Source organism: Panicum virgatum, chromosome 7N, assembly GCF_016808335.1.
Source record: "Panicum virgatum strain AP13 chromosome 7N, P.virgatum_v5, whole genome shotgun sequence".
NCBI lineage: Eukaryota > Viridiplantae > Streptophyta > Magnoliopsida > Poales > Poaceae > Panicum > Panicum virgatum.
In genome coordinates this window covers 44,633,755-44,703,915 of record NC_053151.1, presented here as the reverse complement: position 1 = coordinate 44,703,915, position 70,161 = coordinate 44,633,755, and the positions used below count along the sequence as shown (strand labels likewise).

General features: G+C 45.0%; 4 protein-coding genes, 1 long non-coding RNA gene and 1 pseudogene across 7 annotated transcripts; 4 read left to right on the top strand and 2 right to left on the bottom strand.

Annotated features, from left to right (window-relative positions):
* Positions 1-5,120: 5,120 nt before the first annotated feature.
* On the top strand, positions 5,121-9,923 carry LOC120681541 (uncharacterized membrane protein At1g16860-like). Its single transcript, XM_039963060.1, has 5 exons — positions 5,121-5,355; positions 7,265-8,285; positions 8,821-8,976; positions 9,104-9,315; positions 9,439-9,923. The coding sequence occupies exons 2-5, from the start codon at positions 7,398-7,400 to the stop codon at positions 9,629-9,631; spliced, it is 1,449 nt and encodes a 482-aa protein (XP_039818994.1). The 5' UTR covers positions 5,121-5,355; positions 7,265-7,397; the 3' UTR covers positions 9,632-9,923.
* Positions 9,924-10,823: 900 nt separating this feature from the next.
* LOC120681542 lies at positions 10,824-15,117 on the bottom strand. Its single transcript, XR_005677909.1, has 3 exons — positions 14,830-15,117; positions 13,463-13,808; positions 10,824-13,338 (listed from the first exon to the last, which is right to left on the bottom strand). It is a non-coding gene; the product is annotated as an uncharacterized LOC120681542 (long non-coding RNA).
* Positions 15,118-37,956: 22,839 nt separating this feature from the next.
* On the bottom strand, positions 37,957-40,523 carry LOC120683856. Its single transcript, XM_039965956.1, has 8 exons — positions 40,067-40,523; positions 39,589-39,903; positions 39,344-39,493; positions 39,141-39,217; positions 39,012-39,052; positions 38,804-38,893; positions 38,532-38,626; positions 37,957-38,265 (listed from the first exon to the last, which is right to left on the bottom strand). Exons 1-4 carry the CDS (start codon positions 40,180-40,182, stop codon positions 39,202-39,204), a joined length of 597 nt encoding a protein of 198 aa, XP_039821890.1. The 5' UTR covers positions 40,183-40,523; the 3' UTR covers positions 37,957-38,265; positions 38,532-38,626; positions 38,804-38,893; positions 39,012-39,052; positions 39,141-39,201.
* A 3,549-nt stretch (positions 40,524-44,072) lies between these two features.
* LOC120681310 lies at positions 44,073-44,725 on the top strand. The gene is made up of 2 exons (XM_039962817.1): positions 44,073-44,322; positions 44,417-44,725. The coding sequence occupies exons 1-2, from the start codon at positions 44,073-44,075 to the stop codon at positions 44,512-44,514; spliced, it is 348 nt and encodes a 115-aa protein (XP_039818751.1). The 3' UTR covers positions 44,515-44,725.
* A 230-nt stretch (positions 44,726-44,955) lies between these two features.
* LOC120681504 lies at positions 44,956-55,540 on the top strand (annotated as a pseudogene). The gene is made up of 28 exons (XR_005677897.1): positions 44,956-45,126; positions 45,284-45,679; positions 46,175-46,266; positions 46,392-46,477; positions 46,578-46,714; positions 47,037-47,111; positions 47,260-47,351; positions 47,486-47,557; positions 47,944-48,023; positions 48,478-48,515; positions 48,622-48,628; positions 48,894-49,049; positions 49,442-49,517; positions 49,628-49,752; positions 49,858-49,892; positions 50,128-50,186; positions 50,547-50,630; positions 50,769-50,861; positions 50,954-51,002; positions 51,133-51,220; positions 51,346-51,552; positions 51,660-51,785; positions 51,877-51,976; positions 52,056-52,161; positions 52,769-52,899; positions 53,874-54,032; positions 54,130-54,285; positions 54,395-55,540. The product of XR_005677897.1 is annotated as a putative DNA ligase 4 (transcript).
* A 1,418-nt stretch (positions 55,541-56,958) lies between these two features.
* Positions 56,959-62,669, top strand: LOC120681981 (mannosyl-oligosaccharide 1,2-alpha-mannosidase MNS1-like). Of its 2 annotated transcripts, none has more exons than XR_005678156.1 (14): positions 56,959-57,261; positions 58,236-58,283; positions 58,402-58,569; positions 58,683-58,795; positions 59,270-59,348; positions 59,513-59,684; positions 60,007-60,096; positions 60,675-60,799; positions 61,019-61,084; positions 61,187-61,295; positions 61,395-61,493; positions 61,623-61,703; positions 61,789-61,959; positions 62,038-62,663. XR_005678156.1 is itself a non-coding variant. In XM_039963683.1 (14 exons), the coding sequence occupies exons 1-14, from the start codon at positions 57,103-57,105 to the stop codon at positions 62,263-62,265; spliced, it is 1,695 nt and encodes a 564-aa protein (XP_039819617.1). In that variant the 5' UTR covers positions 56,959-57,102; the 3' UTR covers positions 62,266-62,669. The 2 variants fall into 2 exon arrangements, 1 of the variants encoding a protein (XP_039819617.1); XM_039963683.1 differs by having other exon boundaries at positions 59,270-59,335; positions 62,038-62,669.
* The last annotated feature ends 7,492 nt before the right edge of the window (positions 62,670-70,161 follow it).

The window sequence follows — 70,161 nt, the reverse complement described above, 5'->3', positions numbered from 1 at the left end:
GCCATCCTATAAATAAAATTAAAATCACTCTTTTTATTATCTATATTGACTTTGTTTAGTTTATATCCTGCAAACAAGTCCAAATTTTGAGAAAAAAAGAATGCGATCGCCAATTATATTCTGAATCCGAATAATATGTTTATGTTGTGGAGAAGGTAGTACACGCGCCGGGCCTAATCATCCAGTGGTCAAAAGCGAGTAGGAGTAATGCCGTGGAGTTCAATCATATATATTAGCCGGCCTACTACCAGTTCCACTTCAGCAAAGCCAATAATACTAGTTTATTTTTTTGCATTTCCTTTTCTTTTCGAAAATTAAAAAGGAAGAGAAAGCAAGCAACTCATCAACTCTCGACAAAAAGCTCAAAGCCACATTCCTATATCATACCACATATGCTTAGTTATATTTTACCACATAGACGTACGCTTTTGTACTATGCATGATCAATGCAACATGAAGCCATCAGGCCTTGATCTCACCCTCACCTGTCGATTGTACAAATTAAACGCCCTTCTTTAATTAGTTTCTCTTTCAGGACAGAGTTAGTGACCTAACCCTCTTTCCTAGTTTGATATCTAATAGTATTAACAAAAGGAACCCAACCGGCCCAAAACTCGACAACATCAGCATCATACCAAACCATCATGCATATGTTTAGCTCAAACAAACAGCCCAGAAATTAAAAAACGACCTCAGATCGATCGACCTTGCACGGACTACTGGACTAGCTGACACTGTCACACGCCAAGATCGGATTCAGGCATTCAGCCTATAGCTAGCTAGCTAACCGGCCGTTGCGCGCGTGTACGTACGTGTGTAGTGCGTGGTCGATCAGTACAAGGAGGATGTCGTCGTCGTACGTGTGCGTGTATAGTCGTGGCAGCAAGCGTGCGTGCGTGCATGTGCACTCGGGCAGGCAGGCAGGCGTGCGTGCGAGAGCTACAGGACACGTACGCCAAGGACGGAGTACCCGTGTCCACAGTGCAACGGCCCATGCATGCGCGCCCCATGCATGGTGCGGCGCGCCACAGTGCGCGCGGTACCGACGCGCATGTGCTGTGTCGTCGAGCAGCTGCCGCGACCGGCCTACGTGCGTATACTGTACACGAGGTGGCCTGGCCTTGCCTGCTGCTGCGCTCTGTCCGTTACTTTCTTCCTCTTTGGGCGTGCGCCGGCACGTTCGTTCACGTGCATGTGACGACGATCGAGCTTAATTTCAGCGGCAGAAGCTACAAGTTATTTTATTTTATTTTAGAAAAAACAGAAGCTAGCTACAAATTGTCTACCCCGGATTCATGTGAAATTGATAAAAAAAAAATTGCGTCGAGTTTGATTGTGTTTGTTTGCATGAACAGCGGTTAGATAGATTAAATGGAGCACGTTTTAGCAGGGGTATGTAACCACAGACAGGAACCGAGCAATGCGTGCAGGTACATCCCGTACGTGCCCGCATCTCTTCTCCTGTGTGTCGTCAATGACTGGACGATCGACCTGTCTCACTGTCTGCTGTCACCTGTGCTCGCTCGATCGCTGTGGGTGTCAGGGTGTCTGCCATGACGTATATTCCGTTAGCATATTCCGAGGTTCCAACTGGAGCGAGCGAGCGAGATCGTATCGGCCGGCGTGCAGTGTTCATCCTCATCCAGATGTGTTGTCAGGCAGTGGTAAAGGTTGGCTAGCTTAGCTACACAAGATCAGATCCGGGGAGCTTCTGGTCGAAGAGAAAAGAGATGAATTGAAAGCACGTACGTACGGCTAGGACTTTACATACATATAAGTTATCAGGAGGTTTCCCGTTTATCGTGGCTGGAATCATTATTAGCAGTATGCTCTACGTGTACGACGTGCAGTGCCTGCTGCACGCTGATAATCAGTACTAGCTAGTACTGGCTACTGCATGCTGAGTCGTCGTGCCAATATACTAGTACTAGTATAACGGTGCGTTTTTCTACGCCACATGTTTTCCTTCTCAAGAAGCAAAAGCAAAGGAAAAGAGGCAGGGAGGAGATTATATATTGAAGGACGACGAACTTACGCTGCTAATAGTTATGAGACCGATCTTGATTTCCTCTTTTGGTTTTCTATACAGTAGCATTGTACATCATTTCATTATTTTTTTAAAAAAAAGTGGCACTATAGCTTGCTCTTTATTTGGTTGTAAAATTCCAAACTATGTATAACTTGGAGTTCCTTTTATGCACGGTTCATTTGGGGGCACAAGATCACAAAGCAAAGGAGCTAGCTAGAACAAGGACGCCGGCTATCATGAGACCGAGCTCCAAACAAGGACGCCGGCCAAATCCTTTCATGATTCGACCCACCATATGGTGTGGCGTTGTGTACTTGGGCGTATGTGACGCCTTCGAGTCCGGCCTTGAAACAACAACAAACACAAGTCACCTGTCTTGATCATTCAAGAAGCCAGGAGCTAGCCGAAGCTGCTAATCGATCTGCATGTAATTCCTCCTTCAAATAGGTACTATATCCACATGTTCTTTTTGCAGGCATCCACTGTGTGTATGCGTGTGTGTGGGCTGGACCGGCTGAAGGGAGATGCATGATGCCAAATTAGGTGGCACCAACCAGGGCCAGGCCATGCTCAAGGTCATGCATGAGGGTTGGAGAGGGAGGAGGAGGAGGAGGTTGCTGCTGGGTCCCCCACACATGCATGCATGCATCCCCTACCATGTGGGCTTCATTCAACCTCCAACAGTCTGATGGCAGCTCGGAGCTCCGATGGGCTTACCTCCATTGCAATGCTCTTCGTTCAGTCTTCTTCACATTCGATCTCTTGGTGAACTGATGAAGTGAGGTGAAGCGCACCGGTTTCGCTCTGAGTGTCGTTCTTGTGCTGGTAAGTAAAAGAAAGCGAATTCATTCCGGCTTGCAGAGTTTTCGGTTGGTTCAGTTTTTGTCTGCTGTTCGACCGGCCACCATATGGAAGCAAGAACTAACCAACGTCAGTGCAGTGTAGAGAACTAGAGATAAGAGAAACAGACGGAACACACTCGCACACACGAGAACAGAGGGGAGACAAGTCAGGCTCGGTCAGAGCAGAGGACGAACATGATTGGCCATGTCAGCTGTCAAGGTCATCCTCGACGGGGGGATCGGAGCTGGCTACATTTGAGGAGGAGTTGGATGGGGATCGATCACGTTCGTCCGATGAGCTGAGCTGCATGGATGGATGGCCTCCCCCTCCCTGCCGCGGCAACCAACCACCCAGCAGGCCCGATCAAACCCTGGCTGCGTCGGCGGGGAGCCGAGGCCGTGCCGACCGTTGGTTACCAGCCGCGCACGCACGCTCGCATAATTCCCTCGCTAATCATGCACGCGGCCGTTGGGGTCTGCGGCTGCGGCAAGCTCCGATCCGACGATGGAGGCCCTCCGCGTGGATCGATCGATGGATCCCCCGCGGGTCGTGCGCGAAAGAGACGGCGCCCGCGACCGCGAGACCGGGGCGGCTAATGATTAACGGCTCTCATAATCCGGACGCTTACCACCAGCGATGCGACGTCCTTCTTCCCATGCTTCGATTGCAACCTACTCAAAAGACTGGCCGAGTGTAACCCGGCAGGTTCGCAGCGCCCCAGACGGTTCCTTGCAAGCGATTACCGATTGATCACGCGGGCAGTACCATCGTCTCGTTGCGGCAGTTGCTGTCAACGCATAGTATGTATGTAGTATATGGCACCTACTTCAGCTATATATCTCTGTCTCGGAATAGCCAAGATCGAATAAGTTATATAAGTACATGGCGCAAAATATTAATCTCTCATTTCTTCTTTTTTTTTTTGAAAAAAAGAGAAAACATGGCTGGAATGAATGGAGGGCAGCGAATGTATGCACACTTTTCTTTGCGGTTGCCTAGGGAGCAATGTACTCCATTCTCCAGAGAAGGTGAAAACGATGCTACAGACAAGAGAGGGCGGGAGGTGAAATTGCGAAAACTGTGAAAATGATGGCAGCCACTCCACTGGATGGAAAACGGCAGCATATGCACCGTCACAATCATCTCGTTAATGGCCCCGTGCCACCCACTGGAATGACGCCGCCGCAATTACATGCCGCACAGAGAGCGATCCGGATCTCCGATCCAGACCTAACCACGGTTTTGCTTTTGAGTTGAGAGGAATCAACGCTATATTATGTAGTTTAAGGGGCGGGTTCAGGATTTGGGGTCTGGGTGTTCAAAAATTTTCAAGGGGTGATATTTTTTTAACATCATAGAGTATAGATTTATAGCACATAATTAAATACCAAAATGAGATTGAGAAGTGAGCTATTTAAACCCAAGAGAAAATATGAGATTGGCAAGTCTGTTTTGCAATGTTATTTTCTATTTTTGATATATATATATATATATATTTGTTAGCTATTATGTATATATTTGAGAAAAATATATACTATCAAAATTTTGGGTATCCAGCTGAATACCCACGCATCAATATAATACTGGACCTGCCCCTGTGTAATTTCATGCCCCGATTAGGGTAAACTTGTAGCAATAATTTTTGTCAATTTCATATGGCAGCTTATTGAACTTCTTGCTGCAGAATTCCCGTGTAAATTTATGGGAATTTTTTGTATTCAAACCGAACATTCATAACATTTTCTGATTTTTTTGTTTTGCCTTTTCATGTTTTCTTTTCTAATATATACGACCATGTCCCTTGTGCAGGTGCAGGAAGATTTATTTTGGTAAACCACAGCCCTAAGGGCATTACGGTCATTTCTAGCCCGTCATTAGCGGGTACTACTGGTAAACAGAGGGTTAGAGACCGACTTGGTTCGCGCTACATTTTTTACCACTAATTACGATGTCAAACAAAATCAGTTTACAAAATCAATTTCAGAACCCCGTGCTAGTGATTCTGAAGAATCTAATGAGACATTTGACTGCGTGATTAGAGAATGGTTACTGTAGCATCGTTGTAGCTAATCACCGATTAATTATCGTCATTAGATTCGTCGCGAAAAATTACACCTAATTCTAAATTTTTTTTTACAAATAGACTTCATTTAGTACGTGATGCATGTGAAATTCTCTTTTCCGAAAACTTACCCACTAGTTTTGTTGCAAAACCAAACAAGCTTCTCTCTCCTCCTTCCTCTCCATTATTTTCTCTCTCCTCCGTCTCCACCTCCCCCTTTATTCTCTCTCCCCTCCCAACTTCTCCCCCCTGTCTGCTTCCCTTCCCTGCTGCGCGCTTGCTCTCACCTCGCCCCCCACCTTCTCCACCTCCCCCATTCCGCCACCGCACGAGCAGGATCTGCGCACCGAGGAGGGAAAAAAAAGGCGAAGGACGCGGACCAGGCGGGACAGCTGCGCGACGTGCTTGCCATTCACTCGAGGTACTCGGAGATGTTTCTCCCCCCAACTCGCTCTCGCTCTTGTTTTAGTCTCGGGGATTTCCTGCTCACTCGGGAAGAGCTCTTGCATCGGGAGGTGGTTGCTTTGGCGGCTGTTGGGGTCCAGGCGGGCGGTGGAGACCAATCTGCGGGTGCGGCAATGCGGTGCTTGGGTTACCGCTGTGTCGGTGGAGCTAGAACGCGGTGAGATTTCGGGAGGTTCGTCGATGTCTGGGCTCGGATCTGCGCTCGGCCCACCTCGAGGCTTCGGTTTGCCGCTCACCAACCGAGCCTAAGAGGCCGCCATTTGCTCCAGCCGCCCTCGGCGGCGGCCGCGCGTCGGTCCAGATCCAGGCGTGCTTTCGTAGCAGCTGCGCCTCCCTTGCTTCTTCTGTAGTCTTGCTTGTTGTTCTTGCCCCTCCCAGCTCTCGGGTGTACTGGAAATCCATGTGTGTGTGTTTTAATATCTATTTTGTTGGTAAGGACTCCATAGCTTTTGAAACTCAAAACTAAATATCTGTTTTGTGAGTAGAATGTGGTTTCTCGCGGATTTGTTCTGCTTGGCAGACTGCTAAGATCGGCTTAATCCACCCCCCCCACCCCTCTGGGTTTCAGCTGAACCTCCTGCTGACATATCCTTTTTAGTCTGCTTGCCAAGCTGACTATGTGCCTGGTTCATATTTGGAGCGGATGCTAATCGATAGCCGGGACAGTAAATTATTATGTCGGCAAGTATGAGTGCTGAGTTCTTTACTGAAACTTCAAGCTTCATCTGAGATCTGACAGGGTCAGTACAAAATTTCTGTACATTTGAGGGTACGCGCTTGGGTAAATCATTGAACATATTTCACTTTGCGTGAGACACGCACTTCTTTCTAATGATGCCTTCACCTGTCTCAAAACTTTGTGTTTTTTTAATATATATTTGATTGGGTGTGGTCAGTGACCAGTATTTCAGGGGAGACGTCTCCATAAATTCTGCATGTTTCGGGGTTTGTCTTTAGCTAGATTTAGGGGGGGATGAGGACTTCATTCTGGTGAAGCATTCATCAGTGTAATCTATAATATTTTAACTGTCTAAACTTTTACCAAGGCTAAGACCGTCCACAGCGGAGGGAGAAAAATGAGCAAATACACTGTTCGACACTGTAGATACACTGTTTGGCACTGTAGACAGAGAGGGAGGAGGGAGCAAATTTGCTCTGGCTCCCTCCGCTGTGGTCAGCCTAATAACGCAAAATGTTTCCCTCTGTGCATGTTTTGTTTAGTTACTACTGACCTTTAGTCAAACATGGCTTTTCCCTGATTAAGTTTTGATTCCATAAATTATGTTCATTTCCTTTTCTATTATCACATATAATTACCCTTAACTGCAACATAATTTGTTTCCTGCAATGTGGTGCCATAGTTTAAGGAAAAGATAGGACTGTATGAACTAGCTATCAGGGGACAAGTTTTTCTTCTGGAAGTCTATGTTGCCACAAATAGATCTGTTAAAGTCATTGAGTTCCTGCAGCAATAGAAGTGTGAATGCATGCGTCAGTTCTGTGAATTTGTTTTGCTGAACCATATTTTATTTGAAGAATTGATAGAGGTTCCAATTTTTTTTCTCTTTCTCGGAATTATTATATCAAACTGTGAATTTTAATTAGGTGATGCTTTTGATATGCAAGAAAATTGTTAATTTATAATAAAGATCAACCATATGCTAGGTGACTAGTTATGAGTAGTTAAGTACCTTTCATCTAAAATCTTCTTGCCAATTTCATAATCTGTCTTCATTTTTTGTGGGATTCATACCATCATTGATTTTCTCTTGTCTAGATGCTATTTTTCCAAGATTATTTTTTTATATGGGTGATCACGTAGTGTCAAGAGTTTATCCATTGATTTATTCAATGTATTATTTCAGGAGCTCATGCAAGGTGTAGGTTTTACAGCGCAAAGGGCAGCTGTGCATGTCAAGACCCAGATATAGCCTCATTTGATTACACTCTGCTGGTGGGTTGAACATTTGAGATACAGTTGATCTTCTGCTTCAGACTATGGGTTCAAGGTTTCCATCACATCAGCTGAGCAATGGCCTGTATGTTTCTGGTCGACCTGAGCAACCTAAGGAGAAGGCCCCAACCATTTGTTCTAATGTGATGCCATATACTGGTGGTGACATCAAGAAATCTGGAGAGCTAGGGAAGATGTTTGATCTCCATGTTGAAAAGTCAAGAAAATCTGGCCCTCTAGGTAATGCTCCTTCCAGGAATACTTCATTTGGAGGTGCTGCTTCCAACTCTGGACCTGTATCCAATTCTGGTGGTCGATCCAACTACTCCGGTTCACTTTCATCTTCAGTTCCTGGTGCTGGCGGTTCAGCCAGAGCAAAATCAAACTCTGGACCTCTTAATAAGCATGGAGAACCAACAAAGAGGTCATCTGGTCCCCAGTCTGGGGGAGTGACACCAATGGCTCGCCAGAATTCGGGGCCTCTCCCTCCCGTGCTTCCCACAACTGGGCTCATCACATCTGGGCCTATATCTTCAGGACCATTGAATTCGTCTGGTGCTCCAAGAAAAGTATCTGGGCCACTTGATTCTGCTGCATCCATGAAAATACGGGCGACTTCCTTTGCTCACAATCAAGCTGTTACTAATCTCAACACTGAAGATGGTTACTCTATTCAGGGAAGCTTTCCGAAGCCAATACTTTGGGCTGTGATTCTGCTCTTCGTGATGGGTTTCATAGCAGGTGGCTTCATTCTGGGTGCTGTTCACAATGCAATTTTGCTGATAGTTGTTGTGGTAATATTTGGTTTTGTTGCTGCGCTGTTAATCTGGAATGCTTGCTGGGGAAGGAGAGGCGCTATTGGGTTTATTAACTGCTATCCTGATGCTGATCTCAGAACTGCCAAAGATGGACAGTATGTTAAGGTGACAGGGGTAAGTAAAATGCTGACGATATATTTTTTTCTCATCTGCTTTTGCTTCCTTCAATTGATCTACTTTGATGTCTTTATTCATCATATATGTTAGTTTTGTTGCATGACTGGGAATAAATTTATCCTATGTTTGCATTATTGCACTGTTGGAATAACACTATCCTGAAACATGACAGTTGAAGTGTGCATGTTTGCCTTGGCACATCTAACACATCCTGCATTAATTCTATTACATATTCATGCATATTTTCTGTCACACCAGTACTTGTCAATTGTCATCTGCACTAGCACATAATGACTGGCATTTTGATTTAGTATTCCCAGTCAAATGAGCCTGGTGAATGGAAATCTTCTAATGACTTCAATTGCATAGACCATATAGTTCTTTCAAATTTAGGATAAGATATTTTCACCTGTATGTTGGATCTTTGATTCTTATTCTTTTCTCAAGGTATCCTGAAAGCATGCTTCATTCCAAACAATAATATTTGTTTTATCATTTAGCACATTAATAATGACTATGTTAAAATTTACAGGTTGTTACTTGTGGAAATTTCCCCCTTGAGTCCTCGTTCCAAAGGGTCCCAAGATGTGTGTACACTTCTACTACCTTGTTCGAATACAGGGGTTGGGATTCCAAAGCTGCTAACACTGAGCATCGCCGTTTTACCTGGGGTTTACGCGCAATGGAGGTGAGTATTTTTCATTTAAGGGAAATAGTATGACATAGTTTAAAATCATAATTGGGAAACACAAATCTGCAGTTATTTTGAACTTTAACCTACCTTGTTCTCTGATATTTGCCTGCAACTTTGGCAGCGACATGCGGTCGATTTCTACATTTCAGATTTTCAATCTGGGCTTCGAGCATTGGTGAAAACAGGATATGGTGCACGTGTGACCCCTTATGTTGATGAATCTGTTATTATTGACATCAATCCTGATAACAAGGATATGTCCCCAGAATTTTTGAGATGGCTGAGGGAAAGGAACCTTTCAAGTGACGATCGGATAATGCGCCTTAAAGAAGGGTACTCAATTTCCTTGTCTATTTGCATATTAAACGTGCTAGAAAAAAAAACTATTCCTTCTCCTTAACCATAGACCTAATGATATTTGCAAATGATTACATGTGCTTCATCCTTTGCCTATAGGTACATTAAGGAAGGCAGTACTGTGAGTGTGATGGGGGTTGTACAAAGAAATGACAATGTATTGATGATAGTTCCTCCATCGGAGCCCATCTCGACTGGTTGCCAGTGGGCCAAGTGCGTCCTCCCAACGAACATTGACGGGCTAGTTTTAAGATGCGAAGATACGTCAAATATTGATGTCATACCAGTTTAGCAAGATGGAAGCTGGAAGAATCATCATCGCCAAAGAAAAAAAATGCTTGTGAAATATTTGGACTTTGGATTAATCTTGTCGAATGCTAGAATTGAGATAAATGTGCAAATGTGGGTGTGATTATGGCAGGTTGAGGGTGGTTGATTAAGCCGAGATTTGGTTGTATAGTTTTCTTAATGTGTTTTATGTTTTTTTTGGTTGTGCGCTTTAAGGTACTTATGTAACATGATATGATGGTTTGACTACAGCCATGGAGATGCAGCTGCTTATAAAGTCTAGAATTCGGTTTGTACGATCTTCGAGCATGATTTCTTTTCATCTGAGGAGTACGGCTAAGGTTTTAAGGAAACGAGAAAGCTGGGGAAAAAACCAACTAATCACTCTGCTAATCTGAGCAGATAGCGCTACAATGCAGAGGATTTATGCTGAGAAGAACAAACCATATGCTATCTGCAAAAGGAGTACGGCTAAGAATTGAAGGGAAGCGAGAAAGGTGGGAGCAAACAACATGCTACCAACATGTCTAATCTTAACAGGTAGCAGTACTACAATTCAAAGGATTTATGCCGGGAAGAATAAACCGGTGCTTAGTTTAATCAGGACAGTGCAATGATTAATGGTTCTAGTGAACAGAACAATAAAGATTAGACTAATGTATATACCTCAACTAGCGTATAGCCCGCGTATTTGCGCGGCTAGTATTGAAAATTCAAAAATTTGTATGTCGTTGTATCCTTATTTAAAGATTATACTATTTTTGCCATACATCACTCTGTTCATTATTGTCAATTATGTCTTATTATTGGTTAAAATAATTCAAATATGATCTACCTATAATAATAATTTGATTTGTTGAGCTGTAATAATATTATGCATATAATTATTCTTATTTTTGTTTTATTTTGATTGATTGTTGTTAGTTTTAGTTTTTATTAATAATATATGTTTGTAACTGATATATAACTAAATAGTATTTTATATTTAATTTTCATAATGGCATTGGTGGGTGATTTTTAATTAGACACATGAGTATTTTAGCCTAGTTTTATGTTTTTATCATAATAGCAGTGGTGGATAATTTTTATTTTTCTCTAATTAATGTGGGAATTTCTAATCTTTGAGAGCGAATGTGGAAGCTCTCATTTGTTGGTCAAATAATAAGATAATAGATAGATTTAGCCTACGGCTTCTAACAGGGCACACAAACTGCTCTGGAGCTGGACACCAACTGAACGAAGCAAAAAGGAGGATCTTGCTCTGGTGTTGGACACCAACTGAACGAAGCAAAAAGGAGAATGTTGCTCGTACTCCTGACTGAAACTATGGGGATGGTGCTGTCATAACTTCTTGAACAGGAGCTGGCGAGACTTGACAGAAGCTTGCGCGCCTTGAGGCGGAGGAGCGATTGCCTGAAAACACTGCTGCTACAGGGCATCACTCTTCTTATGCACTCTGTTCGTTTGGCTTACCAGCCAGCCAGCAGTATTTTTCTCGCATACCAAATCAGCATCAACCACTAGTCACCAGCCACTAATCAGTTAGCAGTACTTTTCTTTCATAACAAATCAGCAACAGCCACCAGCTACAACCAAGCATGGAGATGAACAGATTCAGGGCTTCTTTATCCGCAAATAGGTTGTCCACAGCTAAACAAAACAAGAAAGTCAATTCCCTCGCACCTCACTACCCAATTCAACGAATGCCTAAAAAAGAAGATCCGTACCACCTGCAGAATGGATGGCGCGTCTGTTGAAATATGCAATGCATACTTGAAACATTGTAGAAGATTGTGGGAATCACAAGAAACTAACTTTGTAATGCATGAGGATAAGATCATACCAAGGTAAGAAGGTTCTAGAAGAGTGGAGAGCAAGTATAAGTAATTGCTATCATATTTTATGGTGAAGTGTAAAATTATCTAAAGAAAAGATATTTGTATGATAGGATAAAGATAGCGAAAGCTCTAGAAATGTAGAAAAGTGTAGAAGATGGACACATAGCAACATCATATGAACCATGGAGTCCTATAAATAGGGGTGTCCCGCTCCCCCTTGCTATATCATGTCATAAGAGGTCTCAAGTAGGAGATGGTAAGATTGCCATGTAGTGTAGTGATGTTATGATATGATATCCACATAAAGAGTGTAAGTATCATCTCATATTGTATCAAGTTGAGTTGTGAATAAAGATTTGAATTTCCTTGTATCCAATTTCTAATTAATCTATTATCTTATTATTTGGTCAACAAACAGAGTCTCCATATCCGCTCTCAAGGTCTAGCCCACGTTAATCGGAGAAAATAAGAGAAATTTAAATTACCCACCACTACATTATAATATAATTTAATATAATTAGTCAAAAATACTCCCTAGCTTAATAGCCAGATAAATTACCCACCACCATCATTATAATATAATTAGTCAAAAATACCCCTTAACTTATTAGCCAGGTAAATTACTCATCACTACCGTTATAATAAAATTAGTCAAAAATACCCCTTAACCAACAATACGATGACACCGCGAGCTCGTGTCCTCTCGACGCCCGGCCGCGGCCTCCGTATTATATTGCTGGATATATATCCTGCATGCAAACGAACTCAAACTGTTTTCGTGAAGCACATACGAACTGTTCCTCATCTGGCTGGGTGCCAATCACGGCTGCAATATGTAGCGGTGTCGCCACGGCCTAATATAGCTAAAGTCGGACCCACCAGGGCAAACAGTAATAAACTCAACGTGTCTCGCCGTAACACGTTTCTAATATGTTTACATAAATGAGATATATGAGATATGACGTTTAAATATTTAAAAATTACATATAAAAAATATAGTTTCTACTCATAGCTTTAAAAGCACAAAATTACAATAGAAAATAAAGGATGTAACCTTATAACATATCTAGCACGCAAATACGCAGGTGGCCCACCTAGTTAGTGTATAAGATGTGATCTATTGTAGGCTGTCTCTGCCACCCGAGATCACAAATGGTCTGAGCTTCATCGTAGGAAGGCTCTGCCTTCCGGAAGCCAGCTTCATCTTTTGGTAGGCTCTGCTACCCGGAAGCGAAAAAGCGCCATCGAAATGATCCTATACACTAAGTAGCTAGAAATTGAAAAGTCTAACTGACTCTAAAGTGAATTGGTGTGTCTTAGGTGTAGATGCTCAGCATAGTGAGTATTAGGGTCATCTCGGTTCCCAACACCACTCTTGAGAGGAATACCCTTGAGAGGAATCTAAGGATCATGAAGTTATTGTAGCACTCAAGTATTGCTAGCAGAGACTTTCTCGCTGGTATTATAAACTGCGGCATTGGTAGTGATAGGAAGCGATTCGATATGTCCAACATAACGCTCATTCTCTTCTTTATGTTGAGGATGATCAGCATATATTTATGTAGCCCGACTGCTGCTGAGTATCGCTGCTGGTTAGGAATTGATCCAATTCCAGACCTTTTCATCTCTCAGTATGAGAGTGAAGTTCCAGAGAAATTGTTTTTTTACTATCGTTGAGCTGATTTAAGCTAAACGAAGGATAACATTTAAGCTAATAATGCATGTTACAGTGACCCTAAGCTAATGAATAGAGGATCGGATGAGGACTAGATAGATAGTTCATTACCCAACACTTTCCGAGATGTAGATCCGGATTAATCCAAGATATCTTCCATGTTCTATCATGCTCTCCTGATTGCCCGGCCGATCAGTGCTGTAAAATAAAATCAAGTAAAATGATGAGAGCCTTGTAATAGCAAACATTTTGCCTGGTTGTTCAAAGAAAAAAGAAGAAGAAAGATGAGAGCTCTGCACCCAAAGGAAAAGAGATTAACTACCTCCCATCTCCCTCCTTCAGTTTCTCCGGATCGCTTCCACCTCCCTCCTCACAAATCCAGAGAACGGAATGAATTGGCCAGCATCATGCCACAGTGGTCTGATCAATGAGTTGTACAATCCTATTGCCAACTCTAAGCTGACGTTCCGCAGCATGCTCAAGGCAATCTCCCGGCATGCCGAAAGCAGCAAAACTGGATGCACCTCGGGAGATTCTCCAGCGGCCTTCAGAAACTTTCCCAAATACAAGTCAACTTGAGTCCATCTGCCTTGTTGAAAAAAGCGCTAGCACATCTGTTCATTGAACACCGGAGGTGGTTTATCTTGGTCTTGGCCACAACAAAGAACCTACAAAATCAATCAGCAACTCACACAGAGAGAGGTAAGCGAAACTGACCTTTCCCCGAAAAGAAAGAATCTAGTAGCTCAACACACATGGCCTAACCATTGAGGCCATTCCTAGGCCAGCTGGCAGAAACTGGCCCGCGCTAAAAGATCGAGATATCGTCGAAAGACCATTACTACCCTCAAACTCAAAACACACACGCACACACTACTACTAGTACTACTTCGAGAAAAGGAAAATAATGAATGAAACCGGTGCAACAATTTGCTTGCATCTTCTGACTTCGATTAGCGAGCGGCTACCAAAAACGTGAATCGGGCTCAACAAGTCGCCATCCCTAACTATTGGCTTCCTTTTAACGAGACTATACATCAATCTGGCGCCTGAAACTCCATACCGACAAATCTCAGCATCTTCGATCGAGTGGTGGTCGACTCATCTTCTACCTCCCGTCCGTCAGCTCGGCTCCGCTAAGCAGCTTGCACAGCACGGCTCCATCCCAGGAAGCATTGCTGGCGCAGGTTCCGTCACCACCATCCCTCCCACGCGAACCAGCAGGTGTCGTCGTCGCCTCGCGCCCCAACATCCTCCAGCGGGGCCCGCTTCACTGTCACCGCCATACCTTCGATCACTGCACGCCTCCTCCACCTCGCTTGCCTCCCTCCCCTAGTCCTTGTATGCGATGAACCTCCCTAAAGACCTAAACCCCTAAGTCCTAAAACCCCACGCCATCAGCCTCATCGCCCCCTGGTTCAATTGTTGTGTCACCTGAAACCACCTCGATTTTCAGGCATCTGAAATGTAGTAGGAGTTGTGCCCAAACCCCCACCCCAACCCCAAATTTCAGCAGGAGCAGATCTAGAATTCTACGTGCACGCCAAGACAAGGACACAGAACACTCCAAAGTCCAAACACCCTAGTCCAATCAGTAAGCTGATCCAAGTCCCTTTCACCCGAAAAATGCACCCCCCCCCCCCCCCCCCCCCCGAAACGAGAAAATCCATCGCCCGATCGAAGCCATACCCGTCTTCAGCATCCGCTCCTCCAGCAGCAGCAGGAGCACCACCACCACCTCCTTCGCCTTGGCCATGGCGCCATCAACGCCTCCAGCAGCATCACTTAATCGCTGCTGATCACCACCAGCAGCAGCAGCCGCCGCAGGCCTTCCTCCATTCCCCACCTCCGCCACCACCACCAGCACCTCCTCCCACCACGATCTCCTCCTCCTCGGCCACCACCACCGCCTCCTCCTCCTCTGGTGTTTGGTGTGGGGATCGGAGAGAGAGGAGGTTGGAATGGAGAGGCCGAGGCCCGAGGAAGGGGGGTAAAAGGAGGAGGAAAGCAGGCGCTGCAAGGAAGGACGAGACCATATATGCTGTCGAGAACGAGGGTGCCCTGTGCCAGGGTCCAGCAATCAGTGGCACGCGGCGTGGCAGCCGAAGCCACAACGCAGCATGTAAACTACTGCAAGAGACCTATCAAGTGTGACAAAAGTTTAGCGCAGGTCGTCTATTTTACTTTACACTGGTTTTGCATGAAATCCACGGGCATGTTGTATGTAATTGCAGGACTGTAAAAACATCAACTAGTAGTAGTATATATGAAGAACACGGTTACAATTATATAGTGTTGTTCCCAAGCATTTCGATGACCATACATAATATTCTTCAGCGATCGATATAATTGTAGCTAGTGTTGTGTTGTTATGCCATTACCGCGCATGCCATCGATCTGTGCAAACTCAGCTAGCACATGCAGTAGTATGTACTAGTAAAATTTGTCGTTGGGCTATACGTATTGGCACGTTGAAGTGACAGAAATGAGGATGGAAGAGGAATTATAAGATCCAACGTGCTCACACACATGCATGCATGACCTAGCAAGAGCGATTTGATTGAGATGGACTCGCTCGATTTGAATGGCGCACGCAAGTGATCGAGCATGTCTTGTGAAATACTAGCTATAGATCGATCAAACTGACCGAACCCGGTACGTAGCCAAGGCAAAAGAGATAGATTGATGGAGTATAATAAATACGGTGTAGCACATGGGCTGCTGGGCCGCGAACGTGCAGAGATGGGCCGGCGCGTGGTCGCGTGCTAGGGCTGAAGCGTGGCCCGTCGTAGGTTAGTTTTTTCTCCATAATTTAACCTTGGCATATGTTACTTGATCTCCCCTGTGAAATTAAAGCCAGGTAGAGGAGGGAAACTGGAAAGGGGCCTACCCCGCCCTTTGCACAAAGCCCAGATGAACCAAAGCCCAGTACCAAGCGTGTGAAGCATTTCGACATACATGAGTTCAAAGCCCATATAAACCAACCCCAAACTATCAAGAAATTAATTAATTATTGAGTACACGTTCTAAATTCAGGCCGGTTGCACCCTCGAGATATATACTACGATCAATTACCTTCGTTGCAAGTTGGTACGTTCTGTCACAGCCCAAAGAAAAAAAGGGAAAAGAAAAAAAAATCGCGCCCAGGCCCACCTGTCAGCCCCTTCCCTCGCTCCTCTCTGTTTTCCGCTCGGCGCGCCGCGGCACGCGTCGCCCGTCGCCGGCGTCGATCCTCGTTCCACGTGCTGGCAATCCTCGCGTGCCGTGCCGCCTCTTCACTCTTCTCCTCGCCTCTCCTTATCCGCGTCCGACCGGCCCTCGCTCCCCTTCAAACCCTAGCCCCCTTCCTCCATTGTTGCCGCTGCCCCGAGCTCCGTCGCCACCGCGGTCCCTCGCCTCCGGTGAGCCGTGGCTCGATTCCTCGCGGGGAAAGCTTCTCCTCCCCCTCCTCCTCCGATTCCGGCGCTAACCCGGCCCCTTCCCCTCCCGTGCAGGGCCGCCGCCGCTCGCCTTCGCCCATCGCCGCCCCTGTCCGCCGCGTCGCTAGCCCGCTGCCGCTCTCCGCCCGTGCTCTTGCCGGTGAGGTTTGCCGCCGCCTTCTCCTCGCCGTGCGCACCTTCCCTGGCCCGCGCCAGCCCTCCTCCCGCTCGCCCCCTCGACCACCGCCGCCGGCGTCGCGCCGTGGCGCGCGCGCCGCGCGCGTGGGCGCGCCCAAGCGCCGGGTCAAAGCGGGTCCTGGCCTTGACCGGCCTGGGTGGGGCGCCTGCCCGTGGGACCCACCTGTCGGCCTCTGGCCTGGCGGGTGTGGCTGCCCCGGGTGGACCTAGCAATTGTTGTTAGGGTTTCTTTAGGTTTATTTGTGCTGCAATCTTGCAAAATCCCTAGAAATTCATGTATAGCTCCAAAAATTGTGAAACTTGTTTTGTTAGATTCCTCTAGCTGAGATCTACCCAAGAAAAATATTGTTTTGCATGTTAATTTTCTGTAGATTTATCTATAGTTTTATCTTGCAAAAATGAGTTTAATGCTTATTTATTTGTGCACTGCTCGAAAAATGCCAAACCAAATTTTGTTAGACTACTTGTGAGGAGTAGCTTTCAGTGGTGCAACTTGTTCACTTGGTTCCTTGCTGTTTATTAAAGTTTTAGCTTGTTTTCTTATGCTTTAGCTGAAAATGGTTTAATATAGAACTTTTTGCTGGAAAGTGAGAAAATAGTAAAACCAGTTTTGTTAGCCTTGTGTTCCTGCCTAGTTTCTAGGATAATTTTTCTTGGATTTGTTTAGTTGAGTTTGCATGCCTTTCCTGATTTATCTCGTTTAGAGTAGCTGAATAGTGATCTATTTTTGTTTACTTATAGGATAATGCTTTTGCTGCAAAACCAATTTTCTTGAGTTCCTTGTAATGTTCTCTGCATGCTCAAATTAATTCATGATTTATGCTTGTTATTTAGTTCATTTCTTAACTCTTGCATCGCATTCATGCATTTTAGTGACCGAACTGTCGGAGAACGAACCCGTGGAGCCCGCCGAGCCCGTCGAGCCTGAACCTGGAGTTCCGTACGCGGTCGAGTTCGAAGCTATCCCAGGCAAGCAGCTAAGCATGAATCCTTGCTCCTATTTAATCTGACTTAACTAGTTATCTTACCGGGTAATGTTGGGTTATATATAGTATGTATGTATTGCATTCTTAAACCTAATTTCGTGCACTATCCTTCCTTGAATTGTTTAACCAGGTCCTTGCCACATGTTAGATAGTTAATTACTTAACTTGACTAGATGCTTAGCCCTGCTTAGATTACTTACATTGCTCGCTAGACAAGAATGGTTAGGATGATCACACTTACCGATAATCCTTGATCGCACTGGTTTGGTTTGGTGGCTAGTATAGTAATAGTACCGAGATTCGAGCGGAATGTTAGGGCCTAGAGAATGAAGTCACATGGGCATAGTCCGCTTGGATCGATTAAGGACCGAGTTGATGCCATCGGCCTTGAGCACCTTTCCGTGCTACCACATATCCAATATAATGGAACGGATGAGCCAAATACCTTCTTTGACTTGATCATTGGGGCCCGGTCCCAGATGCGTGGCCAACGGGCTATGCAGGGAGGCTTAGCAGGTCCCCGAGTGGAACTATGTGTAGGAAAATTTAGAGATGTCCTCGGTGGAACTAAGTCTCCACGCGCAAGCTGGGCGTACCCTCAACGGTTGAGCCTTGTTGGGAACGGTTGACGTGAGTACCCCCTTGCCCGGCGTGATCGGTTGGGTGAGTCGCATGGTCCTCGCGTCGTGTGGGTAAAGTAGTACACCCTTGCAAGGTTATAATCAATTCGAATTGCCGCGCTCTCGGATATGAGCAAGCTCTTGGTTCGTCGAATTCTTCATAGAGAGTTTCGGTATTGTTGGCTTTGGTTTCATGTCATGTTGAGGATCTGTTATATATATTGTGTTACTCTCTTAATCAACTAAAATTCTGGGGGTTGGGCAAGATTAATTAAGTTTGCTAGGTGATAGTCTAGGCAGCTTATGCTTATGCAATAAGTACTTAAACTTAAAGCTTTTCCTTGAGCCTTTGCATGATCCTTGTTTATGTAATCGCGTAAGCCTTGCGAGTACCTTTGTACTCAGGTTGCTTCTAAACCTAGTTGCAGGTGAGCCAGAAGTGGTGTTCGGCCACTTCTACCCCGCTGATCCAAACGCGGGGGAGGAGTAGGTCGTGGTGGCTGTAGTGATGTCCTTGAGAAAGGCATCATTACTTTAGTAAGTGCTTATCGTATCTGAGCTTTGTGAGAGTATGTAAATGCAATAAACTTTATGTTTATGTTTAATATGACTTTTGTGGGCCCAAGGCTTGTAATGGAGCTTATTTGAACCCTCTTATATTGAATTTGTAATGTTAAGCTATGAACTCTGATTGTATAAAACTGCTCTTTGTGGATTTTTGGCGATGTATTCGATTGTAAACGGTATGTGCATATGCTGATTCTGGGCGTATGTTGGAGCACATACTGGGACTACCGGATTTGATATTATTTTGGATGAATGACGTGTCGGTTATTCGTGTCTCTAGATGTGGGATAATACGTGGCACGCTCTCCGGCAAGCACGTGTTAACTCTCATCTGGATGATAATGACCGGCGGTTCGTTTAAAATAGTATCAAATTGGGCGGTTCTCACACGTTCCTTTAAGTTGCTCGGGCTTTAGAGTCAGATCGGAGGAGAATTAAGTACGTCAGAGATCGATCACGGCAACATCGTATGATCATGATCAGTTCTACTGCTGAAGGAAGCTGTTTGTGTTTGATCGTTCCATCTCCGCAGGGCAGGCATCTCACCGACATCGCAGTGTCCTCCCTGCCATTCTGCCAATGCATGTATGCATGCTGGGCCCTTCTCCCACCCATGCCAACCACTGATCAGTTGTTGTCGCGCGTGGTTAATTAGCTTAGTTTTAATCCAAGAGTACATTTTGTTATTACAAAGCAATAGGGAAAGATTTATATGGATTTGGTGCGATAATAATACAATAATGATCGATTTAGTAGTAATTATTAACATGTACGTATCAAAATTGAATTTCCATGACCACCACCTCACTTGCGGTCAGGAAGGACCTCGAGGTCGAGGGAGCATGCAACGCATTGGGATCCCATCGCATCGTATCATACTAAGCAGGCTGCTGCGGCGGCAGCAGGCCGGGGTAAAGCAACGTACAGTACAAGAGCGCGGAGCAGCTGTTTTTGTCTTGTCCCAAGGCCTGGCTGGGCCTGGGCTGACTGCCTGCCTGTTCAGATGGCTTGTGATCCCTCTCCACTCTGGAGAGGGCCAGGCCCGCAACAAGCTTTTGCCAAAAGCAACCTTTTCTAAAAATAGCAATCTCATTGTCATGCACTGAGCATATGTTGGGCCGATGGCCGTGTAAGGGTGTGTGGGTCGAGCCTGTTCAGAAGCTCAAGTGGCCAACTATGTATTGTGGAACTCGTGAGAGGAGGGCATCGAACAAGAGAAGCCTGAACTATCTCCTCCTTCTCCTTCCTACCTTCCTGCTCGGAGGCGGCGCCACTGCATTCCCTACTGCAAACCTCTAGCTTGTTACATTTGGTATCAGAGTTGTTACTGCGAAAGTGGCGACTCGAGTCTCACCAGAGTGATAGCGATTCGGAGGTGAATTGGAGAGAATTTTCTTTCTAATTCTCCATCGGATCTCGTAATTCCAAGATGTGGCAACCTTGTTCCTCTGATGTTGTGACCCTGGCGACCCTACCTACCACCACCACTCAGCCCCCATCACCAACCAACGCTAGCCCATCACCAGCCAACCCTAGCCTATCACCACCACCATCGCCGCCACCACCACCATTACCCAAACACCGTCAGCGAGGAAGGAAGCCTCCGACCCCAACCCTCACCACACGGATGCCGACCGCCGAAAAAAAGCTCGACCTATTGGTCGTGGAAGTGTAGGCTATTCAGTTAGTCCAACTCAAGCTCCTGACCATCGTAACCGGCCTCAACACGTGGTGCATCGCCACTGGCCAAGTCTCCACCGAGATCAGCACATTGATCAAGGATCTCACGTCGCTCATCCAGGCGTTAGAGGCAGCCACAACAGAGCCTCCGCGTTTAGCCCCGCCGCGCGAGGAAGATGGGCGGGCCAGCGGCCACCGCGTCATTCTACAATACTAGGGTGCCGATGGGAAGAATTCTTCTCTCCATCACACCCTGGTCAAGGGTGAGCGTCTCAATACCAAATCTCCACACTGGGTTGATGATACTCCTGAGACCAGTAGCAAATGAAACCACATCAACACACACAACACCTCACGGGAGTTTAAACATCCAAAGCTGGACTTTCTAAGATTCGAAGGAGAACATCCTAGAATTTTGAAAGAACGCTGTAAAAATACTTTTCCATGGACTCTATTCCAGTTCACATGTGGGTACCCTTTGCCACACTTAATTTTTCATGGCAATGCTGCTCAGTGGCTCCAAACTTATGAAGTGCAACACACTATAGACGGCTAGCCTGAACTTTGTGTAGCGGTAGAACAAAAATATGGTAAAGAACTCTTCCAAAATTACATGAGGGAGTTATTATCCATTAGGCAAACATGTGATGTCTTTTTGTTCAGAAATTCTTAGATGGCTTACGATATAACATTAGTAATGCCATAACACTATATAGGCCTCAAACAGTTGATGCTGCGTTATCCTTGGCATTGATGTAGGAGGAGCTTTTGGAAGCTTCAAACAGAAGATATTCTGGCCGACAAAGGGTTCTACTAAGTCACAAAGCAAGAGTACATCTCACTTGACACAACCAGTCCCTCTATCAGCGGGCATCCTTGGCCAGGAACCTCAGCAAGACAAATCTCAAACCAGACCTCAGTGGGATGATAAATTGGCCGCTTTCCGAAGTGCTGGAAGAGCAAATGGCCTGTGTATGAAGTGTGGGGAGCCATATAACCCACATCACAGATGCCCCAAGCAAGTTCCACTGCATGTGCTTGAGGAGGTTCTGGACATCTTCCAAATGGATCACAACAGTCGTCCAGGAAGTGAGGCTGACAGCCAGGATAGTGATGAAGAAGTTTTCACTCTCTCCTCATGGGTAGTGGAAGGTATCAAAGGAAGGAAATCAATCAAGCTCCAAGGACTAATTCACAACCAAGAAATTCTGATTCTAGTGGATTCTAGGAGTTATTCAACATTTATCAAAGACACTCTGGTGCATAACCTCAACATTCCAACTGTGCCCATCCAGTCAATCCAAGTGATAGTGGCAGATGGTAACAAACTTCACACAAACACACAAGTTACTAAGTTGCAATGGTGGAATCAAGGCCATACATTTAGCACAGACGCCAAAGTTCTTCCCATGGGATCATATTATCTTATCACGGGCATGGATTGGCTTGCTGAACACAACCCCATGTGGATCCACTAGAAAAGAAGAAGAATGAGTTTTACTTACCAAGGGACCAGGATAACCCTTATGGGGTGTTCAAGATTGTACTTTCTCATGTCACAAATAGAGACCCAAAAAATTGAGAGGTTTATTACGGAAAGGCGGGATATCACACTTGGTACAGATGACAGTGGATTCCAATTCACCAAAAGGGCAGGATATTATTCCAGAACCAGTCTCAGTCCTACTGCAAGAGTATGAGTAGCTGTTTCAGCCGCCCACAACATTACCACCACAAAGACAGTTTGACCATGTTATTCCCCTGATTGCTGGAGTTAAACAGGTAAATGTGAAGCCTTACAGATACAACCCCACATAGATTGATGAACTTGAAAACCAAATCAAAGAGATGCTCTTGAATGGTGTCATCCAGCCAAGTACTAGCCCATTTGCCTCACCAGTTTTGGTAGTTAAGGAAAAAGATGGGACTTGGAGGTTTTGTGTAGATTACAGACAAATCAACGCTGTGACCATAAAAAACAAGTCCCCCTGCCCATTGTTGATGATCTATTGGATGAGTTACATGGAGCTAAGTGGTTTTCCAAGCTTGACATGAGTTCTGGGTATCATCAGATATGGGTGTTGCCTCAAGATGAGCACAAGACAACATTTAAAACTCACAATGGCCACTGGGAGTTCAATGTCATGCCCTTTGGCTTTACTAATGCCCCAGCTACTTTTCAAGCAGCAATGAACTCCATTTTTGCATCCCTACTGAGGAAGTGTGTGCTCATATTCATGGATGACATATTGGTATACAGTCCAACCCTAGAACAGCATGCCGAGGATTTGAAGGTAGTATTTGAGATCCTCCATCAGCACTAGCTCCTCTTGAAAAGATCCAAATGTTCCTTTGCACAAGAGAAGCTTGAATACTTGGGCCATATAATCAGTGCCTCTTGAGTATCTATAGATCCATCAAAGATACAAGCTGTTCAGGACTGGCCAACACCAGTTGATGTGAAGCAAGTCAGGTAGTTTTGGGGGCTGGCTGGGTACTATAGGAAGTTCATCAAAAATTATGGACTCATTAGTAGACCATTAACTGACCTATTGAAGAAACACTCTCAATTTTGGTGGACACCACAACTGCAACACTATTTTGACACATTGAAGCAAGCCCTGGTTACTGCTCATGTCCTTAGCCTACCAGATTTCACTAAAAAATTCACCATTGACATAGATGCAAGTGACAAAGGAACTGGGGTTGTACTGATGCAACAAGGACATCCGATTGCTTACTTAAGCAAGTCCTTAAGCAAGAGATCCCAGACTCTATCAACCTATGAAAAGGAATGTTTGGTAGTGATTCTTGCTGTTGATAGGTGGAAACCTTACCTGCAACATCAGCCTTTTACCATTGCAATTGACCAAAAGAGCTTGATACATCTTGGGGAGCAGAAACTGTCTGATGGGTTACAATACAAAGCATTTGTCAAGTTGTTAGGCCTTCACTATAAAATGGTATGCAAAAAAGGGCCTGATAACAAAGTTGCTGATGCACTCTCTCGCCAACAGCACCAAGACCACATCACTGCCATCTCTGTCAGCAGACCAAAGTGGTTAGAGATAATTGTGGAGGCTTATCAACAAGATCCAGTCATGAAACAACTGTTAGCTGAGCTGTATGTCACTGGATCCAATGACAAGGGCTTTTCCTTGCATGAGGGGCTCATCAAATACAAGGGAAAAATCTGGCTGGGCAATCATAAAGAAGCTCACCAAGCAATTTTTGCTGCACTGCACGACAGTGGGTTGGGAGGACATAGTGGCATGGCTGCTACATACAACAAATTAGAGCTATCTTTGCTTGGCCTGGGTTGAAGAAAGATGTTCAAGATTATGTGTCTAAATGTCAGGTATGTCAGCAAGCAAAACTTGAGCACTCTAGGCTTCTTGGGTTATTACAACCTTTGCCTGTCCCTACTCAAGCCTGGCACACCACCAGCCTAGACTTCATTGAAGGACTGCCCAAATCCAAAAAGATTGACACTATTCTGGTAGTGGTTGACAAGCTTACAAAGTATGGCCATTTCATCCCATTGTCTCATCCTTACACATCCATGTCTGTAGCACAGCTCTTTCACAACCAGGTCTTTAAATTTGCATGGATTGCCTCAAGTAATCATCTCTGATAGAGATGGAGTTTTCACAAGTGCACTTTGGCAAGAGTTGTTCAAGCTTTCTGAAACCACACTGAATATGAGATCTTCTTATAATCCACAAAAAGATGGCCAGACTGAAAGACTGAATCAATGTCTGGAGACCTATTTAAGGTGTATGGTCCAATCCTGCCCAACCAAGTGGTCTCAGTGGTTAGCTCTTGCTGAGTTTTGGTATAACACAACAACTCACTCTGCACATGGGAAGACATCATTTGAAGTGCTATATGGTGAAAGGATCTTGGTGATGCCTAGAGGGGGGGAGGAGGTGAATAGGCGAACCTGCAAAAATTGAAAAAATTCTTCGCAGAAATTAGTCCTGTCGGAACTTCGGACCCACTGTAGGAATTTCCGACCCCTATACTAAGAATTGAACGAAATTCAAAACTAAATATGAAACTGCAAAAACTATTTGAATCAAAAGTTCACCAGTACGTAGGAGAGCACCCTGCAAGTGATTTTGTGCACTAGAACAACTCAAGAGAGTAGATCGGGTCAAAGTAAGTTCTAGGTTAACAAGAACAAGTATGAACAAGCAAGAACAAGCAAAGTAATTGACACAAGAATTTGTTCCCGAAGTTCACACCCACAAAGGATGCTACGTCTCCGTTGAGGAGCTCACAAAGAGCCGGGTTGCCCTATAACTCTTATCCTCACCCAATCCACCACTTAGGAGGATTGAGTTCTCACTAGCACTTGTCCACAAAGAATGGGGTAATACAAACTTTCCGGGGTGCTCACACATGAGAGGACGCTCCACGGGCGACGCCGAACCGTCTAGGAGCAAGCTCCAAGAGTAACAAACGTGAATCGCCGGATGGAGATGCTTCTAGCGCCTTGAGAAGAACGTGGCTCCTCACTCTAGGTCAAGGACTCAAGCTCACTCACAAATCTAGCTCACACCCAAGCCCTTGCTTGGATCCACTCAAAGATTTGGCACTTGGAAGGGTTGGGGAGGTGTTTTGGAAGCTTGAGAGAGAGTGGAGTTCGTGGGGAGTCAGCGGGACATGAAAGAGGCAATGAAGGGGTATTTATAGCAGCCCCTCAAAAACTAGCCGTTGCTGAAGTTTTATGTATTTATCGGAACTTCCGACACGGGGTCGGAACTTCCGACCAGTTCAAAAACACACGGCCGAGAGGGTTTTATCGGAAACTACTTGGGACCTCCGAAGGGGGGGGGGGGTCGGAACTTCTGACCCAGTTAAAAACAGCTGGCCGAGGACCCTTTGTCGGACAAGACTTGGCACTTCCGATGGGGGTCGGAACTTCTGACCCCAACTGTGTTTTTCAGGTTTAGTGTCAAGCCGTGCATCGTGTCAAGAATCGGATTGTTAGTTTCTTTTCTAGACACTATAGCATCTCCAGATCGTAGTTTCGTGTCCCTCTTAATAGTACGTGCTTCCTAGACTCAAATTCAAAATAGAAATTAATAAAACTCCTCAATGAAGCTCATGTACCGTTTCTTTAGCGAATTTAGCGTCGATATTTGCTCTTTCCGATTTCAATGATTTTAAATCCTGCTCATAACTCAATAAACGTATTAGCTCCTTAATTATGCATGTCATTATCATCAAAACCCATTTAGGGGGCCAAATGCACTTACAATCTTACCCTTTTTGGTGATTGATGACAACACAATTAAGGCTCACAATATATTCATATAAAATCATTTATCCAAAGCTATAGATGAGCTCCCCCTAAATTCGTGCATGAGTTCAATTATTTTCAAGAATAGCCTCATATGCTATTTGCACAAATTCAAGAAGCTCACATCTATTTCATTGAATCTAGTAAGGTGCAAAGTGTCACAATAAAACCGTGATGCACATGACATGATATATCAACCAACAAAGTGAAAATTAGCATTACACCATTTCAAAAACATCACAAGCATAAATACCAAGAGTCTAGTCACACTAGCATAGCATAGCATAAATAAAACCTTACAAATTGAAATTGTCGCTTGGCACACCACATAGTCTCACACATAACACGAATAAAGTCTTACAAGTCCACAAGCCTAGATAGATAGAAGGTTCACAAACGATACAAGACGAAACAATATAAATGAGATAAATGATAATTATTTAGCATCCATGACCTCTAGTGAGCTCACTCCCCCTTTGGCATCAAGCGCCAAAAAGGAGAGGCCCCGCCAAGGCCACTACTCGTCGTCGTCGTCATCTCCTCTAGCATCCTCGTCGGTGGGGTGTCGGCAGTCGGCACGCCCTCCTCGTCCTCGCCATCGGAGCCCACACGACCTCCAAAGTCCTCATCATCAAATGGCGGAGGGCCTCCATACATAGAAGAAAAATCTCCCATCTCACCCCATGGGTTGTAGAAGACCGGCGGAGGAGGAAACTCCATAGGAGCCCGAACTGGAGAGTGCTCAATGTCATTCTTGGCCATGAGGGCTTTCTGCCTCGTCTCAATCTTGAGGAGTTGCTCATCCACATGCTGCCTATGAGCACGAATCTCCTCGGCATTGTGCTTCCCAATGTTGAAGCAAGCAAAGAGCCCACAGCCCTTCTTGGGCGAGATGGAGGTGCTAATGATTTCCTCCCACAGAAAGTCAAACACACTGAACTCTGAAGAACCAGGAGTCATCTTGGCCAACAAGTTCCTTGACATGTTCGATATCCTGTCAGAATTCCCGGCCTTGGGAGAGAGAGTGTAACAGAGAATCTGATTCATGAACTTGTAATAAGGTGTGAGTCCCGAGGTCTCTCCATACTTCACATCTCCATAAGCATCGTGTACATGAAGTGCATCTCTGCATCATCTATGACGTTCTCATCATGAATCTTGGGCCTCCCAAGATCAACATCAGGAAATCCGAGAATACTAGCAAATCTGCGATAAGTAACAGAGTATCTCTCACCCTGAAGCATCCAGTGGAACTTCCTGCCTGGGCGATCGACATAGAGAGTGGCATAGAACTGAGCCACTACCTCCTCATTCCAGTGATAGTTGAAGGACATGATGTCTTGCAAGTGCATGTTCTAAAAGGTGTCCACTGGCTGAGTAACCACTTGAACATCCAACTCTATGAAGTGATTCCAATCCATGGACTTCATCTCAGTGGTAGGATGGGTCTTGGTCATGATAACCATCTCATACCAATCAGCGTGAAACCACATCCAAAACCTGAAGTCTCCCTGCTGCTCCTTCTCATAGCCATGGTAGTTCTGGAACATCAGCTCTTCAAATTTGTGCTTGCCCTTCATGTAATTGACTGTCCTATGACCATTGTACTGAGTTCCGGTCCTATTCACAGGTGCTACCATCCTTATTATGCGGTGCTCAAGATAGCTCAAATCATTTTCATCCCCTTGAGTACCGGGCAGAGAAGCACGCTTCATCCTTGGCCTGGCATGAGCATCTGGATTAGGCCTACCACGGCCATGTGCCCTCTTCAGCACTTTGGTAGCCACTGCCTTCCTCTTGGCATGAGCACGTGGTGGAGTGTCTTCACGAGTCTCCTCAGAGTCGGAGGAAACTGGTGACTCAATCTCTGGAGTGGTAGCCCGGCCCTTGCCCTTTTTGTCTCGAGCCATCTAGGAAAAGATATGTATATGAATATTAGGATGGACCGGGAATTTGGATGAAAAAGATTGAAAGAAATGAGGTAGGACAGTTCTGACAGACACCTGTCGGAACTTTCGACCTAGGGTCAGAACTTCCGACAGGGTCTGTCAAGAACCCTAGAACATGAATCGACTGAAAGTTCTTTAATCGAAATGATACTTCAGAGACATGTTCTACTAGATACTAGGAACCTAATCCTAAAAGAAATCCTTCTAACTCCTTGCAAATTGATAGATCGGGCTACGGGAAGATTTGAATGCATACCGTTGAGATTTCCCCCGCGGATCGGAGGAGCGAAGGTTGGGATCAGAGTCTCCGATGGATGGAGAATCCAAAGAACTGATGGGCTTCAACTTTACACAGTTGGAGCTTCAAATCGCCGCAAATGCAAGAGCAAAAGAGTGGGGGTGGCGGTGGAAAAGAAGAACTAGGGTTTGAGCCGACCGTTGCATGGTATATATAGAAAACGCCTTTTATCGGAAGTTCCGACGGAAGGTCGGAAGTTCCGATGAGGTTATAAAGAATCTCCCGAGAGCATTTTTATGGAGGAAGCATGGGACTTCCGATGGGTGGGGTCGGAACTTCCGACCCACCATCGGAAGTTCCGATGGAACATTTTTGGGCGGCCGAGGGTATTTTTACAGAAGTTACCAGAGCATCGGAAGTTCCGATGGAAGAGTTAATCCTGGCCGAGAGTATTTTGTCGGAATTCACATGGGATTTCCAACATCGGTCGGAAGTTCCGATCAAGGATCGGAAGTTCCGACACTTTGAAAATCAGCCCAAAAAAAGGTGATTTAGAGATGAGTTTTGAATGGAGAATTCGATGAGAATTGCTTGTAGACATGTAAGACAACTTGATTCAGATGTGACTAGGCACAATCAACAATACATAACAATAGTCACATGAATCAAGATTTGATCCAAAGATCAACATCCAAGATTTTCATAAAAACTCACCCAAATAAAATCATTTTTCCTAGTCTAGGCAACAATCAAGTATGTGCAACAAGTCAAGCCAAGTTACGAGAATCCAAGATATTTAGTTCACTCCTCAAAGCACAAAACCTTTGCTAATCTAGAGGCTTGGTGAAGATATCGACAAGTTGTCGTTCGGTGCTCACGTGACGTAAAGCAATATCTCCTTTAGTCTCATGATCCCGTAAGAAATAATGTCTTATATCCATGTGCTTCATTCTAGAGTGTTGTACCGGATTGTTAGCTAGTTTGATGGCACTCTCATTGTCACATAAGAGTGGAATCTTACTAAACTCACAACCGAAGTCACTCAAGGTACGCTTCATCCACAAAAGTTGGGCACAACAAGCACCCGCTGCCACATATTCGGCTTCGGCGGTGGATAAAGCTACCGAATTCTGTTTCTTGGAACTCCAAGATACTAGGGAACGGCCAAGGAATTGACACGTCCCCGTTGTACTCTTTCGATCTACTTTGCAACCGGCATAATCCGAATCGGAATAGCCAAGTAGATCGAAAGTGGAGCCTTTGGGATACCACAAGCCAAGGTCAGGAGTGTGTACCAAATATCTCAAAATTCTTTTAACAGCCACTAGGTGACATTCCTTAGGATTGGCTTGAAATCTTACACACATGCACACACTAAGCATAATATCGGGCCTAGATGCACAAAGATAAAGAAGAGAGCCAATCATGGAGCGATATACCTTTTGATCGACCGACTTCCCTTCTTCATTTAGATCAAGATGATCGTTTATTGCCATGTGTGTCTTGATTGGCTTTGCATCACTCATGTCAAATTTCTTGAGCATATCCTTTATGTACTTGATTTGACATATGAATGTGTCTTCCTTCGTTTGCTTGATTTGAAAACCAAGGAAGAACTTCAATTCACTCATCATAGACATTTCAAATCTCTTGGTCATGATCCTACTAAACTCTTCACAAAATTTTTGGTCAGTCGAGCCAAATATAATGTCATCGACATATATTTGGCACACAAATATATCATTATCAACTTTGTGAGTAAAGAGAGTAGAATCGGCTTTGCCCATTTCAAAACCGTTCTTGAGAAGAAAGTCCTTCAGGCATTCATACCATGCTCTAGGAGCTTGCTTAAACCCATAGAGCACCTTATGGAGTTTATACACATGACTTGGACGCTTGGGATCTTCAAAACCCAGTGGTTGTTCAACATACACCAACTCGGATAGGGGGCCATTCAAAAATGCACTCTTCACGACCATTTGATATAGCTTGAAATCATGGTGAGTAGCATAGGCCAATAATATTCGAATTGACTCAAACCTAGCTACGGGTGCATAGGTTTCACCAAAATCTAAACCTTCAATTTGGGTGAAACCTTGTGCAACTAACCTTGCCTTGTTCCTTGTGACGACACCATGTTCATCTTGTTTGTTTTATAAAGACCCACTTGGTGCCAATCACGTTTTGCTTGGGGCGTTCCACCAATTCTTAAACTTCATTTCTTATAAAGTTGTTCAATTCTTCTTGCATTGCCATCACCCAATCCGGATCATCAAGTGCTTCATCTACCTTAAGAGGTTTCAAAGAAGAGACAAACGAGTAATGCTCACAAAATGTAGCTAAACGAGAACGAGTAGTTACCCCTCTTCGAATACTCCCAAGTATGTTGTCAACGGGATGATCCCGTTGAATATTTTGATGGACTCTTGGGTGTGGCACTTGTGATTGAGGTTGAATTGGTCCACCATCATCATCATTATCAACTCTTGTTGCATCTCCTTGAGTTGCTTCTACTTGAGCTCCCCCTTGACCATTGCCTTGATCTTGATCGTCACCAAGAGCTTGACTATGAACTTGAGGAACTTGAGAGCTTGGTGGTTCAACTCTTGTTGATGATGATGGTTGATCCTTGTTGCTTTGCTCAATCGGAGCTTGAGTGCTTGATTCACGTGGTCGCACTTCACCCAAGCCATCCTCATGATTGATACATTTGGTGGTTCCTCCATATCTATAAGGTTCTTATCAACTTGCTCTACTTGAGAGCCGTTGGATTCATCAAATTTCATGTCTACCGTGACCTCAACACAACCGGTGGTTTTGTTGAAGACACGATAGGCATGTTCGTTATTACCATAACCAAGTAGAAAGCCTTCATCTTCCTTTGGTGCAAACTTTGAGGTTTTGGTTTTCTTGTTAAGTATGAAACACTTGCAACCAAAAACTCGAAAGTAATGCACCTTGGGTTTGTTACCAGTGATTATCTCGTATGGAGTCTTGCCCAAGTACTTGTGGATGTAGAGGCGGTTGATTGCATGGCAAGCGATGTTGATTGCTTCGCCCCAAAAGCTATCCGGGGTCTTGTACTCATCAAGCATAGTTCTTGCGGCTTCAATCAAGGTTCTATTCTTCCCCTCCACAATGCCATTTTGTTGAGTGTATGGAGCGGAGAATTCATGCTTGATTCCTTCTTCATCAAGAAATTCTTCAACATTTGTATTTCTAAATTCTGAGCCATTGTCACTTCTAACATGCTTGATCTTTAACTCATACTAATTTTGAGCTCTTCTTATAAACTTCTTGACTATCCCTTGAGCTTCACTCTTATCTTGCAAAAAGAACACCCAAGTGAAGCGGGAAAAATCATCAATAATTACAAGGCCATATTTGTTACCACCAATGCTTATATAAGCGATGGGTCCAAACAAATCCATGTGTAGCCTTGTTGAAGTGAGGATGTTTTTGGCGGGATGTGAAGCACCAACTTGCTTCCGGGCTTGGCATGCTCTACACAACCTATCTTTCTCAAAATAATATTTGTTAGTCTTAGGATGTGTCCTTCCTTTTGAAGTTTGGCCAAGTTCCTCATTCCAACATGAGCTAGTCGGCGGTGCCATAGCCAACCCATGTCGGATTTTGCCACCATACAAGTTTTGGGCTCAACCTTTTCTATTGAAAAGTCCACAATATAGACTTTGCCCTTTAATTGACTTGTAAAGGCAATAGAGGAATTGTCCTTTCTAAAGACGGTCACACCCTTGTTAGTAAAGAGACAATTGTAGCCCATTCCACAAAGTTGTGAGACATACAACAAATTGTACCCCACGGTTTCAAGAAGATAAGCATTTGTAATTGAATTGTCATGAGCTAAAGCAATCTTACCCAATCCAATTACCTCACCCTTGCTATTATCTTCAAAGACAATGGTTTCCTTTGGAATGTTGTCATACTCAATTGAGGTGAACAAATTCTTCTCTCCGGTCATATGATTTGAGCATCCACTATCAAGTAACCAAGCGGTCCCACCGGAGGAATATTCCTAAAAAACAAATTATGCTTGGAATTTAGGTACCTAAATAGATTTGGCTTCTTGTAGGTTAGATGGATACATTTTGGGAACCCACACACTCCTTAGAATCTTCTTCTTTGTGTAGGCCCCAACATATTTGACCATGATTTTGCCATTGTGATCCATAGTCACCATGTAATCTGAAGTGTAGCTTGGTGAAGGCTCATGCATGGTGCTCTTGTGCTTGATGGGAGCTTCTACTTTCTTCTTGTTCAAAGTAGGGATCAAGGGGGGTCACTCCATGTGCTATGTCCATCAATTCACCAAGATTACCACCCTTGGTGAAAGAAAGGACTTCCTTGCCTTTGACCACCTTTCTCTTGCTAACTTTTGCTCCCCTATAGTGGCCAAGCCCGTCCTTTATGGTAGGATACCTACCATCCTTGTAGATGACCTTGGACTTGGGCTTCACATTACTTTCATAGCCATTCTTGACTATCATGTTGAGCCTTTTGATTTCAAGATCTTTGGCTTTGATCAACTCCTCTAGCTTTGCCATGTTAGCAACACAAGCTTGTATATCAAATTTATAGCATTTGGAGCATCCTTCACTTGTGGAGACATTGGAGTTAGGAATTGCCTTGGAATGGGTTTTTGTGCTTTCCAAAAGGACATTATGATTCACTTCAAGGTCTTTGTATTTGACTGTCATGCTTGATAAGCTATTTTGAAGTTCCTCATTAGTGGCCTTTAGGGAAGCTAGATAATCACTAGCCATGGTGTTCTCTTTCAACAACCTCTTGTTAGAGTCATTGGCCAAAGACAAGTCAATGGACAACTTCTCTATTTTAGCTCTTTCCTCGGCAAGGACTTCTCTAGGGCAAGGTTTCTCTCCTTTTCTTGGATGAGCAAGTCTTCTTGCCTATCGAGTGTCACTTTCTTTTTCTCCAATTTCTCTATAAGATTTTTAATTTCTTTAAAACCTTTCTTACCAAATTCTTTGATCATATAAGCTTCATGTTGTTTTTCCTCATCATCAAAATCATTTTCTACACTACTTGATGTAGAGGAAGGATGAGAAGTGGAGGTGGATGCTGCTAGTACCTTGTTGCCTCTTGCCATGAGGCAAAAGTGAGTGTCATCCTCATCATCGGAGATGTTGTTGATGAGTCGTCTTGTGGTTTTGGTTATGGCAAGTGATGCCACACCTTCCTTGTCGAATTCTTCATGACTAGACTCCACTCTTCACCAACATGAGCACGACCTTGCTATCTTTTCTTAAAGTCCTTGCTCTTCTCCTTGTGTTTCTTCTCTTTATTTTACTTGTTCTTGAGTCTAGCACAATCGGCAATGTAATGCCCCAACTCCATGCACTCATAGCATCTTCTATGATTTGGCATTTTCTTGTCATAGCCATCCTTCTTGTGGAATTTCTTCTTCATGAACTTCTTGAAGTTCCTCATGACAAGAGTCATCTCTTCATCGGTTGATTCTCCATCACTTGACTCTTCTTTTGTTGACTTGATGGCTTTGGAACTTGACTCAACCGGGATGCTTGGGGTTGCATTGAGTACAACGCTCTTGGTCATTTTGTGGCTAAGTGATTTTGCCACATCTCTCTCAACTAATTCTTGATGAAGAATCTCACCAAGAAGTTGATTTGGTGTCTTAGTCTTGAACTTGGGATCTCTTCTAATCATTGTTGCAAGTGTAGGATTTCTTGGAGTAAATGCTCTAAGCAACTTTTTTGTCACCTTGTGGTCATCCCATTCGGTGCTTCCAAGAGCGGCAATATCCGACACAAGAACCATGAGCCTCTCATACATTTGAGTCACGGTTTCATCATCATTCATGACAAAGTGCTCAAGTTCTCCTTGTAACAAATCCATCTTGCCTTCACGGACTTGATCCGTTCCCTCATGAGCTTCTTTCAATGTATCCCAAATCTTTTTTGCAATCTCAACATTGCGGACTTTGTTGAACTCTTGGATACAAAGTGAGCCGGTGATGACTCTTACGGCTTGCGCATTGCGGAAGTAATCTTGAGTTTGTTCGGCCGTAGGCACACCATTGACGGGTGGAGTCACACCTACGCACACAACTTCCCATACCGAGGGGTGAAGCCCGTAGAGGTGCATTTTCATATCAAAGGCCCACTTGGGGTAATCCATACCATCAAAATACGGAGCACGACCCAAGTGGATGGATTGAAATTGAGGAGAAGAATATGCTTGTTGCTCGTAGTTGTGAGGGACTTGATGCATGCCGAAGAAGGGGTGCTTCTCCTTCTCTTCCTTGATTCGTTGCTTCATCAATTTCCTCGCCTTCTTCTCAATCTTCTCCTTCATTTTCTCTTTTCTTCTTCTCCTTGCTTCCGACATCTCCCCTTCATCTTCACTGGAGCTTGATTCATCACTTGATGCCGCATCATGGATGGAGGGAGGCCGGCTTCCGGAGAAGGGGTTGTAGGGGATCCCGAAGGCTCCGACGTTGACAATCGGCGGAACAGTTGCCACATCTTGCACGGTGGAAAAGTTGGTGTCGGCGCCGTCCCCGCTTTGAGACATCGATATCCCTTAGCGGTTAAGCCTAAATCAAGAGATTATGCTCTAATACCAATTGAAAGGATCTTGGTGATGCCTAGAGGGGGGGTGAATAGGCAAACCTGCAAAACTTAAAAAATTCTTCGCAGAAATTAGTCCTGTCGGAACTTCTGACCCACTGTAGGAAGTTCCGACCCCTATACTAAGAATTGAACGAAATTCAAAACTAAATATGAAACTGCAAAAACTATTTGAATCAAAAGTTCACCAGTACATAGGAGAGCACCCTGCAAGTGATCTTGTGCACTAGAACAACTCAAGAGAGTAGATCAGGTCAAAGTAAGTTCTAGGTTAACAAGAACAAGTATGAACAACAAAGAACAAGCAAAGTAATTGACACAAGGATTTGTTCCCGAAGTTCACACCCACAAAGGATGCTACGTCTCCGTTGAGGAGCTCACAAAGATCCGGGTTGCCCTATAACCCTTATCCTCACCCAATCCACCACTTAGGAGGATTGAGTTCTCACTAGTACTTGTCCACAAAGGACGGGGTAACACAAACTTCCCGGGGCGCTCACACACGAGAGGGCGCTCCACGGGCGACGCCGAACCGTCTAGGAGCAAGCTCCAAGAGTAACAACGCGTATCGCCGGATGGAGATGCTTCTAGCCTCTTGAGAAGAACGTGACTGCTCACTCTAGGTCAAGGACTCAAGCTCACTCACAAATCTTGCTCACACCCAAGCCCTTGCTTGGATCCACTCAAAGATTTGGCACTTGGAAGGGTTGGTGAGGTGTTTTGGAAACTTGAGAGAGAGTGGAGTTCGTGGGGAGTCAGTAGCACATGAAAGAGGGGATGAAGGGATATTTATAGCAGCCCCTCAAAAACTAGCCGTTGCTGAAGTTTTATGTGTTTATCGAAACTTCCGACACAGGGTCGGAACTTCCGACCAGTTCAAAAACACACGGCCGAGAGGGTTTTATCAGAAACTACTTGGGACCTCCGAAGGGGGGGGTCGGAACTTCTGACCCGGTTAAAAACAGCTGGCCGAGGACCCTTTGTCGGACAAGACTTGGCACTTCCGATGGGGGTCGGAAGTTCGGACCCCAACTGTGTTTTTCAAGTTTAGTATCAAGCGGTGCATCGTGTCGAGAATCGGATGGTTAGCTTCTTTTCTAGACACTATAGTGTCCCTCTTAATAGTACGGTGCTTCCTAGACTCAAATTCAAAATAGAAATTAGGAATAAGTCCATTTTACCCCCCCCCCCGAACTTGTCAAGGAATCCGGATTACCCCCCTCAACTACGAAACCAGGAATGGAAGGTCCCTCAACTCTTAAAACCGGGTAAATAAGCCCCCTAACTGGTTTTGTAGGTGGCTTTCACTGACGTGGCGCTAAGGTGGCACTGGGGCCCACATGTCACCTCACTGGCCCACCTGTCATCGTCTCCCTACCCTCCTCTCTCTCTCTCTCTCCCCTCCCCTGCCTCCCTCGCTGCAGCGCCGCCGCAAGGTAGCCCCGCCGCTGCTCCCTGTGCCGGCCACATGCCACCTCTCCTCCATCTTGCGGGCCTGCGTGCACCGCCGTGGTCTACTCCCCGCGGGAGGGACCCCTTCGGGCGGCGCCGCCGTGGTCTCCTCGCCACGGGAGGGACCTCGGCGGGAGGAGCCCCGGCGGGCAGTCCCGGGGATGGCGGGATGAGCCCCAGCGAGTGGCGCGGAGCGGCTCAGCTGGACGCGGTGGGACGGAGCAGAGCAGGGCACGGCGCCAGGCAGCAGCGGCGACGCGGAGGGGCTGAGGGAGGGAGGGAGGCGCGGGCGGGCAGCTGTGGCAGAGTAGTGTGGCGCGGCGGGGCGGAGCAGAGCAAGGCGCGCGGGGCAGAGCAGAGCTTCTGCTCGCCGGTGTCGGCCCTGTCTGTGCGCTGTGCGCTTCTTTGCTCTGCTCCGCCCCTCTCTGCTATGTCTGCGCCGCCGTGGAATTCGCCCACTACAGGGCGCGCGCCGATTCCACCAGCGAGGAGGTTCCTCGCGATGTTGTCAAGCACCTCTGCCCTTCACCCTGGCCTACCCTCCTCTGAAATCGACCACCCGGCCGCCCACCTCTGCTCCACCGCCGCCGCCCGTCTCCGGTGAGAGCACTCCTCCCGGCCTCCTCCTCGTCGACTGGCCCGTAAGGTCGTCGCGCGCCGCCGGGATCCAGGGGGCCGGGGGCCGCCACCTCGCGCGGCCAGGATCCAGGGGGCCGGGGGCCGCAGCCTCACGCCGCCAGGTGGACCGAGCCCTTCCGTCTTGGTGGCCGCCGCCGGAGGTAGGGCGTCGCCGCGGGGACCTAGTGCGCCGCCGCGGGGACCTAGTGCGCCGCCCCGCGCGAGAGAGAGAGAGATAGAGAGAGGGTCGGGCGGCGGGTTTTGGCGAGAGGGACGCCTATGTGGATGCGCTGACGTGGACAAAGAGGCTGACGTGGACGGGCGACTTGGTCAAAACCAGGGAGAAATGGGGAAAACCAGGTGGGGGGGTCATGTACCTGGTTTTGATACTTCAGGGACCATCCATTCCTGGTTTCGTAGTTGAGGGGGGTAATCCTGATTCGTTAACAAGTTTGGGGGGGGTAAAAATGGACTTATTTCTAGAAATTAATAAAACTCCTCAATGAAGCTCATGCACTGTTTTTTTAGCGAATTTAGCGTCGATATTTGCTTTGTCCGATTTCAATGATTTTAAATCCTGCTCATAACTCAATAAATGCATTAGCTCCTTAATTGTGTGTCATTATCATCAAAACTCATTTAGGGGGCCAAATGCACTTACATATGGGCACCCACTATGTCATTTTGGCATTACTTCTGATGCTCACTGTGTTGTTGCTGACTTGGAAGAATGGCTTCGGGAGCGATCTGGTCGAGCTAATGAGGCATAATTTGCTCCGAGCTCAACAACGCATGAAGAATATAAGCCGACAAGCACAGAAAAGAATGTAACTTTGAAGTGGGCGATTGGGTTTATCTGAAACTGCAACCATACGCTCAACTGTCACTAGCCCATCGCTCAAACCATAAGCTGAGTTACAAGTAATTTGGACCATTCTTGGTGTTGCAACGTGTTGGTCCCGGGGCTTACAAACTTCAGTTACCACCTGATAGTCACATTCATCCTGTGATTCATGTCTCGCAGCTTAAAAAGGCCCTACCTCCCAACAGCATGGTAAGCTATGTTAACATCTACGCTTTAATTTATTTGTTCTAAATCAAGTTCCTCTGATTTTGTTCGTTATAGAAGATATGTTAACATCTACGCTTTAATTTTGACCATGTCAACCGATTATGGCCTTTTGATACGAACTAGACAAATAGAATAGTGCGATAATATTACAATGTTTGTTCGAGGTCACACTTAGATGTCCCCAGTAATGCTTGAAAAGAGTACTAGTAAGTAGCAACAGGATAAACTGGCGCCCCGACAGATGACATGGCATTCTGACAAGTTCCATAAGTAATTAAAGGTCTATTCAGCTGAGGAACACAAAGAGCAAACACAGCATAAGCCATAATTTAGTCGGAGGCCACCACAGCATGGCTGGCACACACCATCGTCCTGTCTGAGCTCCTGAACTTCAAGAATAACAAATGATAGAAATGTAATGAGCAGAGAATGTTTTAGAGGGCGTAGTAAGATGACTATAACTGAAGGACCAAATACACAGAACTAAGGTGCATACAACTTCTAGGGGTAAGAAACTTTGCATACATCATGCTTTTACCTATCTTAACCCACATCAAAATAAATATGGGAACTCTTAAAACCTACTGTACATATTTGCCATTGAAGTCTACTGAAGTACTGATGAACACACAAAATAGTATCCAAAAGAACTTACCTCACCAAAATTCCCAGTTGTTCGTGGCCTCTTTAAATCATTTCCTGGATGGGCAGTATCCTGCTGAGACTCCTCAAACCTCAAGTAGTTCATGCCTGCCAAATAAAGATACCAAACTCTTATGACTGATGGCAACATTTGAGTATCTTGCCACAGATAGTAGCAGATGTAATAATAAAAAATTTCTGGGGCTAGACTCATTCGAATCAATTAGAACTGCAGTTAGAATACATAGTTTAATTTGATCAGTGGAAAACAAAATGTGTGTTCACCTTGGTTGGATGTATGTTTACATCGATTTGCTAGTTCTCTCAAGCGTTCAGGTATATATTTATAAGCTAGCACCTCTATGAGTGGAAAAACTGCAGATAAGCGAGACAGTATCAGCAACAATCCACAACTGCAGCTTGTTTTAAACAGCAGAAATCTTGATATTAGCTCCTTTGGAACTATTTGAAGATATACAACAACATTAATTACCTGAATAATCATGACATTTCGCCTGACTTGAAGAAGGCAGCCTGCACAAACCCAGTAGTGCAGGTCTGAGTATAAAAATAAGAAGCAGGGAAAACAGCAAGAGAGTTTGAATTACAGTGCATGTTGTACCTCTTCTTCATCTGAAGATAAAACTGGGCAAGATCGGTTAGTTGTTTGTGGCCAATGTTCTTCACCTTCCACGAAAGCTAGCAAGATGAGGTCATAAAGCCAGCAAGTCAGACGGTTGATACTGGAATGCCGAGCAGTGCAAGTGACATTATGCTGGAAGATGCTCTTGCCCCCGTGTGGTGCGCACAGCCGCACATACTTACCTAGACGTGATGGGCATTACATCGTACAGGTCGCTCCGGCAGCGTGGGTAACGCATCCTTTCCTTGAGATCGGGCGCCTTGTAGGCCATTTCCTCAACCATCTCCGCTGCCTTGTTGCAGACAAGTTTCCAGTTCAGGGAGCTCCTGAAGCTGGAGTAACACTTGAAGGTAAGTATGCTGCGGCACATATCGATATCGATTGATCACATTACATAGATGAAGCATTACGATACGAGAGATGGTACCTGAGTTGAGCTATGCGCAGGAAGAGGGCATCGGCAACGATGGAGGCGAAGCAGGGGTAAGTGTTGAGCTTAGGATGCCCGTAAATCCTACCGAACCAGTCGCGGAAAAGGCCTCCCTCCCTGATGCGGCCTTCAGAGAAGCCGCTGATGGCCTTGAGGTATTGGAGAAACTGTGCGAGGAGTTCGGCCTCATTGCTCGAGTCATTGATGGTCGCGAAGGAGCGGACATACTGATACGCCTCCTGCAATTTGCCGGCTTTGACCTGCGCCACCAGGTCCTCCACGTGGAAGATCACACCCAACCATTCTTTTGCCCTGCGATGTTAATCAAAAAGCAGACGATCAGTGACACCAACGGGCGAATCAAGCAAAAACAAAGAGATTTTTTTTCTGATGTAAGAAAAACAAGAGAGTTTTGATGCCCCTTCGGCCGTTCCAGAGAGAGAGAGAGAGAGAGAGAGTTTCCATGGGGGCATACACGCCGTAGATCTTATCGCAGCAGTATTCCCAGCGGAGGAACGCGAGGAGCCGCCGGAATCGGAAGCGCGCCGTGCAGGGGTAGTCGTCCGTCCTCCAACAGCATGACCGCCCCATCCTCGCTGGAGGCCGCGGCCGCCGCAGGCACGAGCACGACTTCACCGCGGGACTCCGCCGCGCGCAAGCCTTGGCCTGGGGCCGCCGCCGCACGCACGTCCTCACCGGAGCTCGCCATCTATCTGAGAAAGATGGCGCAGCGCCGCAGCCTGTGTTTCGTGCGTGGGTTGGATACTTGGATGTGAAGGGTTTGTAGGAGATGACCGGCAGGGGTGGGTGGGGGTCAGAATAATTGCGGAGCAGAGGGTGAGGCGAGATCGGAAGTGGGAGGTGGTGCGAGCTGGAACTGGAAGACAACAGGCGGGGCGGGGCGAGGGGCCGAGGGCGCGGCCCTGCGGGGCGAGATGGCCGTTCGCGCCAATGGAGCAGGTGCGCCGCATGCGCTATGGATTTTCGAGTAGTAAAATCGCAGCAATCTTTCGAAAAAAGTCGCACCAACACCAACAGCTCACCGAACTGATTTAAATAATTCACTTTAATTTATTTGTTGTAAATCAAGTTCCTCTGATTTTGTTCGTATTTTTATAGAAGATATGTTAACATGTACGCTTTAATTTTGACTATGGCAACCGATCATGGCCTTTAGCGGCTGAGTTCGTATCAAGGTGTGTTTAGTTCGCCAATTTTTTTTTTGGGTTTGGTAACTGTAGTACTTTTGTTTTTATTTAGTAATTAGTGTACAATCATAGACTAATTAGGCTCAAAAGATTCAGCTCATCATTTACAGCTAAACTATATAATTGGTTATTTTTAATTACATTTAATGCTCTATCCAAAAATTTGATGTGAATCTTGAAAATTTTTGGGAGGGCCTCACCAATTTGTTGAACATATGTGTACGCCAAATCCTGCTAGTGTTGCTGTTCAACAATCCGCATTTGAGTATTTTTTTAGGGGGAAACTCCACACTAATCCATAGAAGAGTACTGATTACAGACGCCCGTAGGCGGATCGATGAGCCAGACACGCCGCCCAAGTGAATTATGGATAGCACTCCTTGCTAGACTATGCGCGTCGTGGTTGGACTCCCGACGTTCGTGGACGAACTCAGCCTTCAGGAACTGTTCTGAAGTCGCCCTAATCTCTTTGGTTATTTGGCCATACTGCCCCTTTGACTCCTCCTGGATGCTGCGAATTGCATTGGCGCAATCACTCGCCACTCGGATCTTTTGGAGTAGGAGTTCACTTGCAAGTGCCAAACCCTCTCTACATGCCATTGCTTCCAGAGTTTCTGGGTCCAAAATCCCTGAGAAGGTCACCGCTGACGCTCCGAGGAAGAGACCTGTACTATCCCGTGCCACTGCTGCTAAGCCAAACTCGAATTCTTGGAAGTGGCGGCGTCAACATTTATCTTTGTCAGACCCGAGGGAGGGGGGAATCCACTTGGGATGTTGGTCCCGCCTCACCTGCGTTGTTTTCTGAAGTGGCTTCACAAGACCAAGCTCGGCAATAAACCGACTCACAAAACAATGTGTTGACAGCAGACTCTGAAAATTCTGCTCATGGATAGCCTTCCGCCTTTCATACCAAATGGCCCACAATGTTACGACCACTCTGACCAGGTCATCCTGGGGCAAAGACGAGCACACTGTTGCTAACCATGCTCGTGCATTATGTTCTTGCAAACCTCCAATGAACTCTGCATTATCTTCCTTCTCGAGGGCCCAAACACACCTCGCCATGTTGCAATCTAGCAGAACATGCTTCCAGGAGTCCTCAGCACCGCAAAGCGCACAAATGTTGCTCGGTGCCATTTTCCTATGGTGTAGGAGATCTCCCGGTGGTAGTGTTTGCCGGGCTAGCCTCCATAGGAACACTCTGATCTTGGACGGAACTTGAACATGCCAAAGCGACGTCAATTCTTTCTCCTCTGCTCTGAAATCAGATTTGCCGGGTCGGCCATCCAGCCACGCTGTTGTCCTTTCCCGATTCAAAACGAGCATGCGATATGCCGATTTAACTGAGAAGATCCCCTTCTTCTCATAATACCATGCCCAGACGTCATCTTGTCTTCTGATACTCAAATGAATGCTACAGATTACCTCGGCATCAATGGGGTTAAAGAAGCGGGTAACCTTCTGCCGGTCCCAGCTTGCCGTCGTTGGATCAATAAGCTCACTCACTAGCTGTGGAGGATCGGCTGCAACAGGAGACAGAGGCCTGAGTAGACCGTCCCTGGGTAGCCAATTGGTTGACCAAATCTTAGTGGATTCACCCGTGCCGATCCTTCGGATAATGCCTTGTGCCAGCACCTCTTTTCCATCGATAATCGCACGCTAAATTTTGGACGGCCGTGCGCCCAAAGTGGCCTCCAGAAACTCCCCATTAGGGTAATATATTGACTTGAGGATGCGAGCGCTGAGAGACTCCGGTTCCTGCAGTAATCTCCATGCTTGACGAGATCCGCATTTGAGTAATTGAAAGCTCTTGTTCTATAAAAAAAAAAGAGGCTCCCTTGGCAGGCCTTGTTGAACGAGGTTCCGGCAATCGGCCCAGAAAACAAGCCCAGTTGGCGCCCTCCAAACTGGCCCATATAAACTTAGGCCCGAACTGCTCGGTTGTGCTCGATCAACTAGGCCGGCAGGCGGGAGTGGGACTGTGGGAGCGCCGGAACTCAAGATGGCAACGGGTAGAAAAAACCCGCAAATCCGCGGACACCGAACCCGTTGGGCGCGGATTCGGGTTTGGGTTCGTACCCGCGGGCGCGGGCGCGGGTACGAATTCAAACCCGACGGGTATTTGCTAATGGATTTCAAAATTTAATACCCGAACCCGCAAACCCGCATACCCGCTGATATGTGGGTCCAAATACATGAATATATATAAGATTTTCTAGGGTTTCCAGGCTCCCAGTGACCCAGTCCCAGCCGCGGAGCCGCCACTCACGGACTCACCCACCCCGGTCCCCGAGTCCCCGACTCGGCGACTCCCAGTGACCCAGTCCCAGGCTTGCAGCCGCAACCGCAAACCCCAGCGCCCCCTCGGGCTCTCCGCGCTCGGCGCCTCGGCCTCCAGGGCCGCCGGCTCCCCTCCGGCCGCCGCTCTCCCCTCCGGTCGGCGTCTCCCTTTCCGGCTGGCGCTCTCCCTGGCGGGCTCGGCGGCCAGCAGAGCTGCAGATCCACTCCGGTCGGCGTCTCCCCCTCCGGCCACCGCTCTCCCTGGCGGGCTCGGCGTCTCGGCGGCCAGCAGCTCCCCTTCGACTCGGCGTCTCCCCGGCCAGCAGATCCCCTCGGGTCGGCGGCCAGCAGAGCTGCAGATCCCCTCCGGTCGGCGTCTCCCCCTCCGGCCACCGCTCCAGGCCCCTCCGGTATGCACTCCCCACCCGGGCGGCGCTTGATCTATTCGTATATGCTTGATCTATTCGTATATGCTTGATCTATTCGTATGCCAATACAAGATCTACTCTCAGATCATGCCAATACTTGATCTATTCCTTTTGCTGAGTCTGGTTGTTACTGATCTGCTATGCGATGCCCTTCATGTTCATCAGCGCCGAACTAGCATTGATAGATCCTGTTCGTTTAGGTTTTGATGGCTTTGATTCCTTTGGAAGTTTTTACATATATATCGGAATCATGAAATGGCTTGCAGATTCAGTAATGCAAAGGTAGGGTGTGCTTATTTGTCTGCTCGGCGCTATCTCTGCGCATGCGGGATCGCGTGGAGTAGCACAAACAGCTCTCTGTAGGGTGTGCTTTATGTGCTCATTAATCTGCTTTCAAATTGTAAATTGGAAGTGTAGCGTGACTAATTTTATACTTGTATACCGCATTGCTAGAGAATTTTGTAGCTGTGTTATCAATTTTGTTTACTCCATCTGACTGCTCTTGTATATGCTTGATCTATTCGTATTGGCATGATCTGAACATGTTAATTATTCTCCAGTTGCAATGACTAGTACACCTAGTAGCTCCCAAGTTCCAGGCTCCCAAGCATCAGCTGCTGTAGCAGCTGCAACTAATACAACAGAAGAAAATGTTGTGCACATTTCAGATGGAGAGGAACAAGCTGCTGGTCCTGGTAAAAAGAGGAAGCAATATTCTAAAGTGTGGAATGACTTCACCCAAGTGTGTGTTGATGGAAAATGGAAGGCCAAATGCAAGCATTGTGGCAAGAATCTTTCAGCCGTCTCAAGGAATGGTACTATACTAATCTGTATTTGCATAACTGTGTTGTATTTTTCATATAAGAACTATAAACTGCAGCTACTAATGTTTGTGAAACGTTATTGTAGATGATGGTGATAGGGCCAATAGCTTCTGGTCATGCCTTGAAGACATTCAAGAAGAAATGAAGGCAGATTCTTGCATCACTAGTGCTGATTCCGACTGATGAGTTCCACTATTTGCTTGGTTCAACTGAACAATTTATGTAATAATGGTGTTGATCAATGACTCTTGGATTTTTGTATGCTTCTATTTGTTTGCTGGCTTTGATTTAAGATGGATGGATGTATCATGGATTCATGGACCAGACTATTTATTTGTTGGCTTAGATGTATCAGACTATTTATTTGCTGGCTTGAATTTACTTGGTTGCTATATATTAGTTTTTGCTTTCTGTTAAAACTGAATTATATGTTTGATTTTTAAAATTTTGCGGGTACATGGGCATGCCCGCGGGTAGGCGGGTATCCGCGGATAGCGGGTACAGGTACCATTTTATACCCGCAGCGGGTTGCGGGCGCGGATGCGGGTGAGGATTTGGGTTTGCGGGTGCGGATCTGTGAAGTTAGTATCCGCGCGGATTTTATCCGTTGCCATCTTGAGCCGGAACTAGTAGAGCAGGGCAGCGCAGGCAGCCGTCGGCGGCGGCCAGGGTGTGTTCGGGTGGAGCCCGGAGCCGGCCAGTGGGCGGCGAGGGTAGTCGCACGCGGCGGCGTCCGGACGTCCGTGGAGGCGCGGGAGCGCGTAAGGGGTGCAGCTAGCAGCTTCCAGAAGCGAGGTGACCCCCCGAATTCCCCATTGTTTGCCCATGATTCCATGAATCTCCTTTCACAAATGGGTAGCGCTGCAGTGGTTTGAATCATAATCGTGCCCGATATTCCTTCGACCCTGATATTTCACCGTCGTTTTTTCCTTTTTTTTTTGGATTTTGAAAGGAAATTCCACGTTCGGTTTGACCTTCGACATCCCAGTTCCCACCCCCACCGCCGGCGATGGCGGCGAAGGTGCGGTTCGGCCTCCTGGTGGCGATGTTCCAGGCCATGTCGGGCGACAAGAGGTCGGCGAAGAAGCGCACCCGCCTCCGCGCTTTCCTCGACCGGGCCTACGTCTCCAGCGGCGGTAGGGACGACTACTTCAGCGCGCTGCGCCTCGTCCTTCCGGGGCTCGACCGCGAGCGCGGCACCTACGGGCTTAAGGAAGCCGCCCTCGCCGCCGTGCTTGTCGACGCCCTGGGCATCGCCAAGGACTCCCCCGACGCCGTCCGGCTCATCAACTGGCGCCGCGGCGGGGGTGGACGCAACGCCGGCAACTTCGCGCTTGTCGCAGCTGAGGTACATTAGCACTGCAGCGGCACTTCCAGACCTTCGCTTCCCAATTTCACATTCTCTCTAACTGAGCTGTGCTACCTCGCCCTTGTCTGATGGCAATGCGAAATCTGTTCAATTGCTAGTAGTTTGCATATTAATAATGTCTGTTTAGGTTTAACTCAGTTGTGTGTATGAATTGGGCGATCAGCTTATGCTCTAGCCGCTGAATATTAGTATCAGGTTTGCTCTTCGGATTGTATTTCTCTCTGGGTCGATGCATCGAGCAATCAATGTTTTTTGGTACACACCATGTGTCAATAATGTTCTCCTGCTTAAAAATTGTGGAATCTGTCTTGATCTTTATTTGGTTTCATCTGGTTGGATGGGGTGTAGTTTGGATTGAAAAGTTTGGTTCAGTTCAGAACGAATATAGCTAGATTTCTCGATTAAAGTGCCATCTTAGTCATTGTGGTTTGTGAGCAGCTACCTTGCCTAAGTTATGTATTGGTTGCTACCTAGGTCTTGCAGCGGAGGCAAGGTATAACGTCTGGTGGATTGACAATAAAAGAGGTCAATGATGCACTTGATCGTTTAGCTGCAACTGAGAACAGGTAGCTAATGCAGCTATTTACATTTGTGTATGCCACAAATGTCCGGGGAGTTTTTTTTTCCAAAAAAACTTTCACTGTCCTTTTGAATAAGAAATGTCAAGAGTTTTCTTTCCCATCCTTGGTAGGTCTGAGAAGGCCGCAATTCTTTCTAGTCTGATCAAGAAAACCAATGCCCTTGAAATGAAGTGGCTTCTGATGATTATTCTTAAAGGTGTGATATCTCTGCCCATCTCTTATTTGGTGAGATTTCCTATGTTTTTGCTGCAATCCTGCAGTATTTTGCATTGCCTTTGATGTTTGGCTTTTTGTAGATTTGAAGTTGGGGATAAGTGAGAAGAGCATATTTGATGAATTTCATCCTGATGCCCAAGACTTGTTCAATGTCACTTGTGACTTGAAATTCGTCTGTGAGAAGCTCAATGATCGAAGCCAAAGGCATAAACGTCAGGTGATGGTGCTGGATTTGTTTTATTGGACCCTTTCCTTCCATGACTTAATCTTAGTGTGCAACATGCCAACATCATAGCCCCTGAAAAATGTTATTTTGTCAAAAAAAATTCTCACCCACTGTTTTGCATGTGCATGTTCTGTTGGATTGGGTGAGCATTTGGATTATATAGACATGTACCACTTAAAAAAGCAATGGTCTTATGACTTCTGTTGTTCTGCTGTATTGCAGTTGTAGTACTTATAGATACGATTTATTTATTTATTTATTTATTGGGGTTCCAAATTTATTGTTGCATGACACCCTTTATCTGTACGACCAGGATATAGAAGTTGGGAAGGCTGTGAGGCCTCAGCTAGCTATGCGAGTCCGTGATGCTTCAGCTGCTTGGAAGAAGGTCTTCCCCCAACGTTCCTTTGCCCTTTTCTTCTTCGATCTACTATTATTACTGCATAAGTTGTAGCCATTTGTAAGTGAAAACCTTCTTTATACTTCTTGTAAATAACTGGAATTTTCTTGGTCATCATACCACTCCCTTTGTCCAGCTTCATGGAAAACAAGTGGTTGCTGAGTGCAAATTCGATGGTGACCGTATTCAAATTCACAAAAATGGGGAAGAGATTCATTTCTTCTCTAGGTAATCAAATTGGTTGCTATTTACTTCCTGAATATTCGTCTTGAACTTATTGGTTCTTTTTGTTAGTTTTAATTCCTTGTTCATCAGTCCAGACAGCAGCTTCTTGCTTGACTAACTTTACGTGTGCATATCAGGAGCTTTCTTGATCACTCTGAATATGCACCTGGGATGTCAACGATTATTAAGGAAAATATCCTGGTCGACAGGTATCATTACTGTTTTCTAAAACAAAAAAAATCACAAATAGTTTACTTCTAGGCCGATTTACTTGATCACAACATTAAGCAGTATCCTAGCATTGTTTTCCCCCCTGTAAATTACTGTTATGCATTATAAGATTTGTCCAGACTTTGCATGGAAGAATATCCATCTTGCACTGTTTTGTGTGTCAAAGCCAAAACTTGAACTAAAGGAATGCTTATTACGTTTACTTCAACATAAGACTAATCATGGGGTTTTATTTCACAAAGTATCCTGGTTTCTACATTAGAAGCTTCTTTTAGGATTTCAGTTGGTCCTTTTAGGTCCTTTCACAGTGCAAATTTCCTGGTAACTCATGCTAGTTCGTATGCTAATTGGTTTTAATAACCAGGTGTATATTGGATGGAGAAATGCTTGTCTGGGACACTTTGCTTAACCGTTTTGCTGAATTTGGTTCAAACCAGGAAATAGGTATTCTATATTCCATTGAAAATCAGGAAAAAAAAACAGTTACTGATGGACTATGTATAAAAGCCCCCACCCCTCCCACTATAACACCTGGGTTTTATGGTAGGGTTGGCTAGGTGGGGCGCGCTAACATGGTACCAGAGCCAAAGGTCCCGGATTCGAACCCGCCTGGCCACGCATTTCTGCTGCGCGATTTCCCCTGCGCCTCTCGTGTGCTGAGACCTGCTGCGGGCTACGCCGGGCACTAGACCTGCTGCGGGCTACGCCGGGCACTAGACCTGCTGCGGGCTACGCCAGGCTCGCACGCCGTAGAGGGAATGATGGACTATGGATAAAAGCCCCCACCCCTCTCACTATAACACCTGGGTTTTATGGTAGGCTTGGCTAGGTGGGGCGCACTAACAGTTATTTCTCCTCAATGTTTTTATAGTGGATTAATGTAATTCTATTTTTGCAGCTAAGGCCGCAAGGGAGGGGCTGGAGACTGATCGACAGGTTATTTTCACGATACTTTTTCACTTGTTTTTGTTTTGGTTTTAGAGTGATCCTTCCACAAAATTTTCTACCTAACTGAATTTTCTCTTTTTTTCTGTGCTTGCAGTTGTGCTGTATCCTTCATATCTTGTACTTATTGAATTCTTAATTTATGTCGTATTATTTATAACTCTTCAGTTTTTTTAAGGAAAACTTACACCTGCATGTCGGACAATGTGATCCGATTGTCTGGATACTCTAGTTGTATTCATGTCAGTATATGGCTATCAGGAAATGAATCCTAGCATATGTTGTCCTAGGTTAGCACTTCATTTCAAATTTACATATTTATTTCCTTTTCCTGTTTATCATGTTTTGCTTGACACTAGCAATGTATAGATGTTGCTTTCGACATCCTTTATGCTGGAGATACCAGTGTTATCCACCAAAGCTTGACAGAGCGGCAAGAAATTCTACAGAAGGTTGTGAAACCTTTAAAGGGTCATCTCGAGATTTTGATCCCAACAAGTGGTCTAAATGTCCATCGCCCTTCAGGTAGCTGATGACTATTTTACGGTTTGTATGTTTGTTTTCTGATGAATGCGTTTGAGCTCACCCACTTACAAAATAGATTACAACTTACAATGGATTCCAATAGCTCGATCTAGCATGTTGACAGAACTTATTTTGCTGCGTCTTTAATTTTCTTCAGAAGAGTCACCTGTTATGTTCTATTTAATTTTCTGATGAATGCGTTTGAGCTCACCCACTTACAAAATAGATTACAACTTACAATGGATTCCAATAGCTTGATCTAGCATGTTGACAGAACTTATTTTGCTGCGTCTTTAATTTTCTTCAGAAGAGTCGCCTGTTATGTTCTATTATGTTGTTATTCACTTGACCTCCCATTAGTAGCTGACACTAAGTATACTTGCAATCTGTAGATGAACCGTGCTGGTCCATTATTGCAAATAATCTTGAAGATGTTGAGAAATTCTTCAAAGATACTATCGATAACAGGTATTTCCCACCTCCTTTGTAGGCAATAATCGGGTCAGCAACTTTTGCAGTAAAAAGAAAAATCTTTTAGGTTTGATCTTGTGGCTGTTCGATTGATTAATTGTGGTTAGAGAGGAGGGCATTATACTGAAGGACCTTGATTCCAAATGGGAGCCTGGTGATCGAAATGGAAAGTGGCTTAAACTAAAGCCTGATTATATACACGCTGGTGCTGATCTTGATGTCATTATTATAGGTAAGCAGCTTTCTCTGTACGTGAAGAATAAACAATAAAATATTAGCAACTTGTGAGTGAATACATTAAATGAATTTGAGGGTATGTTTACCCCTTTGTTGTTAGGAGGATACTATGGATCTGGACGTCGAGGAGGAGAGGTGTGATATACATCCTTATTTTGAAATACACATATTCTATGGCTTATCTTTCTAGTCTTGGATGTAAATATCATAATGTTTTGCTGGTGCATAGTCTTGTACTGGTCCTATATAATCATCAAAGAACAAAGAAAAACATTTTATTTACTGTCAAGACTCAGCTGCTCTTAGCTTTGTTTGTTTCAAGTAAAATGCTGTTAAAAAGTTGACCATTATATTCTTAACCGATTTATAGGTTGCACAGTTTTTAGTTGGCCTTGCAGTGCCTTCAGATGATAACAGTTATCCCAAAAGGTAAGCAGAGGTTCTCTACCCATTATCTATACCCCGTAGAGAGACAATTGTAGGTGAAGATCATAGTAAAAGGTGAGATGTGGTTAATAATTTGGCTCTACTCAATTTCAGCTAAGATTTGCTGATAGGCATGCATGAATACCTTTCATGTTGTTCACTATTACATATTCTGCATTTCTGCTAGTAGTTGTATGCATTTCCTACCTGTATTTGGCAAGAAATGGAAAATTCATGTTCGTAGTAATTATTAGATGTGATGTTCTTACCACTGTACATTTCTAATTAGGTTTTATTGGTCAGAATTTGTTTCATCATTCTATGATGTTTCTTACTTGTTTTCTATCGTGTACACTTTTCAAGATTTCTTTCCTTTTGCCGGGTTGGCACTGGCCTCTCTGATGAAGAGCGTGATGCTCTTGTCACCAAACTGAAGCCTTATTTCAGGTAACTTTGTTTCTTCTGCTGCATACTTATTGTTTGGTTTTTTTGTGTCAATGTCTCTTCAACGCTCATGGGCAAATCTATTACTCTTAGGCTCTAAATTGCCTTCTCGTTCTCTCATATTGTGGTATTTTGACTCAGGAAAAATGAGTTCCCCAGAAAACCACCCAAATTTTATGAAGTTACAAATAACTCAAAGGAGAGGCCAGATGTTTAGATAGAGAGCCCTGATAAGTAAGCTCTGTTTAATTATTTGAGTTCTTGCTAAACCATTTTCACAGATACAGGAAGCACATGATATGCTAAATCACTAATTGCATTTGCAGGTCAGTCATAATATCTGTAACAAGTGACATTCGTACAATCAAGTCCGAGGTATTTGAAAAAATCAAACAGTTAGTACTGCAATTCAGTCTGTAACAGCATTATGCTTGGGACTGATTTTTCTTGTGCGGCAGCTGATGTGTTTTCTAACTGGCTCTTAACAACTTTCAATCTTTTGTAGGTATTTGCTGCTCCATACTGTTTGAGATTCCCCCGTATTCAGAGAGTGAGATATGATAAACCATGGCATGAGTGCCTTGATGTTCAGGGTAACTATTTTGCTTAAACTTAATATCGTTTGTTTGGAACCTTAATTTTTCCTTTAGTAGTTTACAATTGCTTACATCTTGATTAGCTCAAGGATGAATTCTCTATAACATGATGATCATTGCAGCATTTGTGGAGATTGTGCATTCAAGTAATGGAACAATACAAAGGGCGGCAGATGATAACAGCCTGGAGAATGATAACAAAAAACGTTCAAGAACAACAAAAAAAGGGGAGAAGAAGAAGAGTGCCTCAATTATCCCTTCACATTTAATGAAGACTGATGTATCAGGTCTCAAGGGAGAAACGCTGATATTTGCAAACATGATTTTCTGTATCCTTTCCTAGCTACACTTGTTCTACAAGACAAAGACTAGAAAACTATATATACATTTACAGAATACCGTAAAGTAGAAGGGGATTATTCCTTATCTTACTTAGATTTTGTCAACATTCCATCATCATATAATCTCGAATATTTTCATAAACTAGTTGTGGAAAATGGGGGATCTTTTTCCATGAATCTGAATGACTCTGTTACTCACTGCATAGCTGCGGAGAAGAAAGGTATTTATTTATTCAGGAGTCCTCCATTTTCTTTAGCAATAGGATATTGAAATACATGTAGGTTGAATGGTATTTGCATGTTAACTTTCAGGTATCAAGTATCAAGCAGCCATGCGTCAGGGAAGGATCATTCACTGTGACTGGATATTGGACTGTTGCAAGGAAAAACGTCCTCTTCATTTGCAACCTAAGTTTGAACTTTTTACTTAAGCCCAAATTTATTTCCTAAATTCTTTAGCAAAATAGTCTAATGCAATTGTCATTGTACAGGTATATACTTTTTCTTGCTGATTTTGCCAGGCGCAAATTTCCTGAAGAGATTGATTCATATGCTGACTATTACTACTGGGACATTGATATTGTTGACCTCAAACAGGTACCACATATCTGCAGTAGATTTATTATCTCTTCAAATACTATAATACTTCATCACATAGGACACATAACAATAACTCGAAATTGAAGATGGACCACTGTGGGGCCTGAACTAGCATAATTAAGTAACCGTGCAATCAGCCAGTTAGTGGAAGGTGCATATACTACAACAATGAACTTTGTGAATAACCTCTCACGTGACTATCTAAATCATGAGTATGGGGCATGTATGGGGCATCCCTCATGTATAAATAAACTGTACAGGAGCATGAGGGATTTTCCTCTTCTAATCTCCTCTTCCTAAATATGGTTCATATAAAATAAGTGACTGTGTTAGGTTTGCACGATAGCACCCTAAGATGGGCTGTCATGTGATGCTTTTCTGTAGCCTTCTGTTATTTGCAACTTTGCCCTGACATCCTAAATTTGTTAGTGTATTTTTTTGTCACAGGCAATTTTTGTACTTAGAAGTATGTGCTTGATAGTCTAGTAATGGAGAAGATGCTGCTGACTTTACTTGAAATATTTGGTGGTTCTTTTTTTCCTTCACAAGCATAGATTCACAATGAACCATTTTGATATTTCTTTCCATTTTTTTCGTTTATCAGATTTTCAGTAACATCGACAAAGTTGCTGATGATTCGAATATTGTCAGTCAGTACAAAAAGAAACATTGCATAGACGAGAGATTCTGCTTCTTCCAGGGTTGCTGTGTCTACTTCCATAATACACCCTTAGTGTAAGCCTCATTTACTGTGAAGTAACATTGTCTTCCATCAGGGGCGGGCCTAGGATTTAGAATTTGGGTATTCAACATTTTCAAAGAGTAAAAAAAAAATTGGCCGCCAATGTGCATTGCGCAGTTTCCAAAGCCACAGGCCGCTCACGTCTCATCGCAAGCAGTCGTCGCCTGCCGTACCATTAGAGTTTGCTGCCGTTGATCGGAAGCGGAAAAAACGCGGCTACGCGGGAAGGGGAATTGGAATCGGGATGGACAGAGAGCTGGGGACCTGTAGTCGGTGCCAGTTGGGAGTCGCGGTTGGACTTAGAGGAGGGGAAGTAGGCCATTTGAGGCCAAGAGGCAACATGAGATTGGAAAGTCTATTTTGTGATGTTAGATCATCTCCCAGATACACCCTAAAGACTATTTTAATTACGAATTTAGTATTTTTAGTGGAAAATCTCTCTCCGAAAGTTCTCTAAAACCAATCCCTCAAGGTAGCAACATCTATCCTAAATCATCTTTCTCCGTTCTCAGATCTGAAAATAAAAATCCACACCCTATCCTAAATACTTGCCATTTTAAAACCGAATCGTAGACCTTCATCCTTCAAACTCGTGAGTCACGTTTCCTAATATGTCGAAGTTCAAACAATAGGATGTCTGATTTATAGAAACTGCCGTGGGTACACGATAATATATACATGACGAAGTAATATTTAGAATGACCCTCTACGTAAGGAAATATAGAGAGTTAGAGACTAGGATATAAAAATACGTAGAAAAGTTAGAGACTAGGATTTAAGAATTCTTTTAGAGATACTTTTATTTTCTATATTTTTATACATATACATGTTGTATACTATGTATATATATTTTTTGTTCACAAAATTTTAGGTATTCAACTGAATACACATGCATCAATAGCAGGCCCGCCCCTGTCTTCCATAATGCGTATCCTTATTTGTTTTTTGCCTTTTTTTTCTCCTGGAGGAATGCGGACTACAATGTAATATCCAGTATTGCCCTGAAGAGGATGAAGCAGGATCTAACAATGCATGGTGGTCAAGTCTGCAGCAGCATTGCTTCAGCAACTCATTTGGTTCTAGTTTCGGTTTTACAGACACACAACTTTGACATCCTGTACAAGAGGTACTAATTTATTGCTTATGATATCTTTTAGATTTGTTTGTGGCTTTAGCGAGAGAATGAAGTGGAATTCATGGGACTCCATTGGTTGTTTATGCAGCTTCCCTCCTGCTGAAAGACGTTACCTACATGACAAAAGATTGCATGTTGTCAGTAATAAGTGGTTGGAAGATTCAGTGGAGAAACAAATGAAGCTGTCTGAAACTGCTTACAATCTTAAACCAGATACACTAGAAGAGCTAGAAATTGAAAGGAGGTAATGAGTGAATGTACAGATAATGATTTTTTTTTAATATTGAAATATTTTTGTTTTGGTTATTTTCAAATCCCTTACAATCTCATCATCTGTTTCTAATTTGTTTCAGCGAGGAAAATGTTCGCCCTGTGGGTCATAAGTTTGAGGAACATAAGGAGGTTGACAGAGAAAATGTCAAATATGCCCCAAGGAAAAGGAGCAGGGCAGCCAGTAGTTCAAGGGCTGCAAAAGCTGCTCCTAGACTAGTCCGGCGAACAAGGGCAAGAAAAGGAAACCAGCAAGCAAAAATAGACGATGATTTCGAATCTGAAGAAAGTGTTCCTGATAAATATCAAGGTGATCAAAATATGGACACGGACTACATTTCTAATGAGATTGGAAAAGGGATCAGCAACAAAGAGCAACGACCGTCCCAAGCTGCTTCCGGACCAGTCCCGAGAACAAGGGCTAGGAGAGGAAATCAGCATGCAAAGATAGATGGAGAATCTGAAGAAAGCGGGCCTTGTGACACAGGTAAAGAAGATCAAAAGTTGAATGTGGATTACATCTCTAAGACGGAAGCACATAACAGTGAGAAAGACCAGGGGCCACCTCCAGGTGCCCAGTTTGTCACTTTGCTGGAGCAAGAGCCTGAAGGTGTCAAATCGAACGCCATGGAGGAGAAACCAAGCAGTCCTTTCCACCAAAGAACAAGTGCTGCTGAAGTGACGAGTAGTGTACCGGGTGAGAAGATAGAACAGATGGTAGATCCGTTGCACGCAATGCTTCTGGATATGATACCAACCCTGAGCACGATAAGGTCACAAGATGCAACCAGGGTGCCCCCAACAAGAATTGAGGAGCCACCTGAGGTAGGAAGTTACACATCCAAAAATCCTGATATTCCGGTGCCAGATGCAGGAACCTCCGCGGTTCCAGCGCCAGACCCAAAAGCAGCTCCTCCAAAGAAGAAAAAGGTCAGTTACAAAGATGTTGCTAGTGAGCTTCTGAAAGATTGGTGACTCAGCTTTGTCAGCTGGGTTTAACCTGTAATGTTGAACGCCTCTTACCATTGTGGTAACTATGTTGTAATTAGGATAAATGCATGTAAATATGCCTGTTCGTAGCACCACTTTGGGTGTTCGTCCTGCAGGCCTGCTCTCTCGTACTAGTTCGTATTTTGGCTGTTGAGAACAGGGGCTGTCGCGGTCGAGCCTAGCAGCACTGATGGTGAATTTGACCATTATGCTTGCAAAATGCAGGGATTTTACAAGAATTTTTGTAGGGAAAAACTCACGTTAAATGGAAGCATATGCTCTGCTCTGCCACTAGTTTTGGGTGTTGCGGCCGTTATCTGTCACGTAGGGCAGGTAGCTGCCAGGTTACCTGAAGGTGTTGCTTGTGCACGGTGCAGGGCATGAGGAACCACTTCCGGTTCCGGCATGAGAATGTGATCGGTGCAGACAAACCAAGAAGCAGAGGTTTCAGGCTTCGGCATTCTGCTCTGACGGCGCTGGTGAGCTGAAGGCAGGTTGGTTTGGTTGCCGCTGCCATTGGCGTGTTGGCGTCGCCGATCATGTTGGCGCCACCAGCAGATGATCGCCGCCCTGGCGCCTGCCTTCCTCAGGATTGGAAAGCACGGCTGGTGGATGTGCCAGCGCGACGGGGAGTCGCTGTACCCGTTCTCCGGCCGTGCCGGACGGCGTTGGGTCACCACAAAACCGACGTGACGTGGGACGGGCAGAATGCAGATGATAGTGCTGGTTGGTGAGAAGCTGGGGAGGTGCGTCGACCGGAGAGAACCCTTCGCCGGAGATCAGTGGCGCGCGCGGTCGTTGGATGGGACCGGTGCAGCCCTGCAGACACTATGCTTCAACGTAATTCTCACGTTGGGTTGGGCGATGGGCGTAACGTAGGGTCCGCGGATGACGACAGCGGAGCCGCGGCCGCACGTACTGACCGTGACCAAATGGGAGCTCCGTACGGGTATGCTCCCTCCATAAGTCGGGGGCGGCCGGACGGGGAGTGGCCCTCGCGCCGCCGCCGCCGGCCGCGCCAGGATACGGCGGCTCGCGTTGGCAAGGGAAATTCGGTCGCCGCGCACTCCCGTGGCGCTCCGGTTTGCTCTGGGGAGTTCGCACCTTCGAGCTTGCTAGTGCTGGTTTTTATCTTTTGCTGTTGACCTGAGACCGAAATCGAGACCCGGCCGGACGCGAACCCCCACGGCCACGACGATGTGCTCCATCCGACAAGCTCCTCGTTGGCATCTGACCCTTTTTACCCGCATGCAGCCGGCAGCCCCCCGCGGCCCGCATCATAAAATAGTGAGCAAAGACAAACGACAGGATGAAAATTATTAGTAATTTTTCACTGTTCTATATGGTCTGAAACATTTCAGCCATAATTCCTTTTTTACTTGGGCTATAATAACATGGACTAATCTATTTCGTTCCTACAACCAAGAAATGTCCGTCAGTTTCGAGGCATCACCGAGGACACAGAAAAATCTGCTGCACTTCTTCATCACCTAAATAGAATTTTCTAATAACAGAACATTTATCATATGAAAATTAAAAACAAATCACTAAGCTCCTATATATATATTCAAAATTTCAAATAAGGAGAAGAAAAAAACTTACCACTGAGGCACTGTTCAAGACTTCAATTGGATATTTACCGGTAGGCCCCTCTACCGATGACCCCGGCCTGAAACAGAGACACACAAACACGTTCGACGCGGTGCCGCCCGGCCCGAGCGCACGCGCGAATCGCCGTTGACCTCGCCGGGGGCGGCGACGAGCTCGGATCCCGGCGATCTAGTCGCCGGAGGCGGCCCCCATGGCTCGCCGGTCGTCATCCTCGTCGTCGGGGGTGTGGCGGTACCTGAACCCCGCGTACTACCTCAAGCGGCCCAAGCGCCTCGCGCTCCTCTTCTTCGTCTTCGTCGCGGCCACCTTCGCCTTCTGGGACCGCCAGTCGCTCGTCCGCGAGTACGAGGTGCGCCCCCTATCGCCCCGCTGGAGCTCCCCTGATCCGGGTCGGAGAAGTTTAGTGACTGGGATCTGATTGCTCCTGTCGCGCTCTGCTTTGCATTCCGATTTGTCGTCAGGCTGATTTGTAGCCGGATCTGATTAACAGAGAACGTGTGGTTAAGCGTGGATCTTACTGTGTCAGTTAAGGACTCGAAATGGTTGGGAATAGTCTGCCGTTTTATTGGGATATTATGTTCAGGTTTTGGCTGCTTGTTTAAGAATTTTTTGTTTGGATCTGTAAGATGTGAATTAGTCGTTCCTTGAAAACACAGACGTGAAGTAGTAGCGCGGATGATTTGGAACACAGATAAGCTCTATAGTTTTAACGATAATTTCGATTAGCTTGGGTTTTGCTTCGGGGCTGACTGTAATTTGGCGATGGAGTTTGTGTCTTCTCTGGTTAGCAGAAAATGTACGGTCGTGTTGAACTTTTGATGATCTTCAGTGTCTGTGTCTCTCAAGTTATTTGGTGAAGGTGGAGAGTATAGAACCTTTCTCTGTGTTTAACAGCAGAACTTGAGCTTGCAATGATATTGGATTATTGGACGGTGTAGGTTCAGACTTCAGAGAATTGAATGCCAGTGAGAATATTTTGCACGGAAATGTATTTTTCTTGTTTTGGTTTTGTAGAGTACTGACTGAAAAAATTGACAAATAGATGCTCAGTTTTGAGTCACTGTTATTCTGAAGCTTGCATTTACACTTATGCCTTCCTTTTTATTTTTAGTTTCGATTCATGATATACATTCATCTTTGTTTGAATTACCTCAAAATGCTTTGTTTTATTAACTTTGGTCATATGCACTAGATTTGTTTCTTTATTTCTGAGTGTGAAACGTTGATATGCACACCTTCGCTACCTGTATATCAAGATAATCTGTAATTTAATGTATATGGACTATGCCTGTTTCTCATATTAATATCCGTCTTCATTTTCAGTCTGAGATTTCCAAATTAGAAGATGATATAAATCGGTTGCAAGACCAGGTAATACATCATATTTTTCTTTGAAGTTCCATGCTGGCCTAGTTACCCCTTCAGTCCAGAATCTGTTTCCCTAGGGAGCGAAAATCGTAATTCAGTTGCCTTGATGTCTTTTCTACAGCTAAGAAAGGCTGGAGTTCATGTGGATGAAAATCCAACAAAATACACCAGAAAAGATCTTGTAGAATTCGATCCTGTCAATAATGAAAGGAGGGAAAAAGTTAAGGAGGCAATGCTCCATGCTTGGAATTCCTATGTAAAGTATGCCTGGGGAATGGATGAGCTTCAGGTTTGTTTAGTTATTCTGATGTGCAGTTGGTTTTGCATTTGCTAACTGATTTTAGATCATTTTCTAGATATAAAATGCCTTTTGTCTTTGGTTTCATTCAACTCAATTCCCAGCCACAATCAAAGAATGGCATCAATAGCTTTGGTGGCCTTGGAGCAACCCTTGTGGACTCACTTGATACACTGTATATCATGGGCCTGAAAGATGAATTTCAGAAAGCTAGAGAGTGAGTTCCACTTGTTTCAACATGTAGAGCATTTTCTTTTTCAGAATGCTTTCTCTTGTTCTTTCCTTTGGCCAGAAAACTGAGTTAACATTTGATTTTACTCTGCTAGTACGAACATTCAGTTCTGTAATCTGTTACTAGATCAGTGCGCTCTTTGTCTTTTTATCCTGGATTTAGAAAGTAGGTTTATTGGGTGCACTTACATGTAAAATCCATGTATTTGTCTCCCTGACCCCTTATTATAGAGGATTATTCAATCTCTTACTAGCTTTGTATTTCTCCAATATTCTATCATCTGTCTCACACGATAAACAACATGTATTAGTTTATCCAGTCATTTGTATTTTCTATTACGAATCTCTTGTTTGCTTTTATATTGCTACCTTTGCATGGTAATACTCCTTGGAATCATTTCAGTACTTAATTCAGATTTTACGTTGTTTTCCTGATCTGACTAATGTCTATCTCCTACAGCTGGGTGGCGGAGTCATTAGACTTTGACAAGGATTATGATGCAAGTGTTTTTGAAACGACCATAAGGTTGCAATATAAGGTTTACCTTTATTATGTATTTACCTCCTCAACTTGGTTTGTTCCTTGCAGATATTTGGCAGGCCAATTTTATCTAGACATGCCATCATTATGATTTCTTATAGAAAACAACTACAGCTAGGTTGTCTAATTTTTTATATTGTTTGTTTGTTTGTTTATATCCAGAGTCGTTGGAGGTCTACTTAGTGCGTACGATCTGTCTGGTGATAAAGTATTTCTTGAGAAGGCTAAAGATATTACTGATCGACTATTACCTGCTTGGGAGACAACATCTGGCATCCCCTATAATAGAATAAACCTAGCTCATGGACGAGCCCATAATCCTGGATGGACCAACGTGAGTCACTGGTATTCTATATTCCACTGAGTAACCACTTGCATTTCAAACCCCTTGTAAAACATGGTGTAGCTCTGAAGTGGATGTACTAGTAGTAACCTTATTCAAATATCCATGCCATTTTGGTCTTTCAAACTTTCATTATTACATTTTCAACTTGTGGCTTTGATTCTCACTACATGCAAATTACAGGTGTTTTTTAGACAATTGTAGCACCAGATTGCTGGATTGGCTATTTTAAAAACATTTTTACCTGAGATTTTCTTTACTTACTCTGAAATAAATAAACTGCATATGCTGATATACTTTATTGTTCATGCAGGGTGATAGTATCCTTGCAGATTCTGGTACGGAGCAACTTGAATTTATAGCTCTGTCACAGAGGACTGGGGATCCCAAGTATCAGCAGAAGGTGCTGCTTACTTTGTACTATTTTCATATGCCCCACCAGTTTTATCTTATCAGATGATACCCCTGCTTGAAACATAGCTGGCATTCTTGTGATGTAGTGTTTCCATTTCCTCCATACTTTATGTTGATATGTGCATTCTTTTTCGTTAGAGACGAAGACGAGTGCTTTTGTTTTGAATGATTGGGGATGCCTACCAGTGTAATCACCTAAGTGTCTCAAATCATTGATGAAAGAATAATTTGCTTTGTGAACTGAAACTTGCAGAACCATTTTTCTGGAAAACCCATTTTTCCTCATTCTGATTGTGTTTAAATGAAACATGCATAAATATCTTGATCTACATGCATGGAACTTTTAGAGCTAGGTTAGGTTTGGTAGAATGTATTTTCTCTACATGACCATATTGATTAGGCTGCTATTTTTGCTGTAAAATGCCCTGTTAGTTCACGACTTCACGTTTACCATTTAAGTTATTTCTTGATGTCTTATAAAAAAAAAGTTATGTCTTGATGTCTTTCTTGGCTCATTTTTTCCCTTAATGCTGAACTCTTAATTGACTTGCTGCAACCTAATTTTAGGCGGAGAATGTCATCACACAGCTTCAGAAGATATATCCGAGTGATGGTTTACTTCCTATTTACATAAATCCTCATTCTGGAACTGCTTCATACTCAACTATCACATTTGGTGCTATGGGAGATAGGTAATGCCATTCATACTTTTGTCATCCAACCAAATATTTTCTTCCTGAGATTGTGGTGCTCTGTTTTGGCATTTAACTGGTAGACTGGTACTGCTGTAAATATTAAGCAATATTTTCTCTCCTATTATATCATTGCTAAGTTTTCAATTGCGGACCTTAGCTGCTATTGTCCAGAGAGATTTTCAAAAAAAAAAAAACTAACTGCCATTTTTTGTTCAGCTTCTATGAATACTTGCTCAAGGTCTGGATCCAGGGAAATAAAACTGAGCATGTAAAACACTACAGGTTCGAGACTATTGTCAGCCTGGTTTCACAGTTTGTCAAATTACATCTGCAGTCTCTTCATTCTAACATGGATACCAATTCCATTCATATTTTTTAATTCAGACAAATGTGGGAGACATCGATGGAAGGTCTAATAAGTTTAACCAAAAAAACTACCCCATCTAATTACCACTATATTTGTGAAAAGAATGGTGGCTCATTGTCTGACAAGGTAAAGTATCCCTACCAGTTGACTTGGCTGGCCGCTTGCTAAAAGCTTATCTCGCATTCTCTCTAAGGTTCTGACAAGTTCTGTTTGCGGCTACCACAGATGGATGAACTTGCTTGCTTTGCTCCTGGTATGCTGGCATTAGGAGCCTCTGGTTATGGTCCAGAAAAATCTGAGCAAATTATGAATCTTGCCAAAGAGGTAAATCCTGTAGGCAATCCTTATTTGTTATTGAAGTTTTCAAGTCTTTGCATGTTACTTTGAGATCAAATATGATTTTCTGCTTGCTGATGGAACTTCCATTTTTTTTCCTTTCCATTCATGTCATAGCTCGCTAGGACCTGCTATAATTTCTACCAAACCACTCCCACGAAGTTGGCTGGCGAGAACTATTTTTTCCATGCTGGACAGGTAGCAACCTGCATTTTTCCTCTTTTCTGTTAGAAAGAATATTATACAACCAACAATTTTAAATGCTATTTTGTACCGGCCCTAGGATATGAGTGTGGGCACATCGTGGAACATCCTGAGACCGGAGACTGTTGAATCGCTTATGTACCTATGGCGTTTGACGGGGAATAAAACATACCAAGATTGGGGGTGGGACATATTCCAGGCATTTGAGAAGAACTCGCGCATAGAATCTGGATATGTGGGACTGAGAGATGTAAGTTTTCCTGATGACTTCTATCGTTAAATTTATGTTGAAGAACACTTATGTGACACATTATTTTTTGGAATTCAGGTGAACACTGGTGAAAAAGACAACATGATGCAGAGCTTCTTCCTGGCAGAGACATTCAAGTACCTCTACCTACTTTTCTCCCCTCCATCAGTCATCTCCTTTGACGAGTGGGTTTTCAACACTGAAGCTCACCCGTTGAGAATTGTTCCAATACATGATAACAAAGGCATTGGAACACCTGCCCGACCGTTTGGACCGTTTGGAAGAAAACAGGGAAAACCTGAGTAAGCTTGGATATAGAGCAGTGGATTTTTTAATCCGCCGTCTGATTTTGACCTGCATGTTAATGTTCTGACACGAGGGGACTTTCTGCCTGAAGCATCAAGGGTTTGGAATCACGGCGATAGGCTGTTTAGAGGAAAAATCATAGGTAGAGCATGATGCTATATGCGGGGCAGTGACCTCCGCGGTATGATCGGAGGTCGATAGCCCCATAGAAGCTTTTATCTTTGGACTTGCATACGCTCCCTGAGCTGCGTTGTTTATGTGTAAAATAAACGTCTAATTCACTGTCCATATGTTGTTGCTTGCCTGGGGCAGCTGTGGAGCTGTATTTTCCATTATTTCCCGAGTTGTTACCTTTTTCAGATATGATTTATAAAATGATGTCCAATTTTTCCTTTAAACTTCAATTTCTGCTAGTCCTTTATTACCTCCAGTGATTAATGCTTTGGTTCCCTCAACGAATCAATTTTGCAATTCTGTCTTGGTCGCTTGTGCACTGAGCTTTGAGTAAATTCATTCGTCCCTTGGAAATTGGCATATGCCGTGTATCAAAACGCTATGAGCTTTGTAGTTGCGGAAGATTGATCATTGTACTAAATCATAGTGTTATCTATATATATCTTCTCCGAGCTGCGGCTTGCAGAATAAGAGGCGTAGGCATGGCAGGTGCTTATTTCCACCTCTCCCCATCTCCTTGGTTCTGGCTGGTCTCCTCCTGATTTGGCAGCTGTGCTGGCTCAAGCCCTCGAGGTCACGGCCTCACGGGTCGAGCCAGCATGCCCTGACGGCCTGGCCCATGTCTTTTTGCCGTCCATGGTAGTATACATCCTAGTGAACCCACCACGCGAAAGTTTGTTTGCTTTGCCATTTTTCACATGTTATGTGCTGTCAGGTCGCCCGTCACGTACGTCCAGACTAGCCAGCACTACAGCTGAGCCTGGGACTAGTCGCTGTATTATGGTGCGGTGTATCTCCAGACGGTTAGGAACGTGCAGGACAAGTAAAGCGCAACGGGCCAGGAAAAAAAAATCAGGCCCGACGACGACGGCGTGTGCTTGGGATATTTATTAGCCAGCCTATCGCGAGTACGGCGCTAGCTAGCTAGCTTCGTTGTGTAGTTTTTTTTTTTTTGAGTCACTTCGTTGTGTAGTTGGAGAAGCGGGAGTGGTAATGTCTAGTCTCCGAGCTCAACTTTTTTGGTCGAAAAACGACTTATTTCTAACTAGCAAAGGCCCTTGCCCCTATGCATGGTCGAAAAATTAAAATGACTTTTTTGGTCATGCACATTCATGGCGCGGCACAGGAGTACAAGCATATACGGACCGTGTACACGCACCGACGCACTCTTGGGCAGCCGTGTGGCGCCTTGCGCGTGTCACTTGCCGGGCCGGTGGACCAGGCAGGCCGGCAGCAGGGGCGGAGAGAGGGAGGGGGCGGACAGGGGCCTGCCCCATGATCCTCAAATTTACACTAGAAATTTAAATTTTAATTAAATTTTTATATAAATTTATATGATTGGCTCCCCCTAACAATGAAAAAAACGACTTCCTGCCTCCGCCCCTGGCCGGCAGGCGCCGTAAAGCCAAGCAACCACCGGCACTGGCACTGGCGCCGGCAGGCGCGCGCGGTACCCGATCGATCGGGAACGGACAGGGCCCCGTGCCCCCCGTCCGTTTTATGCAGCGCGCCTTGAGTCCTTGGCGCCAGGCGGGAGAGGCAGCCGCTCGGCGGACGGTCTCTGAATCTCCCCGGCCGGGGGGCCGTGCTGGTGCTTGGCCAACAGCAAGATCTACGTTGGTGCCCGGCCCGATCGACTGCCCGTGCTGCGGCGCTCCGGCCACCGGCGGTCCCCTCGCTCTCCAACGGCCGATCGCCGTACCCGTCGTCGACTCGTCGTCTTGCTCAATGTGATGACGACCCGGCGGCCGGACGACGGTTTTCCTCAGTCGTCGTCGTCAGGCCACGGGGCTCACAAGTCACAAGTCGCATGGTCCGTTCACCCACCAGTGTCACTAACCACTTACAAGAACCGAGTAGTAGATTATTCTACCTTTGGATCCGGAAAGTTAAAACCGTCGCCTAATTAAGAAAGGACACAGCGAGAAAAAGAAAAGTGAGCGCATGCATTACCAAGGCTCATGCACGGTGCGCGCACCCTTTGCGGCTGTTTTGCAACAAGAAAATACTAGTCCTTATCAGCATAGAAAGGTCAAGAACCTCATATGGCATGTAGTATCTTACTATTACTAATTGGAGGCTCCTTTGGAATCTTCACATAATGCCACCTAGGATCCTAAGTGGACACTCTAAAAAATAGAGAAATACTATAAATTATCACAAAAATCAGAAACATCCAGCCATCAATCCAATAACTCTAATTATAATAACCATCGGATCTGTTATCTTTCCTAATAAATTATCCATCTCTGTCATTATGAAAATAGACTAAAGTAACCCCCTAAACATGTATCTAAATTATCCACCTCTGCCATTATACAAAAATCTAAGTAACCCTCTAATATTTGTATAAATTACACACCTATGCCATTATAAAAATAATACAAAAATCCTCCTAAATTTGCATATAAATTATCCAATTATGCCATTATTATTACAAAATAAATTACTCATAAATTTGAATCTAAATTATATAATTATAATAATATATTAAAGTGCATCAATATAAATTTAAATTACTATTTCTATCATTATTAATATATTATTTATATAAAAATACTACTCACAATATATGTCACCATATATTCATGTATGATGGAAGAGATAAGAATATCAATTCACAAACAAATAGTTCAACTAAACATATATTGAATACATATTGAGGTGTGATGCAAAATGAAATCTATTACAACCAGATAATGACAAATATATATTTTAGAGTATGTGTTCCAATATTTAATAGATGAAAAGAGCGTGAGATAGATAATTACAATTATTAACCTCATTCTTATATTAATTCTAATTAGCCCGTGCGGGAGCACGAGATGGTAGACTAGTTATTACTAATTGGAGGCTCCTTTTGAAGCCTCCAGATGAAGCCACCTAGGATCCTAGATGGACAGTCTAAAAAATAGAGAAATCTTACAAATTCTCACAAAAATCAGAAACATCCGGCCATCAATTCGACAACTCTAATCATAATAGTCATTGGATTTGTTATTTTTTCTAATAAATTACCCACCTTTGCCATTATGAAAATAGACTAAAATAACCCCCCTAAACATATATCTAAATTACCCACCTCTACCATTATAAAAAATAATCTAAAGTAACCCCCTAATCTACATGTAAATTACCCGCTTATGCCATTATAAAATAATATCAAATGACCCCCTAAATTTTTATATATATTATCCAATGATAACATAATAAAAAGATAAAATAAACCAAAAATCTGAATCAAAATTATATTATTATAATAAAATCTTAAAGCACATCAAAATAAAATTCTAAATTACTATTTCTATCATTACTAATATATTATTTATGTTTTTATTTATATAAAAATACTAACCATAATGTGTGTGTCACGTATATTCATGTATAAGAGAAGAGATAAGAATACCAATTTTCATATTATTCAAATAACTCAAACAAAGTGTTTAATTAAATACATATCAAACATATATGAATGTGTGATGCAAAGTGAGAAAAAATTGTTAGTAAGTAAATCTATCACATTTATTACAATTACATAATGATAAATATTTTTTATATTTTTGAATTAGAATATTTAATTGGTTAAAGATACCGTGAGATAAATAATTATTAGATATATCTAACTAGCCCGTGCGGGAGCACGGGTTGATAGACTAGTATGCATAATCCTAATCTGCCCTTGCTTGTAAGTTGTAATATACCTTGATGCAAATAAAGGTTTAAATGCTAGGATGTTTCAAACTAATACATATAATAATAGGATGATAAAACGATTCCCTACTGCCCTGACAAGATAGTAAACCGAACATATCAGAGAAAACCCAGGATATATATATATATATATATATATATATATATATATATATATATATATATATATAGCTGTTGCCTTGTCCTGGTGTAATGTTTTTTTTTTGAAAACTTGGCAAGAGCACTGCCGATTCATTTAAGAAGAGAAGCAAGCAGGTTCAGGTTTAGAGAATAAATATTACATAACAAACTGATGCATCTCTACTCGTATCTATACCTAATGCACCACGGGTGTGCCACAAGCCACCCTTCTCAGATTTATTTCTTCTTTGATCAACAAAACCACCTGGTGTAATGTATTTGAATCCGCAATGTAAACCAGGATAGAAATGGTGTAAAAATCTAAACTATATTATGATGGGCCATTCAGGGCCGAAAAAATGAAATTCAAGTGGGGGTCTGGGGGATTCTCTCCCCACCCGGTGACCTTAAAAAAATATCAGAGAAAAACTTTGTCCAATCAACAGCTGACTGTTACAAATCAAAAGCAACCGTATGCAACACGCACATCTCTCTTATCAAGCTTTAGTAAGCTTTTATCTATCCCCCGCAACCGCCACATGGCGCAAAAACGTAAAACAAGCCAAACTTTCCCTAAGCGTACGAATACATCAGGCGGTCTGTCGGCTCCTCTGATCTTAGGCCTCCTTCAGTGGTTGGAGGAGTCCTAAGTCCTTATTATCACATATACTGTACTCCTATATATATCTAGCAGAGCCGCCCAGCTTGTTCTTTCGCACACGCTTCACCCCTGATCAATCAAAGCCGGCCGGGGTTATTAGCTAGATCTAACCGGCAGATTACCGGATTCAGAAAGACGTTCCCGCGTGGGCGAGCGCCACCACTTCTTCGTCTCCTTCCTCAAGATACGAAAAGGCAGCTCGCGGCCGCGGGCCGCGGCACACCCGCCTGCACAGCCCCCTGATGCTAGCCGTCCGTCCGTGGATCCTGTCCTCGCCACTGCACGGCGTGCCATCATACGCCGGCGCCCACCACCAGGAGAAGGAGAAGACCCAATCGATCGCGTCCACCCTGTGGCCGGCCTGTGGGTGGGTGGCAACAGACAGCGACGAGCGAAGGCTCCGCACCCTTGTCCGCTATATATACGCGGCCCGACCGGCCACCGGCCACCGGCCACGACCCCAATCCCCACCAGATCGACGCTCCACCCGAGCCCCGCTGCTGCTGCCGATTGCGAGCCCGCTCGGCCCGCCGGCCTCCTCTTCCTCCTCCCCTGCTCGGCCCCCTTCCGTTTCTTGCAGGCCGGTTAGCTAGGAGAGCGCCGCGGGCGATGGCCGGCGCGGCGCGGGTGCTGTGCGGCGCGGAGGAGGAGCGGGTGGTGGGCACGCACAAGGCGCCGGGGGCGTGTCCGCGCTGCGGCGGGGCCGTGGTGGCCACCGACGTGGAGAGCGAGCGGCGGATCCTCTGCCTGCCGCTCTGCCTCAAGAGCAAGCGCAAGTACTCGTGCACCAGGTGCCTCCGCCGCCTCGTCACCCTCTACAGCTAGAAGCTAGCAGCAACAGCTGATGCTGATTCATCTCGGCGTTCTGATGGCTTGACTGCTCGGTCATCCTGTGCTTAGGCAAGCAAGTAAATTAGCTTCGTGTTCTTCGGTTTCTTGGATCTGGTTGGGGATTAACAATCATCGCCAGGCCTCGATCTTGATGGCTAATGTGTGTCCTCGTAGCTGAAAGCCTGAAAGGGCTAGGCAATCGGTGACCTTAGAGAGTTGTAGCTGGCTGTAAATGGTGGTAACCAGCAGAGGTTTCGAGCATGTGACGTGGGAAGAGCACGTGATGCTGCGTCACCACCCATAATGAAATGCAAATTATCTACTGCAATGTTTGTAACTTTCGTAAGCTTCTCTTTTTTGAAATTAAACTTCCGTAAGTTTCTCAACGCAAGGTTGCAGAGTGACTTTCGGAGCTATTTTTCTGATTGATTTGGCGCTTGTCTGCTGTCCAACTTCTTCAGTTCAGTCACCCGGCATTTGATTCAGGGCGGGGACACATCATGCACACGCTTGTCTTCCAAACAGGCCGGTAATTGACATGACTGGCGCAGTGACTTTTTGCGGAACTATACTCGCAGATAGTAAATTGACATGACTGGCGCAGTGATTTTTTTTTGTTTAAAGCTGGGGCGGGGCCCTTAGTTCACTGTTGGCGGTTGCCGGCCGCTGACACGGCGGTGCGGTGATGCTGCCTGGGCTCCGGGCTCCAGCTCCATCCTATCCACACCATGTAGCGACGAAAGCAGCTGCTTTCTTGGATGCTTGCTTCCTCGTTACTGCTAGGCTAGTAGCCTAGTACTGTTGGTCGACAGTAAAAAACGGCCCGTCCAGTCCGGCAGAAACCTGCATCTGCTGAATACTTGTGCAGGAAAAAAAGGACAAATGGTTGCCATCCTTTTCTTGCGTTACACATACCACTACAGGAATCGCAAGGTTCACCGTCGGCCGATTTAAGACCGTCGGGGCCGACGGTAATAATTAAATTATAGGCGTCGGTGGTCCTTCCCCGACGGTTATAATTTTATAACCGTCGGTTTCTGTTAAAGGCGTCGGCAGGCCGACGTTTTTAATTAAAACCGTCGGCTACGAGGGTCGGCCGACGGTAATAATTAAAACTGTCGGGTAGAGCCGACGGTTTTATCGCGGGACCCACCAGGCCGGAGTCGCTTTCCCCAATCTCTCCACACCGCGCCGAGGGTCGCTTTCATTCCAATCTTCTCCACACCGCGCCAGGCCCGCCGACCGCGCCCAGTCTTCGCCCGCGCCCGCGCCGCCGCCACCGCCGACCGCCCGCGCCCGCGCCGCCGCCACCGCCGACCGCCCGCGCCCGCGCCGCCGCCTCCCCGTCCCTCTTCTCCACCGCGCGCGCGTGCCCGGCCCTCTTCTCCGCCGCCTCCATGGCCAGCGTCCGTGCTGGCCCGCGTCGCTAGGGTTGACGGCGCGCGAGGGTGAGCTTGGCGGCGGCGCGAGGCTGCTCGGCCTCGGCGAGCACGCCGTCCACCGGCATTGTTGACTCTCGGCCTCGTCCATCGCGCGCGCGCGTCCCCGGCCCTCTTCTCCGCCTCTCCCTGCCGGTCGTCGCGCCCAGAGGCAGGAGGGGCGCCGCCCATCCCCGGCTCGGCGACCGCTCCGTCCACCGCCCCCGTCGCCTCTGACCAACAGGCCCGGCCGTCGCGCCACCGCTGCCGCCTCTGCTGTTCGGGCACCGCCACCGTACCAAGGTATTTTCTTCTTCTTCTTCTCTGTATAGGTTACCTAATAATGTGAAAAGGGATTTAAACAATATGCATCACCAACACATGTTTGTTGTAGTTTTGATTTGTTGTAGTTTTGAAAATGGGTTGCTCGATTTGTTGTATAGGTTCTCGATTTGTTGTAGTTTTGAAAATGGGTGACGACCGTAAGGCGATGTATGATGGATGGAGTCGAACTGGCGAGCATACTATGGAATGGGCTCGTATCGCAAATGCTTTCATGACCCAAGCCTTTGCCAGTGGTTGTACTGTTGCGAAGTGCCCGTGTAAGAATTGCAAGAATCGTCTACGTCAGTATAGACATGAAATACAGGTTCACCTTTGCAAGGACGGATTTATGCCTGAGTACCTGGTGTGGCACGAGCATGGGGAGCTGGAGCATGCCAGTGAGTCAGACGGAAACAATGATGAAGATCGGATGGATGAGATGATAGCGGATGTTGGTAGGGAGTACGAAAAAGAGTCACCGCCGGAGGAGGTACAGAAGTTTTTCAGGCTTCTTGCCGCCTCAGATGAAAAAGTGCATGAAGGTACCAATGTGACCGTTCTGCAGGCGGTGACACGCCTTATGGCGATGAAGTCCAAGTACAATTTCGCGAACAATTGCTACAATGGTATCTTGAAGCTGATCATTGATCTCCTTCC

What these genes read in the sequence shown, in the direction of transcription:
- LOC120681541 (XM_039963060.1), top strand. Translation starts at nt 7,398, where the DNA reads ATGGGTTCAAGGTTTCCATCACATCAGCTGAGCAATGGCCTGTATGTT. An exon ending in GGGGTTTACGCGCAATGGAG is followed by an intron (nt 8,977 to 9,103) that starts GTGAGTATTTTT and finishes CAACTTTGGCAG; the next exon opens with CGACATGCGGTCGATTTCTA. An exon ending in ATAATGCGCCTTAAAGAAGG is followed by an intron (nt 9,316 to 9,438) that starts GTACTCAATTTC and finishes CTTTGCCTATAG; the next exon opens with GTACATTAAGGAAGGCAGTA.
- LOC120683856 (XM_039965956.1), bottom strand. Translation starts at nt 40,182, where the DNA reads ATGGGGCGGTCATGCTGTTGGAGGACGGACGACTACCCCTGCACGGCG. An exon ending in TGCGATAAGATCTACGGCGT is followed by an intron (nt 39,904 to 40,066) that starts GTATGCCCCCAT and finishes TTAACATCGCAG; the next exon opens with GGCAAAAGAATGGTTGGGTG. An exon ending in CTGCGCATAGCTCAACTCAG is followed by an intron (nt 39,494 to 39,588) that starts GTACCATCTCTC and finishes GTGTTACTCCAG; the next exon opens with CTTCAGGAGCTCCCTGAACT.
- LOC120681310 (XM_039962817.1), top strand. Translation starts at nt 44,073, where the DNA reads ATGACTAGTACACCTAGTAGCTCCCAAGTTCCAGGCTCCCAAGCATCA. An exon ending in TTCAGCCGTCTCAAGGAATG is followed by an intron (nt 44,323 to 44,416) that starts GTACTATACTAA and finishes ACGTTATTGTAG; the next exon opens with ATGATGGTGATAGGGCCAAT.
- LOC120681981 (XM_039963683.1), top strand. Translation starts at nt 57,103, where the DNA reads ATGGCTCGCCGGTCGTCATCCTCGTCGTCGGGGGTGTGGCGGTACCTG. An exon ending in GTTTTTGAAACGACCATAAG is followed by an intron (nt 59,336 to 59,512) that starts GTTGCAATATAA and finishes GTTTATATCCAG; the next exon opens with AGTCGTTGGAGGTCTACTTA. An exon ending in ATTTTTTCCATGCTGGACAG is followed by an intron (nt 61,704 to 61,788) that starts GTAGCAACCTGC and finishes TACCGGCCCTAG; the next exon opens with GATATGAGTGTGGGCACATC.